Raw genomic sequence first — 71,881 nt, forward strand, 5'->3', positions numbered from 1 at the left:
AACTTTAGCCCCAACCCTGTGCTCACAGAAACATGTGCTGTATTGAATCAAAGTTTAATGGATTTAGGGCTGTGCAGGATGTGCCTTGTTAACAATATGTTTGCAGGCAGTATGCTTGGTAAAAGTCATCGTCATTCTCCATTCTCGATTAACCAGGGACACAGTGCACTGCGGAAAGCCGCAGGGACCTCTGCCCAAGAAAGCCTGGGTATTGTCCAAGGTTTCCCCCCACTGAGCCTGAGATATGGCCTCGTGGGAAAGGAAAGGCCTTACCATCCCCCAGCCCGACACCCTTAAAGGGTCTGTGCTGAGGAGGACTAGTGAAAGAGGGAGGTCTCTTTGCAGTTGAGATAAGAGAAAAGCTTCTGTCTCCTGCTCATCCCTGGGAATGGAATGTCTCAGTGTAAAGCAGACCATTCCCATTCGTTCTGAGATAGGAGAAAAGCACCCTGTGGCCGGAGGTGAGATATGCTGGCAGCAGTACTGCTCTGTTACTCTTTGCTACACTGAGATGTTTGTGTAAGGAGAAACATAAATCTAGCCTACCTGCACATCCGGACACAGTACCTTGCCTTGAACTTATGATACACATTCCTTTGCTCACATGTTTCCCTGCTGACCTTCTCCCCACCTGTTGCCCTGCTACACTCCCCTTGCCAAGATAGTAAAAATAACGATCAATAAATACTGAGGGAACTCAGAGACTGGCGCCGGTGCAGGTCCTCGCATGCTGGATGTGCCAGTCCCCTGGGCCCACTGTTCTTTCTTTATACTTTGTCTCTATGTCTTATTTATTTTCTCAGTCTCTCGTCCCACCTGATGAGAAATACCCACAGGTGTGGAGGGGCAGACCCCATTCAATCAACTGAGCCAAATGTTGCTGATAAGTTAAAAGAGGAGACCTATGCATTCATCTCCAACTTAAGCAATGTGGAAGGAAGTTATTGGTGACCTTGCCAAGAACAGTTTCAGTAGAGTAGTAGAGTGAAGAGTGAGACTGGATAGAGAGGAGGGGACAAGAATTAGAGATAGACTTCCCTGGTTTACGAATGAAACAATATTCCTTAGGAAACCTAGGGAATGTTTTCAAATCTTAAATTTGTGATTGTCACATATTCAAAGTTTGATTCTTCAAGAACTCAAGAGCTTACCAGGTGTGAGTTTTGTATTCAAGATTTATAAAAGCATCTCAGTTCAGACTGAGATCACTAAAATATCTGAAACAGACAGACTTGTTAAAGGGCATGCCTTTCTAGCCTCTTCTGTAAAAAGAACAGGAAAAGGAGAATATAAAATTCATTTGCCATTGACTTTCTGAATGGTTAAAGCATAAAGATAAATTTTTTTCCCATGAGCCTTATCATACCATACATCTCAGCCATATTAACACAAGGTCTAATTTAGAGAAGAACAACTGAATTGATCAAACCCAATAGTTGGTTTATTTGTCTATGGTGTTAACTCCTTCCACTCCCCACCACCAACCACCACCATTAAAATGTAGATACCGTGAAAACAGGCATCCTTTCTGTCCTATTAACCCCTGAATTCACAGCACCTGGAATACTTTCTGGCACACAGTCAGCTCTCAAATGTTAAGTGTTAAATACAATTAAACTAAATGCATGTGTATGGAGACACTTTTGGTTGTCACAAGATTCCAAGAGCATCCTAGTAACCAGGATGCTGTTAAACATCCTACAATGCACAGGAGAGACACCCCTCCCCCAACAAAGAATTGTTCAACCCAAAATGTCAGTAGGACTGGGTTGAAAAACCTTGTCTTAGACAAATTTGGGGAAAAATAAAAAAAGAGAAAGGATTAACTTGACTCAAATAAGACTTTTGTTTGAATCCCGGGAAGAAGAAAGAGGGCCTATGGCAGAAGCCTGGATATACTAAAATTCACTCAAGCCACTGGCAGCTCTCCCATGACAAGAAGATATGCAATCCCAGCACTTTGGGAGGTAGAGGCAGGTGGATCACGAGGTCAGGAATTCGAGACCAGCCTGGCCAACACAGTGAAACCCTGTCTCTACTAAAAATACAAAAATTAGCCAGGTGTGGTGGCAGGCACCTGTAATCCCAGCTACTTGGGAGACTGAGGCATGAGAATTGCTTGAACCTGGTAGGCAGAGGTTGCAGTGAGCTGAGAGCGTGCCACTGCACAGCCTGGGAGACAGAACAAGACTCTGTCTCCAAAAAATTAAAAAATATATATATCCAATGTGGCTCTGGTTATTCATTAGTGTAAAATTTTCACCAGTGCTGGGGGAGAAAGAATCCAGGCTGCAGTGTTTAAACAGTAAATGACAAAAGAACCCAAAACAACAAACTAGGATGTATTTCTAACAAACATTGGGACTATCTTTAACATGTAAAGGAAGATTTTATATATATAGTTTTTTTTTTTTTTTTTTTTGAGACATAGTCTCCCTCTGCACATGTAGGCTGGAGTGCAGTGGTGCGATCTTGGCTCACTGCAACCTCCGCCTCCCAGGTTTGACTGATTCTCCTGATTCAGCCTCCTGAGTAGCTGGACTACAGGAACCTGCCACCACGCCCAGCTAATTTTTATTTTTATTTTATTTATTAATTTATGTATTTATTTTGAGATGGAGTCTCACTCTATCACCCAGGCTGGAGTACAGTGGTGCCATCTTGGCTCACTGCAACCTCTGCCTCCCAGGTTCAAGCGATTCTCCTGCCTCAGCCTCTGAGTAGCTGGGATTACAGGTGCGCGTCACCACGCCCAGCTAATTTTTGTATTTTTAGTAGAGACGGGGTTTCTTGATGTTGGTCAGGCTGGTCTTGAACTCCTGACCTTGTGATCTGCCCGCCTCGGCCTCCCAAAGTGCTGGGATTATAGGCGTGAACCACTGTGCCCAGCCTTAATTTTGTATTTTTAGTAGAAACAGGGTTTCACCAGTTGGCCAGGCTGGTCTCAAACCCCTGACCTCAAGTGATCCACCTGCCTCAGCCTCCCAAAGTGCTGGGATTACAGGTGTGAGCCACCACGCCCGGCCAGAAGATTCTATTTGTTAAGAAAAAGAATATCCCAGGACAATAATAAGCAAAGGACTTGAATATATACATCATAAAAGATTTATAAAAGACCAAATAACTTGGAAAAAATGTTTAACACTTCATTAGTATCCACAGAAATGCAATTTGAGACAATGACATAGTCATCAGATGGATCAAGGCTTAAATAAGATAACACCCACTATTAGTAAGAGTATGGAGACCAGGTGAGCTGGCTCACGCCTAAAATCCTAGCATTTTGGGAGGCCAAAGCAGGTAGATCACCTGAGGTCAGGAGTTCAAGATCAGCTGGCCAACATGGTGAATCCCTGTCTCTACTAGAAATACAATTTTTTTTTTTGTTTTTTGAGATGGAGTCTTGCTCTGCTCTGTCACCAGGCTAGAGTGCAGTGGCACCATCTTAGCTCACTGCAATCTCTGCCTCCCAGGCTCAAGCGATTCTCCTGCCTTAGCCTCCTGAGTAGCTGGGATTACAGGCGCCCTGCACCACACCTGGCTGATATTTGTATTTTTGGTAGAGATGGGGTTTCACCATCTTGGCCAGGCTGGCCTCGAACTCCTGACCTCATGATCCACCCACTTCAGCCTCCCAAAGTGCTGGGATTACAGGCGTAAGCCACCACACCCAGCCCAAATTTTTAGTATGTTTGTACTAAAAAATAGTGGCACGCGTCTGTAGTCCTAGCTACTTGGGAGGCTGAGGCAGGAAAATTGCTTGAACCCAGTAGGAGGAGGTTGCAGTGAGGAGGTCCCGGATCACACCACTGCACTCCAGCCTGGGAGACAGAGTGAGACTAAAAAAAAAAAAGTGTACATTGGTATAATTCCTTGGTAGTGAGATTTCAAATAACTGTTTTGCTTTGTATTTTTCCATATTGCCATTTTAAAAAATGAGCTTTTAACTTTATAATAAGTCATGATACTGTTGTCATTTGGAATACATACACATACACATATACCTCTATCTATCTATCTATCTATCTATCTATCTATCTATCTATCTATCTATCTATCTATCTACCTACCTACCTACCTACCTACCTACCTACCTACCTACCTACCTATACACATATAGACTTATAATAAAAGGTTTACTATACCTTCCCTAGTTCAGGGCCATATCTTTCTGCCACACATATTTCTTCCATATTGAACTACAATCCGATCCTCCTGAAACTAAAACTGACGTTGTCACTTCCTTGCTTGCAATGCTTCAGAGGATCCCATTAACAACAAGATAAAGTGTGGTTCCAGCATAGTATCAAGGCCATCCAAGCTCTGACCCTGTCTACCTCTTCACCCAGCTCCGCTTCACATTTTTGGTTCCAGCTACACACAGTGCTTGTGATATTTTGTAGTTATTTGCCTTCCTACTTTACTCATTGTTTTGTCTGGCATTCTTAAAACCCTCTACCCTCTTGCCCTCAGTGTGCCCCCTGAAGTGGAGCTCCTACAGCATGTTGTGCCTACTGTCATTACTGCACTTAGCATGGAGTCTGGAAATCTATTCCTTGCTTTCTTTAGAATGTAAGCTGCCCACCAGAGTCTTTAATTTCTGTATTCTCAGTGCTAGCACAATTACCAGCCTGGTGAATAGAACATTTAACATTTAAATTGTTTTGTTCGTTTTTCTGTTTTGTTACTTCTTCTTTTTTTTTTTTTTTGAGATGGAGTCTAGCTGTTGCCCAGGCTGGAATGCAGTGGCGCAATTTCAGCTCACTGCAACCTCTGCCTCCTGTGTTCAAGCGATTCTCCTGCCTCAGCCTCCTGAGTAGCTGGGATTACAGACACGTGCCACCATGCCCGTATTTTGTATTTTTAGTAAAGATGATATTTTACCATGTTGGCCAGGCTGGTCTTGCGCTCCTAACCTCAGGTGATCCGCCCGCCTCAGCCTCCCAAAGTGCTGGGATTACCAGCGTGAGCCACTGCACCGGCTGTTTTGCTACTTCTGATACTTAGTTTCATTTTCATTTACTGTTTGAAATGTTCATTATTGCCGGGCGCGGTGGCTCACGCCTGTAATCCCAGCACTTTGGGAGGCCGAGGCGGGCGGATCACGAGGTCAGGAGATCGAGACCACGGTGAAACCCCGTCTCTACTAAAAATACAAAAAATTAGCCGGGCGCGGTTGTGGGCGCCTGTAGTCCCAGCTACTCGGGAGGCTGAGGCAGGAGAATGGCGTGAACCCGGGAGGCGGAGCTTGCAGTGAGCCGAGATCGCGCCACTGCACTCCAGCCCGGGTGACAGAGCAAGACTCCGTCTCAAAAAAAAAAAAAAAAAAAAAAAAAAAAAAAGAAACGTTCATTATTGTATTCAGAAAAATGTTGATGATTATACAACAAACATGTTGATGATTACATGAGAACATGGGCACCCTAACTTTTTAACTACACTGTTCCTTGTAAACAAAGTTCATCCCATAAATCTCAGAAACACTACAGATGCAAATTAAATTTTAAAAATAAATAAGAGTTAATCATCTACCACTGGTGTTCCCTTTTGAAAAGAAAAACAACTGAAGGCAAAGTTTATAGGCTCTTCCAGAACAGAGAAACAGATATCTAGAGAAGGCAATGGCTTTGAGATACACTTATCAAAAAGAAAGGAAGGCTGGGCACAGTGGCTCACACCTGTAATCCCAACACTTTGGGAGGTCAAGGAGGGCAGATCACAAGGTCAGGAGTTTGAGACTAGCCTGGTCAGCAATGGTGAAACCCTGTCTGTACTAAAAATACAAAAATTAGCCAGGCATGGTGGTATGTGTCTCTAATCCCAGCTACTCAGGAGGCTGAGGTAGGAGAATTTCTTAACCCCAGGAGGCAGACGTTGCAGTGAGCCGAGATCATGCAACTGTGCTCCAGCCTGGGCGACAGAGCGAGACTCTGTCTCCAAAAAAAAAAAAAAAAGAAAGAAAGAAAGGAAGGAAGGCACCATTGCACTCCAGCCTGTATGACAGGGCGAGACTCTGTCTCAAAAACAAAAAAAAACCCAAAAAATCAAAAAAAAAGAAAGGGAGAAAGGCAATTTTAAAAATACATTTTGGCTTTAGTTTGTGAATGTCGTGTGCAGGTGACAAACCATCTTTTTTTTTTCTGAGAGACAGTGTCTCACTGTTGCCCAGGCTGGTCTCAAACTCCTGGCCTCGAGTGGTCCTCCTGCCTCAGCCTCCTGAGTAGCTAAGATTACAGGCATAAGCAATCATCTTTATCTTAGTAGAAAACTTTTAGAATGCCCCAGCAATGGCTGTATCTAAAATAAACAGGTATTTGCCCTCCACAAATCAAATAGATGTGGCCAAATCAATATATCCCTTGCCTATACAATTATATTGAACACATCCCTATATAGTTACATATCAAATATTGAATATTCAGCTAATGATCAAAAAAGATGAACACAGTCACAAATATCCCCTTCCTTCATATTCAGCCTTCAACCAAAAGTCTTTCTAAGGCAGCATATAACAGAGCTAATAACAAATTGATGAATTAAAGGGGCATACTAGGAAAAATGGAGAAATAATGCCATTTGCTCTGAAAAATACTTCATTTTTATCTTGAGAATCAGATATGTTTAATATCTGCATATAACTTAATACGCATTTTATCCATTACATTTTTAAAGTATAATCTAAGGCTTTAAAAGGTATCTTTTTTATAGTAATTCAAAATTACAGAAGATGCCTTTCCTATAATTGAAGTTATTGATCAATTGAAGGTATAACCAGACTGAAATATACAGCAGCTTCTTGAAGAATGGCAGAAATAAAGTGAAAGTTCTAAATTCTTCTCTGAATTTTTCAGCTATTGCTAATGGAAGGTGCTGCCAATATAATAGGTAACACAGTTTTGTCTAACACTGGTCCAAGTAATCATCATATCTTATTTATTTTTATTTTTATTTTTTTGAGACGGAGTCTCGCTGTGTCACCCAGGCTGGAGTGCAGTGGCACGATCTTGGCTCACTGCAAGTTCTGCCTCCTGGGTCCACACCGTTCTCCTGCCTCAGCCTCCCGAGTAGCTGGGACTACAGGCACCTACCACCATGCTCGGCTAATTTTTTTGCATTTTCAGTAGAGATGGGGTTTCACTGTGTTAGCCAGGATGGTCTCGATCTCCTGACCTCGTGATCTGCCGCGCCTGGCCCTTATTTCTTAAGAATAGAAAACTGTAGAAGTTTGCATAGTAGATCATCTGGTGAGACCTCAGTCCTATGGTGAGAAAATTCTCTATAAAAGCTACATGGCCCATGATGTCATCCACCACCACATAAGCATATAAAATACATGATAAGGCTCTCCAGGAAAAAACATTCACAAGAAATAATGACTTCTTTCATCAGCTTAAAAGTGGGAAGAACTTATTTGATTAAAACCCTCTTTAAAATCGATTGTCTTGTTAGACTTCCCCTATCCATAATGAAATCATTACAGGGTTCTAATGTCAGGTGGAAAAGTGTTGACTATGGAGTTGTTTAGCCTCTGATTCTAGGATAAACCAAACAGTTAAATAATTTCCAAAAGTACAAAACAGACATTCCCCTCAAGTTACCCGGGCTTCTACAGGTACTTTTCAAGTGACCTACAAGTCCTATATTTTAAACAGCCACAGAAGTCAGAACCAAATTCAGGTTTCCAGCAAACACTGTAAACTGCAGTTCCCTGTGGCAGCCTGTCAGGTGGTCAGGCAGTTTGAAGGACTCTGGGTTCCTCTGCAATTGCTGTCATGACCACGAGCCTCTCACGTTCTACTTGGCTGGCCGTCCAGGTCTGAGGAAGTGAGAGCCAACAACCGCTTACTCAGCAGCGCATTGTGTCGCTTCAGGTATTCAATGGTGTCTCCTTGCTTTTCAACAATTTCTTCTAGGCCTGAAATAGTCCTGCAAATAATCAAGATATAAACGGGTTACACATATTCCCCAATACTCATTAGTGTCTTTGCAAACGAGTACCTATGAGTTTTTAGTAAAGCATATTGTATTTGTTACCTTTTCTTAGATGTCAGAAGCCAGGGCAATATTGCCAAATAAGAATATTTTCCTAAATCATTTTAGTAACTTCTACTCTTGAAATAAATTTAAAATGTTATAAACTTTCACAACTCTACGTTTTAAAAAAGGTCATCACTGCTTTATTTAAGAAAGATCCTAATTTGTTAGAGTAAGATAATTGAGTATAAGTGATCAACTTAAATGGCATTTAAAGATAAGTAAAGGCAAAATTCATTCAATAATCAAATGACGATTAAAATAGACAACTCTGATCATGAGAAACAATTTTGTAAATGTATGGCATTTATTTCTTTTTGCATTTCTCCTTTTTTCTCCCATACCACAAACATGTATCTTTTTGCACTTGACACAAATAAAAATACTATTTAAGTATATAAAACAAACAAACAAAAAATCTAACTCCTTCCTACACTACTGCCCCAACCCACTTTGGTCTCACTGCTCAGAAGTAATAGTTATAAAGTGTTTTTAATTTCTTTTTTTTTTCTCTTTTGAGACAGAGTCTCGCTGTCTCCCAGGCTGGAGTGCAGTGGCGCGATTTCGGCTCACTGTAAGCTCCGCCTCCCAGGTTCACGCCATTCTCCTGCCTCAGCCTCCCAAGTAGCTGGGACTACAGGTGCCTGCCACCATGCCCAGCCAATTTTTTGTATTTTTAGTAGAGATGGGGTTTCACCGTGTTAGCCAGGATGGTCTCGATCTCCTGACCTCGTGATCCGCCCACCTCGGCCTCCCAAAGTGCTGCGATTACAGGCGTGAGCCACCGTGCCTGGTGAGTGTTTTTAATTTCCTTCCACTAATTTAAGATATTAGTACTAGGAATAGTGATGATGATAATGATAATGACAATAATATGCCAGATAAATTTTAATGTTGACTAAAAATTGCCTATTCAAGAAATAAAATGTTATTGGATGTGTTTTACTCAGATATCCTGTATGTGCTAAAAGGGAAATATTTCAAGGGATGGTGAGAAATTCAGTATGAAAAATATCACATGGGAATGGTCCCATGTGAACAAAAAAGATTTATTCTTAGAAATAGTTGGCCGGGCGCGGTGGCTCACGCCTGTAATCCCAGCACTTTGGGAGGCCGAGGCGGGCGGATCACAAGGTCAGGAGATCGAGACCACGGTGAAACCCCGTCTCTACTAAAAATACAAAAAATTAGCCGGGCGCGGTGGCGGGCGCCTGTAGTCCCAGCTACTCAGGAGGCTGAGGCAGGAGAATGGCGTAAACCCAGGAGGCGGAGCTTGCAGTGAGCCGAGATCGCGCCACTGCACTCCAGTCTGGGCGACAGAGCGAGACTCCGTCTCAAAAAAAAAAAAAAAAAAAAAAAAGAAATAGTTATGCTTATAAATAATGTGGTTACAGGAATGGGCTATGTAACCACGTTACTATTATTATTATTTTTTGAGACACAGTCTAGCTCTGTCATTCAGGCTGGAGTGCAGTGGCATGATCTCCGTTCACTGCAACCTCCGCCTCCTGGGTTTAAGCGATTCTCCTGCCTCAGCCTCCTGGGTAGCTGGGATTACCAGCGCCCACCACCACGCCCAGCTAATTTTTGTATACTTAGCAGAGATGGGGTTTCACCATGCTGACCAGGCTGGTCTGAACTGACCTCAGGTGATCAACCCGCTTCAGCCTCCCAAAGTGCTGGGATTACAGGCATGAGCCACCACGTCCGGCATAAACTGAATTTTATTGACCCCAAGTTAACCCCATGAGGTGAAGGGAATACATTTTAAAGTTTTCCATTAAGTCATAAGAGGGCAATATTAGGTAAACTCTTCAGTGCTCAGGGAGAACAAGATGAAATATGAAAAGGGTCAAGGTCAGGAAGACCAGTCTCTGAATTTAATAAGCCCAAAAGTTAACAAAGAGATAATCAAGAATTGATACTAAAGTTATTCCTCTATTTAGGATACAATGAAGAAAAAGAGTCAACAAAATAAGAAGGCAGATCATGGTAGGTGAAAAGTGACAAAAAAGGTTGTATTTTCTGGCCGGGCGTGGTGGCTCAAGCCTGTAATCCCAGCACTTTGGGAGGCCGAGACGGGTGGATCACGAGGTCAGGAGATCGAGATCATCCTGGCTAACATGGTGAAACCCCATCTCTACTAAAAAAAAATACAAAAAATACAAAAAACTAGCCGGGCGTGGTGGCGGGCACCTGTAGTCCCAGCTACTCGGGAGGCTGAGGCTAGAGAATCGCTTGAACCTGGGAGGCAGAGGTTGCAGTGAGCCAGGATCGTGCCATTGCACTCCAGCCTGGGCAACAGAGTGTGACTCCTCTCAAAAAAAAAAAAAAGAAAAAAAAGAAAAAAGAAAGAAAGAAAGAAAGAACCACAGACGTGACGCAGATAAAGAAGAAAAGAGGTCTGAAGTCTGAGCTTTGGGCACACCAATCTTTAGGAGTCTGGAAGGCGAAGGGGAGCAGGATAAAGAGACTGAAAAAGGAAGGGCCGGCAAGGAAACCAGGAGAGCCCAGGGAAGCATTTCAAGGAACAGGCAGTGGTTAACTGTGCCCACTGCCATTGAGAGGCAAACACAAGGACCAAGAGTCAGTTCACTCTGGATTGGGCAAAGTAGAGGCCATCGGAGGGACTGCAGGGGAAGATGGGAGTAGGGTGACCAGTAAGGAGACTCTTGCATATCCAGGTAAGAGATGTTAGTGGCAGTGGAGGTAGAGAGCAGTGGTTGGATTATTATTTTATTTTTATTTTTATTTTATTTATTTATTTAGAGACAGAGTCTCACTCAGTTTATTTATTTATTTATTTAGAGACAGAGTCTCACTCAGTTTATTTATTTATTTATTTAGAGACAGAGTCTCACTCTGTCACCCAGGCTGGAGTGCAGTGGTGCCATCTTGGCTCACCTCAATCTCCACCTCCGGGGTTCAAGTGATTCTTCTGTTTCAGCCTCCCAAGTAGCTGAGATTACAGGTGTGAGCCACTGCACCCGGCCAGATTATTATTTTAGAGACAGACCCAACAGGACTTGCTGATGGGTTATCTGGGTGGAGGTGGGGTGAAGGAAGTCAAGGATGATGCCAGCTTTCCGGCCTCAGCAACCTGTTGAAGAGCCATGCTACTTCCCAAGATGGGGTGGGGAGAAGGTTGAATTTGAGTTGGGAGAGGGCTCTGTGTTGGACACATTAAGTTTGCAGACATCCAACTGGAGATGCTGATGGCTAATGAGAAAGTCAGATACACAAATCTGGACCACAGGGGAAATACACAGTTGGAGATACATGTTTAGGAGTCAGCAGCATATTTATGGGATCTATTTTTCTGTTGTTGTTTATATCCACTTAATACTCATACAGAGTTTAAAAAAAAAAAAGGTTCACAATGAAAAACAACAATTCCCTCCCTCACTCCTCATGATCCACCACCTCTGAGTTTCAGGTCCAAAGGCAGCCACTTCAACTCTTTGTAACTGTTTCTTCTATATTTCTCTGTATTTCCAAATAATGAGATTATACAATTTCTTGGTTTTTCCATGTTTGCTATTTATCTGCAGACTTTCTATATAAGAAATTAGAGGCCGGGCGCGGTGGCTCAAGCCTGTAATCCCAGCACTTTGGGAGGCCGAGACGGGTGGATCACAAGGTCAGGAGATCGAGACCATCCTGGCTAACACGGTGAAACCCCGTCTCTACTAAAAATACAAAAAAAAAAAAAAAAAAAAAAAAAAAAGAAATTAGAATTTAGCTCTCTTACTTTCCCCAAATCCATATACATATAAATTTAATGTCTTCTTTCTTGTAGCCTCTTAATCCAGTAAGCAATATTCCAATTTTGGGTTAAATCAATATTCAGAATCTGTAATATCACTATGTAGATATTAGCCACAGTTAAATAAATATGTAACAGTTGGCTAAATATTAGCTAGAGTTAAGCCATGTAAATCAGCCTTCTGATTTACCTAGAATTAATAATCACCTCGTTTTTTGTTCATATAGTTTTGTTTTTTGAGTCAGGGTCTCACTCTGTCGCCCAGGATGGAGTGCAGTGGCTCTCTGCAGCCTCAGTCTCCTGGCCTCAATCAATCCTCTCACCTCAGCCTCTTGAGTAGCTGGGACCACAGGTGCCTGCCACCACACTTGGCTAATTTTTTGTACTTTTGCAGAGACAGGGTTTTGGCATGTTGCCCAGGCTGGTCTTGAACTCCAGGGCTTCAGTGGTCCACCCATCTTGACCTCCCAAAGTGCTGAGATCACAGGCGTGAGCCACCACACGGGCCTGTATAGTTTTTTACATCTACTTTAGCCCCAAGATCTCCAACAGATGTGAATGATATTTTAATTACCATGGAAGTCACTTCGGGAGAGACTGTATAGAAACAAGGGAGGGCAGACCGGGCTGGCTGTTCGGGAGGCTAAAGTGGGAGGACTGCTTGAGCCCAGGAGTTTGAGGCCAGCCTGGGCAACACAGAGAGACTCCATCCCTTAAAAAGAAAGAAACAGGCCGGGCGAGGTGGCTCATGCCTGTAATCCCAGCACTTTGGGAAGCCGAGGCTGGCGGATCACCTGAAGTCAGGAGTTCGAGACCAGCCTGACTAACATGGAGAAACCCCATCTCTACTAAAAATACAAAATTAGCCAGGCTAATATACAGGTGCCACATGCCTGTAATCCCATCTACTGGGGAGGCTGAGGCAGGAGAATCGCTTGAAACTGGGAGGTGGAGGTTGCAGTGAGCCAAGATCATGCCATTACACACCAGCCTGGGCAACAAGAGCAAAACTCCATCTCAAAAAAAAAAAAAGAAAAACGAAAAAAACAAAGACACCTATAAAAAAAGTGCTTTGGTCGGGCGCGGTGGCTCACACCTGTATTCCCAGCACTTTGGGAGGCCAAGGCAGGCGGATCACGAGGTCAGGAGATCGAGACCATCCTGGCTAACACGGTGAAATCCCGTCTCTACTAAAAATACAAACAAAATTAGCTGGGCGTGGTGGCGGGCGCCTGTAGTCCCAGCTACTCGCGAGGCTGAGGCAGGAGAATGGTGTGAACCCGGGAGGCGCAGCTTGCAGTGAGCCGAGATTGCACCACTGCACTCCAGCCTGGGCTACAGAGCGAGACTCTGTCTCAAAATAAAAAAATAAAAAAAAAAAGGGGGCTTCAAAGAGGGAGTAACCAGTTAATGATGCCAAAAGCTCTTTAGAGGTCAAGTAGGTTGGCTAAGTGGTTAATCTTACTTTTGCATCAAATATATGGCCTGTTTAATACATTTACATATCCTGATTTAGACTTGATTTCATACAGCTGAAAGGAAATAAACAAATCAAACAAATGTAAAAGTACATATACACGATCACAAATTCCAAGCATCAGAATGGTTTCTAGCTTTCTAGGGGGAAAAACTCAATTATTTTATTTCTTACCTACATCTTACCTGAATCCAGTCTCCGAGGTAATATTGCTGGGGTAAGCATAGATTTTTTCTTCCTCAAGTATATCAGGCTCTGGTTTAGCTTTATTAAATCTCTGGATTTTCACTAAAATAATAAAGTCATTATTATATCGAATTCTGAAAAACAAGTCTAGTTTCATTTTTTCAAATTATGCTAATTTACTGTTCTTATTAACGTCCTCGAATATTTCAAAGTCTACTATGTGCCAGGCCTGTTCTAAGCTCTGCAAATACAGGGATTGCATTAGTCTTGAAAATAGCAATAATAGCTGACATTTATTGTGCACTTAGAACACATGAGGCACAGTTTAAATGTTTTACATGGATGCCCTCATTCAGTTCTCATAACCACCTGCATGAAGTGGATGCACTTATTACCCCCCAGTGAAGCCCAGAGAAGTTGAGCAACCAGTCAGCCATCTAATTCAGAAATCATGACTTCCTCTGGTCCAGGGGAAAACAGAGATAATAAGCCGACATTCTAAGACAGTATGGAAAGTACCTTCAACAGAAGCTTGTGCAAGAGGCTTGCACAAGGAGTTGTCAAGCTGCTTTTTGGCCTGGAAAGCAGTGCCTAACTCAACAGGAGATATTAGAGAGGGGAAAGAGGATAGAGCTTGAGCCCATCCTTGAGAGAAACACAGGAATTAATCACACAGACTAGGAGAATAAAGAAGGGTGCTTCAGGTGCAGGAGGAGTCGGAACAAATGCTATGGTCTTGAGAAGCTACACATATGTATGGGTGCGAGGGTGTATGGACAAGGGGTGAGGTCGGGAAGGTGGGCAGAGAATGCATCAGGAGTGGCTGGTGTGTCATGCAAGGCATTTACTTTTTTTTTTTTTTTTTTTTTGAGACAGAGTCTTGCTCTGTCACCCAACCTTGGCTCACTGCAACCTCCGTCTCTGCCTCCTAGGTTCAAGCAATTCTCCCACCTCAGCCTCCCAACTGGGATTACAGGTGTGCGCCACCACACCCAGCTAATTTTTTTGTATTTTCAGTAGAGATGGTGTTTCACCATGTTGGCCATGCTGGTCTCAAATTCCTGGGCTCAAGTGATCCGACCGCCTCGGCCTCCCAAAGTGCTGGGACTACAGGCGTGAGTCATCAGGCCCGGCCTAAGGCATTTAGATTTTATCCTCAGAGCAACTGGCAGTCATTGAAAGGATCTCACCATCATCCCTGAAGAGCAGGCTATGTAGAGGCCATTCAAGGAGAACCTTTCAGGCCCAGCATGATGGCTCATGTCTGTAATCCCACCACTTTGGGAAGCCGAGGCAGGTAGATGATCTGACCTCCGGAGTTTGAGACCAGCCCGGCAAACATGGTGAGATGCCGTCTTTATTAAAAATACAAAAATTAGCTGGGCATGGTGGTAGGCACCTATAATCCTAGCCACTCAGGAGGCTGAGGCAGGAGAATCTCTTAAACCCAGGAGGCGGAGGTTGCAGTGAGCTGAGATCGCGCCATTGCACTCCAGCCTGGGCGACGTGAGCGAAACTCTGTCTCAAAAAAAAAAAAAAAGAAAAGAAAAGAAAATGCTTTTTATGCCACAGGAAAACTTCAGATTTTTTTTCCTTCAGCTGTTAGAAAACTCTGGGCAGGGAAGCTGTTAACAATCAGAGTTAAGTATGAACAAGATCACACTGGCAGGAATAAGAAATATGAATCAGTGGACAGAGGGAAAGAGACCTGTTATGTGTCTATTGGATACAGCCATGCAAGAGATGATGAGTACCTACCTAACCAAGGCCGTGAGTGGCAGGGACCAAAGAAAAGAGACAGAGCTGAAAGACAGGTCCTGTCTGTCAGTAAGACTGATGACTGACGATCCCCAATCCTATCCAGTTCTTGGGGAGTGAGGTAGAAGGAAGAAGGTAGATGACTCCTACGTTTCTAGGATGGGCTGGTATTGTTAACTGAGCTAGAAGAGGAGGGTTAGGATGGAGGGAAATTTTGAAGAAAATTATGTTCTGTTCAATTCTGATCTTGTTGGTACCTGTGGGACATGTGGATGAAAACTTCACTAAGCAGATGAATATATAAAATTTGGGACCAGGTGCGGTAGGTCATGCCTGTAATCCCAGCACTTTGGGAGGCCAAGGTGGGCAGATCACCTGAGGTCAGGAGTTAGAGACCATCCTGGCTAACATGACGAAACCCCACCTCTATTAAAGTGCTAGCCTCCTAAAGTGCTAGGATTACAGACATGAGCCACTGTCCCTGGCCTATTTCTTAATTTTTAATTTTAAATGTCAAGCTAACATTTCAGCTGCCTTCAGAGAAGCAAAAGTTTGCGGATGTTTTTGTTGTTGTTGTCTTAGGAGACAGGGTCTTACTCTGTCACCCAGGCTGGAGTGCGGGCATGTGATCTCGGCTCATTGCAACCTCTGCCTCCCAGGCTCTAGTGATCCTCCCACTTTAGCCTCCTGAGGGGTTGGGACCACAGTTGTGTACCACCACACCTGGCTAATTTTTTGTATTTTTTGTAGAGATGGATTTCATCATGTTGCCCAGGCTGGTCTTGAACTCCAGAGCTCAAGTGATCCTCCTGCCTCAGTCTCCCAAAGTGCTGGGATTACAGGCTTGAAGCACATTTCCCAGCCCAAAAAGTACATGTCTTGTTTTAATGAAAAAGATTCACTTGCGTTGACAAAAATTTATTAATGACACAATCTTAAAAGAATGGGGTCTCACAAGTGGTGGCTGTACCTTCCTGTTGGTTTGAAATTAAAAAAGTCTGCATGTGGTCACCACTCAGATACACAGAGAACTTCCTTGTCGCTAAGATAATGGGCTATACTTTACACTGGGAGGAAAGGAAGCAGTTCGAGGTTCCTATAAGAACAGGCTCATTGTAATTCTCACCTGTATAAATGAGGAGACATATCAGGGAACAGATGAGTTCCAGGGCCAAGAGGGCCAGAATGAGGTCAAGATACAATCTGCCGGGCTCTGGGAAGGAGTGCTGCATGCACAGTATGAGGAGAAGCACTGTGTTGCCTGAGGAGGAGAAACATAAAACACAGCGTGTGATGAGAAAGACATATATGGTCTTTGTCCAATAGATAGTTGGCCTTTGTCTGGTTCCTTATACAGAGCTCCTAAAACACTTGTTAATTTCCTGCGTGATCAGAGCCTTCAGAAATGAAGACCCAGGCCAGGTGCAGTGGCTCACACCTGTAATTTCAGCATTTTGTGAAGCCAAGGCAAGAGGACTGCTTGAGCCCAGGTGGTCAAGATCAGCTTAGGCAACATAGCAAGACCCCACATCTACAAAACAATATAAAAAATTAGCCAGGCATGGTGGCACACATCTGTAGTTCCAGCTACCTGGGAGGCTAAGGTGGGAGGATTGCTTGAGCCTGGGAGGTTGAGGCTGCAGTGAGCTGAGGTCGTGCCAATGCACTCCAGCCTGGGCAACAGAGCAAGACCCTATCGCAAACAAACAAACAAACAAAACTAAAAAAAAAGAAAAGAAATGAAAGACCCAGAGAAAACTATTCTTATGCTTAGGTTTGATGAAGAATGGACAGCCATGTAGAAATGTGATTGGACAAAGCATAATCTAATAGGAATAGACTGAAGGGCGTAACCCAGTAAGGCCTGTCTATTCAGATTCTTCTTGGCGTCTGTGTAGACTCCTCACCCCCAACCCTCCTGCCATATAGGGCAGGACCCCTCTGAAATAAGGGTCTTCAAGGGAAAAGGGTAAAGGGAGAAAGTGACCTTGTCTAGATTTGATGGCCTGCTTTGGGAGAGAGGAATCTAGTTTCTACGGCCTGCCTTTGGGAAGCAGCATTCTGGTTTCTATGACTGGCCAGGGGAGAAAGAAGGACAAGAAACAGGAGGGCAGGAAGGCAGAGAGGCTTTGCTTCTGAGCCCCTTCCAATCTCCGTTAGTTTGGAGTACTCAGCATGCCAGAGCCCTGCACTTTGGAGTATGGTGTTCTGAATCCCAACAGGTATATTTGGTTTTTGTATAGAGTTCCTAAAACCCTTGGAATTTCCTGATAGAAGTGTCTTTTAGGCCGGGCGCAGTGGCTCAGGTCTGTAATCCTAACACTTTGGGAGGCCAAGGTGGGCGGATCACTTGAGGTTGGGAGTTTGAGACCAGCCTGACCAACATGGAGAAACCCCGTCTCTACTAAAAATATAAAATTGGCTGGGCATGGTGGCACATGCCTGTAATCCCAGCTACTTGGGAGGCTGAGGCAGGAGAATCACTTGAACCCAGGAGGCGGAAGTTGCAGTGAGCCAAGATCGTGGCACTGCACTCAGCCTAGGCAACAAGAACGAAACCCCATCTCAAAAAAACACACACACACAAAAAAAACAAAAACAAAAAAGGTATGGTGGTGGGACATGCCTAGTCCCAGCTACTTGAGAGTTTGAGGCAGGAGAATCACTTGAACCCGGGAGGCGGAGGTTGCAGTGAGCCAAGATCACACCACTGCATTCCAGCCTGGTGACAGAGCGAGACTCCATTTCAAAAAAAAAAAATCTATTGAACAATGAGTTCTGATGAACTTCCAGGTTGCTGGGAGGGTGGTGCACCTCAACTCCATGTGGACAGAAGTTCCTGTACTTGGGACCCTGCTAGACCTCACGCAATGTACCTCTTCATCTGGCTGTTCATCTATCTCCTTTATAACAAACCACAAAACATAAGTGTTTCCCTGAGTTTTGTGAACCATTCTAGCAAATTACAGAACTCAAGAAGAGAGGGGCCAGGTATGGTGGCTCACACCCGTAATCCCAACACTTTGGGAGGCCGAGGCAGGTGGATCACTTGAGGTCAGGAGTTCGAGAGCAGTATGGCCAACATGGCGAAACGCTGTCTCCACTAAAAATACAAAAATTAGCTGGTGTGGTGGTGCACATCTGTAATCCCAGCTACTTGGGAGGCTGACACAGGAGAATCACTTGATCCCAGAAGGCAGAGGTTGCAGTGAGCTGAGATCGCACCACTGCACTCCAGCCTGGGAGAAAGAGAGAGACTTTGTCTCAAAAAAAAAAAAAAAAAAAGGAGGTCATAGAAACCCCAGTTTATAACTGGTACGTCAGAAGTATGGGAAGCATGGTCTTTCAACAGACATCTGAAATGGGGAGAGCCTTGTGGGATTGAGCCCTTTAATTTGTGGGATCTAAGACTATCTGCGGATAGATGGTGCTATAATTGGATTAAGTTGAAGAACACCCAGTTGGTGTCTGCTGGAGAACTGAATTAAACCGTTGTAGAGGAAACTCTACACATCTAGTTTAGTAAGAAGTGTTCTGTGTAGGAACGTAGAAAAGCAGTTTTTTCAGACAACATGTTAGAGCTCAGCACTGACACCCACAAGGGCATACCTGCACACAAAACTATTTATTCTTAGCAGCAAAGGAAGTTAAAGGATAAAAACAAAATACTGCTAAATTTGGGGGAAAATGGAAAAAAAATCTATACATCTAAGAGTCAATAATGGCCCATAATACAAATATATAAAAACTTGAACTTTCTTAAAAACTTAGGAATGATTTTTTGCTTTACAGAATTATTAACAATTACTTCCTTTGGGTACCCAATGCAAGTAAAAAGTAATGCCATTTTTAGAAGTTTGCATTTAAGACACAAAAAAGAAAAAAAAAATGTTTGCCTTAGACCAGTTCTTCAGGACCCACAAGGTGGGAATCCTAGGAGCCCATTCTGGTCACCTCGTACAGCAACAGCAGAACTAAAGGATGATTAAGAGTGTGCCCATGATCCAAACTACCTGGATGAAAACCCAGGACAAGTTACCTAGTATCTCTGCTCTTCCAGTCCCCATCTAAAAAATGGGGATAACAGTACCTTCCTCAGAATGCTGGTCTTTTTTTTTTTTTTTTTTTTTTTTTGAGTTGGAGTCTTGCTCTGCTGCCCAGGCTGGAGTGCAAAGGCACAATCTCAGCTCATTGCAACCTCTGCCTCCCGGGTTCAAGCGATTCTCTTGCCTCGGCGTCCTGAGCAGCTGGGATTACAGGTGTGCACCATCATGTCCGGCTAATTTTTGTATTTTTAGTAGAAACCGGGTTTCACCACGTTAGCCAGGCTGGTCTTTTTTTTTCTGAGACGGAGTCTCTCTCTGTCGCCCAGGCTGGAGTGCAGTGGCGCGATCTCCGCTCACTGCAAGCTCCGCCTCCCGGGTTCACGCCATTCTCCTGCCTCAGCCTCCCGAGCAGCTGGGACTACAGGCGCCCGCCACCGCGCCAGGCTAATTTTTTGTATTTTTAGTAGAGACAGGGTTTCACTATGGTCTCGATCTCCTGACCTCATGATCCGCCCGCCTCAGCCTCCCAAAGTGCTGGGATTACAGGCATGAGCCACCGCGCCCGGCCACCAGGCTGGTCTTGAACTCCTGACTGCAAGTGATCTGCGAGCCTCGGCCTCCCAAAGTGCCTGGCCCACAGTGCTATTCTGGGGAGTGAGTTAATATGTGAAAAATTCTTAGAACAGTGCCTGGCCTGTAAATGTTCAATAAATATTACCTGTTTCCACCCCCCACCACACACTCAGCATATCTACTCCTTACTTAGGAGGACCAGGACCATTTTAACCTCAATTTGCACTTTTATTCTTACAAATGTCAAAGAGAAGTTCAGGGGCAGACTCTGTAGCATCTTATCTTAGAATTTTCTAAAACTTATTTAACACATTTATGTGAGTCTGATCCTGAGAGGGAAAATGCTTAATTTATCTTCTATTGCTTGACACAAAAGAAATGATTGTGAGCCAAAGAGCCTCGCTGAAAGAACCCCCAATTCAAACTAACTACACAAGCCTAGGAGTTTGAGACTACAGTGAGCTATGACAGCACAACTACACTCCAGCCTGGGCAACAGAGCGAGACCTTGTCTCTAAAACAAACAAACAAAACAAAAAACAAAACAAAAAGAGTTTTGACAAAATATCACTGAATTTAAAAAAGAAAAGTAACGACACAAAGTTACCTTCTAGCAGGCCCACTCAAGCAATGACCTGTCACAGTATATTAGCATATTGACAGATTCTTTGTAAATCAGTTTTGTGAACAAGATAAATACAGGTTTTTTGTTTTTTTCTTTTCTTTTCTTTTCTTTTTTTTTTTGAGAGGGAGTCTTGCTCTGTCACCAAGGCTGGAGTGCAGTGGCATAATCTCGGCTCACGGCAACCTCCGCCTCCCAGGTTCATGTGATTCTCCTGCCTCAGCCTCCCGAGTAGCTGGGATTACAGGCATGTGCCACCACACCCGGCTAATTTTTGTGTTTTTCGTAGAGACGGGGTTTCACCATGTTGGTCAGGCTGGTCTTGAACTCCTGACCTTGTGATTCGCCTGCTTCGGACTCCCAAAGTGCTGGGATTACAGGTGTTAGCCACCCCACCCGGCCGATACAGTTTTACAACATTTAGGAAAGAAATATACGCTAGGAAAAAAAAAAAACTTCTGCAGAGAAATGAAAAGAGTTTTCAAAGGATTTTAAAAGTACAGGGCAAATCCTATGTACCAGTAAGTTCACAGTCTGGTGGGAAAGCAATACTGAAATAAAACATTCCTTATAATGGTATGTGCTGTGGACATTACACAAGTACCCTCCTTGAAGAAGACCACCCCATATAATATCTTAGTTCAGACGAAAGCCACTTCACCTCTGGGTTACCACATCAGCCTCCTTACCAGTTTTGTGCTAACCAAACACACTCTCCAGTTATACAGTAATAGTCTAATAGCTGGTGTCTTTTTTTTTTTGAGACAGAGTCTTACTCTGTTGCCCAGGCTGGTGAGATCTCAGCTCACTGTAACCTCTGCCTCCCCAGTTCAAGCGATTCTTGGCCTCCCTAGTAGCTGGAATTACAGGCGCCTGCCACGCCACCATGCCCAGCTAATTTTTGTATTTGTTTTGTTTTTTTTTTGATTTGCAGTTTTGCTCTTGTTGCCCAGGAGGGAGTGCAATGGTGCAATCTCAGCTTACTGTAACCTCCGCCTCCCTGGTTCAAGCGATTCTTCTGTTTCAGCCTCCTGAGTAGCTGAGATTACAGATGCCCGCCACCATACCTGGCTAATTTTTTGTATTTTTAGTAGAGATGGAGTTTCACCATGTTGGCCAGACTGGTCTCGAACTCCTGACCTCAGGTGATCCGCCCACCTCGGCCTCCTAAAGTGCTGGGATTATAGGCGTTAGCCATGGCACCTGGCCTAATTTTTGTATTTTTAACAGAGACAGGTTTTCATCATGTTGGCCAGGCTGGTCTGGAATCCCTGGCCTCAAGTGACCCGCCTGCTTTGGCCTCCCAAAGTGCTGGGATTACAGGAGTGAGCTACCAAGCCCGGCCTAGTTTAGTGTTTTTTAAATGGTTTTATAACCATAGACACAGTCTAAGTGTTTTTTGTTTTACGTCACTCACCATTTTAAAAAGATTCTAGGCTGGCGGTGGCTCCTGAGGTCAAAAGTTTGAGACCAGCCTGACCAACATGGAGAAACCCCATCTCTACTAAAAATACAAAATTAGCTGGGTGTGGTGGTGCATGCCTTTAATCCCAGCTACTTGGGAGGCTGAGGCAGAAGAATCGCTTGAACCCGGGAGGTGGCGGTTGCGGTGAGCTGAGATCCTGCCATTGCACTCCAGTCTGAGCGACAGAGCGAGACTCTGTCTCAAAAAACAAAAAAACAAAAAAACAAAGATTCTAGGCAGGTGCAGTGGCTCATGCCTGTAATCCCAACACTTTGGGAGGTCAAGGCAGGTGGATCACTTGAGGTTGGGAGTTCAAGACCAGCCTGACCAACACGGTGAAACCCCGTCTCTACTAAAAATACAAAATTAGCTGGGCGTGGTAGTGCATACCTGTAATCCCAGCCACTCAGGAAGCTGAGGCAGAAGAATTGCTTGAACCCAGGAGGTGGAGGTTGCAGTGAGCCAAGATGGCACCACTGCACTCCAGCCTGGGCAACAAGAGTGAAACTCAGTCTCAAAAAAAAAAAAAAAAAAAAAAAGATTCTAAGGTTAATGCTTGCTATTCATTAAGAATATTTGGGGCTGGACACGGTGGTTCACGCCTGTAATCCCAGCACTTTGGAAGGCCAAGGCGGGTGGATCACAAGGTCAGGAGATCAAGACCATCCTGGCTAACATGGTGAAACCCTGTCTCTACCAAAAATAGAAAAATTAGCCGGGCGAGGTGGCGGGCGCCTGTAGTCCCAGCTACTCGGGAGGCTGAGGCAGGAGAATGGCATGAGGGAAACGGAGCTTGCAGTGAGCCGAGATCGTGCCACTGCACTCCAGCCTGGGCGACAGAGAGAGACTCTATCTCAAAAAAAAAAAAAAAAAGAATATTTGGAAGAAATAAGTTCCTGTGGGCTGGGCAGTCCTGTAATGACCAGAAACTGAGAGCTACCACGCCTGGGCTCCCGTGTAGGATCTGCTGCCTCCTAGAAACGAAACCCACGATCTCACCCAGACCTGGACTCCTCCACTGTAAAACGGGGGAAATAATGCTTATCACACAGGGTTCTGGTAGGAAGCAATGAACTAACAATGCCTAAGTAGACATGTAGTAAATGCCATGTATCATTATTATTATTAAAACAAGAATTCTAATTTTCAATTCCAGGTACATGCTATGCAGCCCCTCCTCCAAACAAAACTCACAGGGGACTTGAAGCCAGATGCTATGCTACATATAGGAGAGACCTAGCCGCTCTGACTCACCCCAGGGCACCAGACCCAGATATCAGTGAGGACTCCAGCAGGCATTTCTACAAGTCAACTAAGACAGTCTCGGGCCCTCCCAAAGAATGTGGGCCTCTGAGAACTAAAGGTAAGCAGGAAGGACACAATCACTATGCCCTCAGGTCCTACAATTCCTGCCGAGAATTCCCTCCAGAATTGAGCAGTTCCCTTGAACTGCACTTTTGCATGTCCTCAGCCTCTGGCTTCACACTTTGAGGCCCCAGAGAGACTGTTCGACTGGACCCATATGATGGGTTGAAAATTACTATTTTCAGTGAAGGACCAAGTTTTCATTTCAATGTGAAAAAAGCCCCAAATATGCAACTTGGCTCTGTAACTAATAATAATTGATTATTTTATTTTATTTTATTTTATTTTATTTTATTTTAAGATGGAGTCTCACTCTGTCCCTCAGGCTGGAATGCAATGGCGCCATCTTCACTCACTGCAACCTCCACCTCCCAGGTTCAAGCAATTCTCCTGCCTCAGCCTCCTGAGTAGCTGGGATTATAGGCACCCACCACCACTCCCAGTCATGCCCAGCTAATTTTTTTTTTTTTTTGTATTTTTAGTACAGACGGGGTTTCACCATGTTAGCCAGGCCTGTCTCGGACTCCTGACATCAGGTGATCCGCCTGCCTCGACCTCCCAAAGTGCTGGTATTACAGGTGTGAGCCACCAAATACATTTTGTGGCCCAAATACATTTTGAACTCAAATATTATTAGGCGGGGCGCAGTGGCTCATGTCTGTAATGCCAGCACTATGGGAGGCTGAGGTGAGTGGATCACCTGAGGTCAGGAGTTCGAGACCAGCCTGGCCAACACGGTGAAGCCTCGTCTCTACTAAAAATACAAAAATTTGCTGTGCATGGTGGTGCATGACTGTAGTCCAGCCTGGGGAGGCTGAGGCAGGAGAATCAGTTGAACCTGGGAGGCAGAGGTTGCAGTGAGCTGAGTTCACACCACTGCACTCCAGCCTGGACAACAGAGCAAGACTCCCCGTCTCAAAAAAAAAAAAAAAAAAAATATATATATATATATATATATATATATATGGATCTAAGGAAGGAGAACAGATAAATAGGGTAAATATTTTCACTTGGTAGGAAAGCAAAGCCCTTTCTCCCATCTCTACCCAAAAGTAAATAATGTTTTTTCTTCTCTGGAAAATAACAAAATATATCAGGCTGAAGTTAATATTATCAGTACTGTTATCTGTAAGTCCTACATCTCCATAGATTTATCTTGTTTTTTTTTTTTCTTTGCAAATATGAAAAAATATTTTAAAAAATAGAAATAAGATAAGTACCTGCTCCATTCCTTTTGATTTTCTGGGTTTCACATGAGCCACATAAATGTGACATCACCTGTGATTCTAAAGGTCCAAGTGTTCAGAAACAGATTATGATCACTGCTCACACGTTTAACAAGAATTTGAAAGGCAGATGTTGGAAAGGTAAAGATCAAACAATATCTTTGTGAGCTTCAAAAATACTATTTCCAGACCATCACTTGAGAAACTGAATATTATTTTGGTCACAGATCATATAAGATCTTTTGTAGTTTAAAAATAAGCTTTTTTCTTTTTTTTTAGTCTTTGTGTTACCCTGACATCTTCTGGCCAAAAGAGAGTGCTGCACATCAACAGCTGAACATTATCAAGCTCATTCTCACAAGGCCCTGTCTCAGAAAAAATTAAATTAAATTAATTCTTGACTTTAAGAGCAGTCAAGATCACCCATCTCTATAAACTGCTTAGCCCTGTTATAGCATAGCCCTTCAGCTTCCACTGAGAATTTCACTGAGTAGATAAACTTGCAGTTTACCCTTTAAGAAAATGCACTAACAGAACAGAAGAAAAATAAATTCTGTAGAGCCTTTTTTTGTTTTTTTGGAGAAAAATCTTTAATTTGATTCAATTTTTTTTTTCTTTTTTTATAGAGAAGGGTATCACTCTTTCACCTAGGCTGGAGTGTGGTGCATACTCATAGCTCACTGCAGCCTCAAACTCCTAGGCTCAAGTGGATCCTCCCACCTCAGCCTCCCAAGTAGCTAGGACTACAGGCACAGGCCACTACACATGACTAATTTATTTATATTTATTTTGTTTTATTTTATTTATTTATTTTGAGATGGAGATTTATTTATTTATTTGTTTATTTAGAGATGGAGTCTCATTCTGTCACCCAGGCTGGAGTGGCATGATCTCAGCTTAAGGCAAACCTCCACTTCCTGGGTTCAAGCGATTCTCAGCCTCCCAAGTACCTGGGATTACAGGCGCCTCCCACCACACCCAGCTAATTTTTGTGTTTTTAGTAGAGATGGGGTTTCACCATGTTGACCAGGCTGGTCTCAAACTCCTGACCTCAAGTGATCCTCCCGCCTCAGTCTCCCAAAGTGCTGAAGTGCTGGCATTACCCGCATGAACCACCATGCCCTGCCTTAATTTTTTTAGATGGAGTTTCGCTCTTGTTACCCAGGCTGGAGTGCAATGGTACGATCTCAGCTCACTGCAACCTCCACCTCTGGGATTCAAGCAATTCCCCTGCCTCAGCCTCCCAAGTAGCTGGGATTACAGGCGCCCGCCACCACGTTCAGCTAATTTTTGTTTTTTTTTTTTTTTGAGGCGGAGCTTCACTCTTGTTGCCCAGGCTGGAGTGCAATGGCACAATCTCGGCTCACCGCAACCTCCGCCTCCTAGGTTCAAGCAACTCTCCTGCCTCAGCCTCCCTAGTAGCTGGGATTACAGGCATGTGCCACCAGGCCCAGCTAATTTTGTATTTTTAGTAGAGACGGGGTTTCTCCATGTTGGTCAGGCTGGTCTCGAACTCCCAACCTCAGGTGATCCACCCACCTCAGCCTCCCAAAGTGCTGGGATTATAGGCATGAGCCACCACGCCCAGCCAATTTTTTTTTTTTTTTTTTTTTAATTTAGCTTGGGCTGGGCGCGGTGGCTCAAGTCTGTAATCCCAGCACTTTGGGAGGCTGAGACGGGTGGATCCCACAGTCAGGAGATCGAGACCATCCTGGCTAACACGGTGAAACCCCGTCTCTACTAAAAAACACAAAAAACTAGCCGGGCAAGGTGGCGGGCGCCTGTAGTCCCAGCTACTCGGGAGGCGGAGGCAGGAGAATGGCGTAAACCCAGGAGGCGGAGCTTGCGGTGAGCTGAGATCCGGCCACTGCACTCCAGCCTGGGCAACAGAGCAAGACTCCATTTCAAAAAAAATAAAAACAAAACCAAAAAAAACCACATTAGCCGGGTATGGTGGCACGCACCTGTAGTCTCAGCTACTCAGGAGGCTGAGGTGAAGGATTGCTTAAGCCCAGGAATTCCAGGCTATACTGAGCCATGAAGGTGCTACTGCCTTTCAGCCTGGGTGACAGAGCAAGGCCTTGTCTCAGAAAAAATAAAATTAAATTAAAAAATTCCCTCTCCCTATCCTCAAATATCAAATAGCAACAGCATTTCTATCTTTATGAGATGAGTAAACCACCTGATAACAAAAGAGAGTATAATTCCACATTTCACACATGCTATGAGGATACCATGTTCATAACAAATAACAGATTTCAAATGAAAATTAAAGCTGTATATTTCATAAGAAAAGCTTTTTTTGTTTTTTTTGAGATGGAGTCTTGCTGTGTTGCCAGGCTGGAGTACAGTGGCACGATCTCAGCTTACTGCAACCTCTGACTCCCTGGTTCAAGTGATTCTCCTGCTTCAGCCTCCTGAGTAGCTGGGATTACAGGCATGTGCCACCACGCCCAGTTAATTTTTGTATTTTTGGTAGAGACCGGGTTTCACCATGTTGGCCAGGCTGGTCTCAATCTCCTGACCTCGTGATCCGCCTGCCTCAGCATCCCAAAGTGCTGGGATTACAGGCGTGAGCCACCGCACCCGGCCAAGAAAAGCTTTAAGACATTAAAGTGATCCAAATTTTAGTGGTTAGAATACACATCACCCTTACAAAAATGAGAGAATATATTTGATTCTAAAATCAAACTTCACATATTCTTTCTGCTGTCATTTTTGTCCCTCAAGCATCCAAGTAGCTGAGAGAAAACTGGACGTACCAGAGGAGTGTATCATTAACGCAAGTCTCTTGAGATGCCTTGTCGATCGGTAGATCAAGTTATAGCCTCGGTTTCTGATTTTGCTGTGGTGATACTGGATGTAGCATTCAAGGAGTAAATGGAGAATCCACAAAATAACTTTCCCAAGGATTATAACCGTCTGAACTTTCAGTGGGTTTGTGTAATTTCCTGGGCACTTGTCCTCATTTGGATTAGGATAAGAACAAAGCACACCTGTTAAAAATGCTAAAATAACAAACACAAGCTGAGGGAAAGGAGAGCAGAAAGATTAATTTCAATATTTGTAATTAGGAAACAATAACTACCATCCCAGCATGCATTCTTATATCTACAGCTTCCCCTATCCATTTTTATACATGAGTTTTTAAATGTATTTTCATTTTGTTTTTTTTTAATGTATTTTTGTTTTCTGTGTGAGATACAGTCGTGCCCTGCTGCCCAGGCTGCAGTACAGTGGTATCATCTCTGCTCACTGCAGCCTCAACCTCCTGGGCTCAAGAAATCCTCCTACCTCAGTCTCTGGAGTAGCTGGAACTACAGGCCCATGCCACCACACCTGGCCAATTAAAAAAATTTTTTTTATAGAGACAGGTTCTTGCTATGGTACCCAGGCTGGTACAGAGTATGTTATACAAAAAGTAAAAGGAAAGAAGAAAAAGAGGTCACCATCTGGAAACCACAAGGTTACCCCCCCTGCACATGGTGGTACCAAGAAGAAGGCACTTCAGCTGGGATGTGGGGATCAGGAAGCCATGGTGGAGCCATACCACAGCTACTAGTGCCCTCAAGGAAAGGGGATACCACCTCTCCCCCCAGTGATTCAGTTCTGAACTCAAGACTCCCACAGTGCACTTCGCTGGAGAGGAATCCCAGCTGCAGGGGAAGCCAGGAAATGTACTGGGGGAAATGGTCCCTGCAGACAGCAAACCCATCAGTAGGAGGCTGAGCAAAGGCTGAGCAAGTCAATCAACTCCATTCACAGTCCTCATAAATACTCAAGGAGTGGTGAGAATGAGCCCTCTTAATTTTTCACACTGCAGCAGAGAACAACCATAACCCCTAGTGCTTCTGACTGCAATAATTGAAATGGAGGAACTGATTAAACAGACTGGCAGCGGAGTCACCACCAGTGAGGCCTGTGATAAGACTTTTCGCACATGTGCTTTTATAAACTCCAGATATTTGTAATTTTGTCATCATACAAAAATTGCACATATTATTCCACTGCAACTTGATTTGTCTGCTAAAACATTATTCCCTAGGTGTAAGTAAATTGATAAATTCCTGTGTCAATATATGTAGACTTTTCTGCATCTTTTTTGTAACTGAAAAAGTAATACATGCACATGGTTAAAAAAATCAAGCAGTATTCAAAAGTAAACAGTAAATTATATTAGTGTCTCTTCTACCAAGACCCTCAGTCCTCATTACAGAGGCAACTAGGTCCATGAATGCTTCTAGAAATATCTATTATATACAGGAAAACAGGTGCACACCAGCCCTCTCAACTCCCTTTTAAAAACTACAAATAGGACATTCTATACAAAAGGTTGAAAACTTGATTTTTTTTCACTTGACAATGTAATCATGAAGGCTACTCTATGTTAATATACTGTACACCTGTCTACCCCATTCTTAACAGTTGTGTAGCATTTCCTTATATGAATGGGACACACTGTGTCCTGTGGAAGCCAAGTAGTTTGTAGTCTCTTGATATGATAGACAACGTGGCTATTATCAACAATATCTTTACATGTATGCAAATAATATCCACAATGAATTATTTGAAGATGTAAGTAAACGTGTATGTACTTTTTTTTTTTGCCCTCAGGATGACACAGCCCTCAGGATGTCCTAAAAACATGTGCCCTACATTTTATTATTTTTATTTATTTATTTATTTTTTTTTGAGATGGCGTCTCGCTCTGTCGCCCAGGCTGGAGTGCAGTGGCCGGATCTCAGCTCACTGCAAACTCCGCCTCCCGGGTTCACGCCATTCTCCTGCCTCAGCCTCTTGAGTAGCTGGGACTACAGGCGCCCGCCACCTCGCCCAGCTAGTTTTTTGTATTTTTTAGTAGAGACGGGGTTTCACTGGGTTAGCTGGGATGGTCTCGATCTCCTGACCTCGTGATCCGCCCGTCTCGGCCTCCCAAAGTGCTGGGATTACAGGCTTGAGCCACCGCGCCCGGCCTGTGCCCTACATTTTAAATGTTGATAGATACAGCACAACTGCCCTCTGAAACACTTGTATAATTTTTACAAACATCACCTCTGGATAGGTCCCCTTCTTCTAGCCAACTTACATGAATAAACCACAGAAGATTCACTATGATGACTGTAGGAAGAGGATGGAATCGAGGTCTAAAGTGAGCTTGTAATGAGTGATGTGGGAGAAGCTGGGCATCCAGAAGTGGGTCGTCTTCAATACTCTGGGTGATATCCAAGGAACCCTGGGGCGCAGAAAAACAGAAGCAAGCTATAATCACCACTTTCTAGATTATGTTTCTAAGACAAATCTACTAAACTATAAAACTTTTAAACCATATACAAATTATAGGCAAGAGAACACATTCCCTACCTGAATCCAATTTTTAAAAATTAATTAATTTTTAAAAAATTGTAGATACATGGCCTCGCTATATTGCCCAGGCTGATCTTGTTTGTTTGTGTTTTGTTTTTTGTTTTTGAGACAGTCTCGTTCTGTCACCCAGGCTGGAGTGCAGAGGCACAATCTGGGCTCACTGCAACCTCTGCCTCCCAGGTTCGAGCAATTCTCCTGCCTCAACCTCCTGAGTAGCTGGGACTACAGGTGTGCACCACCACACCCAGCTAATTGTTTTGTTTTGTTTTGTTTTTTGAGATGGAGTTTCCCTCTTGTTGCCCAGGCTGGAGTGCAGTGGCACAATCTTGGCTCACCGCAACCTCCGCCTCCTGGGTTCAAGCGATTCTCCTGCCTCAGCCTCCTGGGTAGTTGGGATTACAGGCATGCGCCACCACGCCCAGTTTATTTTTTATTTTTAGTAGAGACGGAGTTTCTCCATGTTGGTCAGGCTGGTCGCAAACTCCCGACCTCAGGTGATCTGCCCGCTTCGGTCTCCCAAAGTGCTGGGATTACAAGCATGAGCCACCACGCCTGGCACACACCCTGCTAATTTTTGTATTTTTAGTAGAGACGGGGTTTCACTATGTTGGCCAGGCTGGTCTCAAACTCCTGACCTCAGGTCATCCACCCACCTCAGCCTCCCGAAGTGGTGGAATTACAGGTATCAGTCACAGCACCCAGCCCCAGGCTGGTCTTGAACTCTTGGTTGCAAGTGATCCTTCCATCTTAGCCTCCCAAATTGCTGGGATTACAAGTGCGAGACACCACACCCAGCCTAAAGCCAATTTAAAAAAATACTCTCCTATAAATAACTACTATATACATCTTGGTGAAAACAAGTTTTAAAATGGGTAGAGGAAATCTTAATTATATCTTCATCTCATAAACAAGGTAATATGTAATGAGATTTAAGCAAATCATTTTTCTTCAAGCCTTAAAAACATACATATTGATTTATTTAACATTACCTATATTGTTGAAATAATTACATACAGTTGCAATCGTGTTTTTTTTTTTTTTCTTTTAGATGAAGTCTCACTTTGTTGCCCAGGTTGGAGTGCAGTGGTGCAATCTCAGCTCACTGCAACCTCCATCTTCCAGGTTCAAGTGATTCTCCTGCCTCAGTCTCCTGAATAGGTGGGATTACAGGCATCTGCCACCACAGTCAGCTAATTTTTTTGTATTTTTAGTAGATAGGGTTTCACCATGTTGGCCAGGCTGGTCTTGAACTCCTGACCTCAAGTGATTCCCCTGCCTCGGCCTCACAAAGTGCTGGGATTACAGGTGTGAGCCACTGCACCCAGTCCAGTTACAATTTTTAAAGTAAGTTTTATTATGTCTATTTAAGGTATATAACACATTATGGGATACATACAGAGAGTAAAAAGGTTACTATAGTGGAACAAATTAACATATCGAACATCTCACATAGTTATCCACTATTTGTGTTTGTGGCAACAGCAGCTAAAGTCTACTCACTTAGCATGGATCCCACATACAGCACAATTTTATTCCCTATAGTCCTCATGTTGTACATAACTCCAGTAGACTTGCTCATCTTGCATATCTGCTACTTTGTATCCTCTGATCTACATCCCCCCATTTCTTTCCTGGACCCGCTGCCCAAGAGCTGCAGTTCTTTTTTTTTTTTTTTTTTGAGACGGAGTCTCACGCTGTTGCCCAGGCTGGACTGCAGTGGCGCGATCTCGGCTCACTGCAAGCTCCGCCTCCCGGGTTCCCGCCATTCTCCTGCCTCAGCCTCCTGAGTAGCTGGGACTACAGGCGCCCGCCACCGCGCCCGGCTAATTTTTTGTATTTTTAGTAGAGACGGGGTTTCACTGTGGTCTCGATCTCCTGACCTTGTGATCCGCCCGCCTCGGCCTCCCAAAGTGCTGGGATTACAGGCTTGAGCCACCGCGCCTGGCCAAGAGCTGCAGTTCTTAAACTGTCTCTGGTGGTTCCACAACATTTTGAAAAATTGATGGAGGCTTTATTAAGAGTTCTTAGGCCGGGCGCGGTGGCTCAAGCCTGTAATCCCAGCACTTTGGGAGGCCGAGGTGGGCGGATCACGAGGTCAGGAGATCGAGACCATCCTGGCTAACACGGTGAAACCCCATCTCTACTAAAAAATACAAAAAACTAGCTGGGCGAGGTGGCGGGGCCTGTAGTCCCAGCTACTTGGGAGGCTGAGGCAGGAGAATGGTGTAAACCCAGGAGGCGGAGCTTGCAGTGAGCTGAGATCTGGCCACTGTACTCCAGCCTGGGCGACAGAGTGAGACTCCGTCTCAAAAAAAAAAAAAAAAAAAGAGTTCTTAAAACAAACTTTCCATTATGATAGAAATAGAATGGAAATTGATCACCCGGATTGGCCCTTGAGGAAACTTAGTTTGTAGATACCAGATTCTCAGTGAAAGCAACTAGAGTTGTAATGTCACCAAAGTACCCAACAAAGACTTAGTGCGTGGAGGCTGTCACCTAAAAATTTCAGCAAGTCACGTTTAAAGGTATGGTTTTGACAGGAACAGTTCTTCCAGGTCTCTGCTGCATAAAAATGAACCACAACAATCTCTCAATCTCAGACCCTTACTATAAACTATTATGTGTAACACTGTGCCTGGGGTAAAAGAATATAATGTGGTTACATTTTCATTGGGGGAGGTAAGAAATAAAGACATGAAGAACTAAACAACAATATGAGAATACACAATAGAATATAGTACACTGAGATCTAATTACAGCATAGCAATTATAGTTAACAATACTGCATTGTAGGGCTAGGTGAAGCGGCTTATGCCTGTAAGCCCAGCACTTTGGGAGGCTGAGGTGGGCGGATCACCTGAGGTCAGGAGTTCGAGACCAGCCTGGCCAACATGGTAAAACCCTGTCTCTACTAAAAATATAAAAAAATTAGCCAGGCGTGGTAGCACACGCCTGTAATTCCAGCTACTCGGGAGGCTGAGGCAGGAGAATCGCTTGGACCCAGGAGGTGGAGGTTGCAGTAAGCCGAGATTGTGCCACTGCACTCCAGCCTGGGCGACAGAGCAAGACTTCGTCTTAAAAATATGGATATATACTGCATTGTATATACTTTTAATTTGCTAAGAGTATAGATCTTAAGTGTTCTCACCACGTTAAAAAAAAGAAAAAAGGATATGGTGCGTGGGAAGTACATAATAAGTCAGCAAATGAAAAGCACAGAAGACAATGACAAAAAATTCAGGTCAGTTAATTGCATTACAATGAGACAGAAATGAAGGATTCATGAATAGGATTTGGCTACATAGAATGAGAGCTCTTTATTTTGGAAGAAGTAGGGAGTAGGAAAAATTATGTAAGGGATGGCTGTTGGTTGCTAAGATTACAAAGATAAGGACAGTAATCTGGGGTGTAACCTAGCTCTGGAGTGGGCTCCTCGATTTCCAGTAGCAAGTATTCAACACTGCTCTGCAACTGTTTTCGTTGTTGTTGTTTGGTTTGTTTGTTTGGCTTTTTTTTGAGATGGAGTCTTGCTCTGTTGCCCAGGCTGGAGTGCACTGGCTCAATCTCAGCTCATTGCAACTTCTGCCTCCTGGGTTCAAGCGATTCTCCTGTCTCAGCCTCCTGAGTAGCTAAGATTAAAGGCAAGCGCCACCATGCCCGGCTAATTTTTGTATTTTTAGTAGAGATGGGGTTTCGCCATGTTAGCCAAACTGGTCTCAAAGTCTCGACTTCAGGTGATCCATCTGCTTTGGCCTCCCAAAGTGCTGGGATTACGGGCATGTGCCACCGCGCCTGGCCAACTCTTTTATTCAATGCCTAGATTGCTTCCTGTTTAGTTTACCATAACTCACGGTACGATTCAGATTACTCCTGTTCTCTTCAAGACCCCTCTGCCTCTAGCTCATTCTCAGTCAGCAGATGTTGGAGCCTTGAAATCTACTCTTCCCTTAGCTAACGTCTATGCATTCTTTCATGCTCAGAAGGGGCAATTCCCACCACATGGCCTTTCTGGATACCCCTAATTTGGACTGTGCCACCTCCATGTTTTTCAAAGCATTCTGTGCTTGCCTCTTCTATCATAGTATCCTGTGATGGTCTCTTACTTATCTCTTCCCCACTAGACTTCATTGGACCCATTAACTTTACACCTCTTGTCTTTGTAATCCCAGCACTCAACACTGTCTCATGGTTGTCACTCAGCAAACATTTGCTAGATGAATGAATGAGCGCCCCAAACCTGTCTCCGCAGTATTTTCTAACTCAATTATGATCATCATCAAAGACCTGGGCTAATCAGATGAGATTATCAGGACATACAGGGGATCAACTGTGACTAAAGGCAGTAAGAGCTCTGGTTAAGGGCAGGCTCCTAAGGGCAAACTGCCTGGATTCAAGCACAAGTTCTACTGCTTTCTAGCTGAGAGCAAGTTACTTCACCTCTCATGCCTCAGTTTCCCCATCTAAAAAGAAGACTAATAATAGCACCTGCTTTGTAGCTCTGTCAGGAATACTAAATGAGTCACTACACATGCAAGTCCTCATAACACTGCCTGACACACAGAGAGTTTTCAATAAGTCTTAGCCACTATTATTTATTAACTCTTTTCTCTAATATTTTTTAAATTTTAAAATAAAAATCAACAGGGTCTCGCTATGTTGGCCAGGTTGGTCTTGAACTCTTGGCCTCAAGCAATCCTCCCAAGTGGACTCCCAATGTGCTAAGATTACAGCTGTGAGCCATCACGCCTGGCCTTTTCATTAACTTACTTTTGACTTGCACCCTGCTGTGGTCTAAATGTTGGTGTCCCACAGTAGTCCCCTGCTTTCCTTTGGGAAGTAATTAAGCCACGAGGGTTCCTTGCTCATAAATGAGATCAGTGCCCTTAGAAAAGAGGCTCAAATGAGCTCCCTTCCACCTTCCACCGTGTGAGGATGCAGCAAGAAGGCGCCATCTTTGAAGCAGAGAGCAACCCCTCCCCAGGGCTCTTGGCACCTTGATCTTGGACTTCCTGATTCTGTGGCTGCCTTAATCTTGGACTTCCTGTCCTCTAGAACTGTGGGCAATGCATTTGCATTTTGTAAATTACTCCATTTGTATTTTATTATAGCAACCCAAACAAAGACACTACCCCTATAATCATTACCATTCTATCCACTCAGTGCTGGGACATGATAAAAAGAAAAAATTATTACCATTCTAACTCCTAAACCTGTTATTTGCTCTCTATTTTCACTATCTTAGTCCAGGCCCTCCCATTTCTCTTGGCCTTTTACTAGAAGTTTCCAGTCTCCTGGTCTTGGCAATCTCTTTCACTGCTGTCAAAATTCTTCCAAGACAAACATTCATGTTTCTCTCCTCAAAAACTTTGGGTAGCTCCCTGTGATGGTCAATATTAGGAGTCAAATGGATGGTAAAGTATTGTGTGTGAGGAGCCAAACACTTGAGTCAGTGGACTGGGAGAGGAAGACCCACCCTCAATATGGGCGAGCACCATCCAATCAGCTGCCAATGCAGCTAGAACAAAGCACAGAATAGGGGTATAAGCAGCCTCCTGAGTCTTCTGGCTCTCTCTCTCTTTCCTGCCTCAGATGCTCGCTTCCTTTCTTCCTGCCTTTGGACATCAGACTCCAGATTCTTCGGCCTTTGGACTCTGAAACCTGCACCAGCAGCTTGCCTGGGGCTCTCAGGCCTTTGGCTGCCGACTGAAGGCTGCACTGTTGGCTTCCCTGGTTTTGAGGCTTTGGGGCTTAGACTGAGTCACTATCTCCTTCCCTTTCCCCAGCTTGCAGGTGGCCTATCATGGGACTTCACTGTGTAATCTTGTGAGCTAATTCTCCCTAATAAACCCCCTTTTTATATATACATATATCCTATTGGTTCTGTCCCTCTGGATAATCCTATTACAATCCCCAAATCCTCAGGACAAAGTCCAAATTCTTAGTCTGTCGCTTTACAATCTGTCCCCAAGTTACTTCTCAGGATTTTTTTTTTTTTCTTTTTTTTTGAGACAGAGTCTTGCTCTGTCCCCCACGCTGGAGTGCAACAGCATGATCTCAGCTCACTGAAACCTCTGCCTCCTGGGTTCAAACAATTCTCCTGCTTCAGCCTCCCAAGTAGCTGGAATTACAAGCACCCGACACCTTGTCCAGCTAGTTTTTGTATTTTTAACAGAGACAGGGTTTCATCATGTTGGCCATGCTGGTCTCGAACTCCTGACCTCAAGTGATCCGCCCTCCTCAGCCTCCCAAAGTGCTGGGATTACAGGTGTGAGCCACTGTGCCCAAACTTTTTTTTTTAACAGGGTCTCACTCTGTCACCCAGGCTGGAGAATAGTGGCACAATCTCGGCTCACTGCAGCCTCCGTGCCCCCCTCCCCAGGCTCAAGAGCTCCTCCTACCTCAGCCTCATGAGTAGCTGGGACCACATGCACACTCCACTATGCTTGGCTAATTTTTGTATTTTTAGTAGAGACAGGATTTCACCCTGTTGCCCAGGCTGGTCTTGAACTCCTGAACTCAAGCAATCCTTACAGGCCTGAGCCACTGCACCTGGCAAGGATTTGCCTCTCACCATTTCCCTCCTTCCTGGTGCTGTCTGCTTATGATACCTATCTTTCACGAAACACTTTCTATCTCTATACCAGCTCTACTTGTTCCTCCCCCCACCTGTCAAACGCTTGTCCCAGCAAAACTGCCTTCTCCGTGATGCCATTTTAACATTCCCAGCCCCAGCACCATTCCTTCTGCACTCTTAATCTGACATTGCAGTTTTCATCTATACAAGTTTGAGCTGGGTCTACTTTGTATCTTCCATGTCTCTATTTAACTTCTAAATACATAGAAGACATTTATAATAATGTTTAATGTCCACATGCTATTTCTAGCATATGTCATGTCTGAACCAGTTTCAGTGGACTCAGTACAGCTCACAGTTTCCTGCCTCTTGGCATGCCTTGTCATTTTTTACTGGATGCCAGATATTGCAAATTTTACCTCTGTGGGTGCTGGACATTTTCTGTATTCCTTTTTTTTTTTTGAGACAGAGTCTCGCTCTGTCACCCAGGCTGGAGTGCAGTGGTGTAATCTCGGCTCACTGCAAGCTCTGCCTCCCACGTTCACGCCATTCTCCTGCCTCAGCCTCCCGAGTAGCTGGGACTACAGGCACCTGCCACCACGCCCGGCTAATTTTTTGTATTTTTAGTAGAGACAGGGTTTCACCGTGTTAGCCAGGATGGTCTCGATCTCCTGACATTGTGATCTGCCCACCTTGGCCTCCCAAAGTGCTGGGATTACGGGCGTGAGCCACCGCGCCTGGCCATTTTCTGTGTTTCTGTATTTGTGAACTTTGTTCTGGAGTGCAGTGAAGTCACCTGGAAACAGTCTTGCTGTTAAGAAATTAGGTGGGCTTCATCTAAGGTTAATTATACTCCACTACTGAGGCAAGACCTTTCTGAGTACTCTACCTACATGCTCTGTGAATTACGAGGGTTCTGTCTGGCTGGTGGGTGAAATAGGCAGTATTCTTGGCCCTGTATCGAAAAACTGTTCCTTCCAATCCTTTTAGGTGGTTCTTTACGAGGCCTCCAAGAGCTTCCTCATGCCCTGATTAGCACTCTACTGGATGCCTAGTAGGGGTGGGGACAGGGGCTCCCGTGCAGACCTTCAGTTCCCCCTCTTTGTAGCTCTCTCCTCTCTGGCTGCTCTGTCTTGTGAACTCTAGTTACTTCAATCTCCTAGATCCTCAACTTAGAGGTCTGCTGGGCTTTGCCTGGCTTCCCCCTTCATTGTCACAACCTGCACACTCTTTCAAGGCAGTAAGCCGGGGCAGTGATAGGGTTCATAGCATTTGTTTCCCATCTCTGATATTGCTTACCCTTCGTCGTCTGATGTCCGGTATCTCACAAAGTGTTGTATCATATGTTATATCAGTTTTTCGATTGTTTCAGGCAGAATGGTAGATCTATTCCCAGTTACTCCATGTTGGCTGGGAATGGAAGTCCCTACTGAACTCTGTTACATCTGTGTTATAACCTACCGTATTAAGCACATGGCATTGAAATTGTCAGAATAAAATGTGCTTTACAAGGGCAAAGACTCTTTTATATTATGTCCTTTGTGCTTTTAACACTTGATACATAGCAGGTGCTAAAGTGTTCAATATGTGTGTTGAGAGAATGAAAGACTGCTCAACTTCCTTGTATGCTTCAGACCTGGGACATTTTTATTTATTTATTTACTTTTGGGACAGAATTTCACTCTTGTTGCCCAGGCTGGAGTGCAATGGTGTGATCTTGGCTCACTGCAACCTCTGCCTCCCAGGTTCAAGCGATTCTCCTGCCTCAGCCTCCCGACAGGTTGGGATTACAGGCACGTGCCACCATGCCCGGGTAATTTTTGTATTTTTAGTAGGTACTGGGTTTCGCCATGTTGGCCAGACTGGTCTCAAACTCCTGACCTCAGGTGATCCGCCCACCTCAGCCTCCCAAAGTGCTGGGATTACAGGCGTGAGCCACCACACCTGGCCAGACCTGGGACATTTAAACAAAGCTAACATTGAAACCTTCACTATAAGACAATAATCTACTTTATTTCCTACTATATTACTTTCATGCACCCTCTTCTCTCGCCTAAATGAGCTTTCTATAGAGTCCTACAAATATCCTCCCCTATCTTTTTTCAGAATTCTATGCATCTTTCAAGGTCTTAACCAAGTTTATGTTCTCTATAAAACTGGCCCTGTTAAGTGTTTTCCTTCTGCTTTAAACTCCTATAAAACATATTGCCCATAATACTCATTTGGAATATTTCTTACGCTGCCTTATATTGTTTTCCTTTTCATGTGTGTATCTTTTGTTTTTCCTAACTACACTGAAGGAGTTGGGGACTATACTATGGTTCTTCTCTATGTCACTTAGGAGTATTTACTTTCCAATGAATCCTATAGGAAATATGCAGCATAACCATATAAACAGCACCCAGTCATTCTATGAACTTACCATCTGCAAGTGAAGGCTGAGGGGAAGAGGACTCCTGAAGTCAAATGTTTTTTCCATTTCCATTATTAACTACATATATCCGTTGTTTTTGCCCACATGGTACCTCTTCCCTCTTCTGTGACAGTAACTCTATTTCCTTTGAGGACCCACTGTCTACTTCTGCATTAAGTCTTAGTGGAAACATCCTTCAATACCCTTCCTCCTCCTCTGGTCTAGGAGTGGTCATGGAACGAAAAACAGTTGGGTGAATCCAACTCTCTCCATGAACAGTAAAAGAAAGATCATGAGGTCAGGTGCAGTGGCTCACGCCTGTAATCTCAGCACTTTGGGAGGTCAAGGCAGGCGGATCACCTGAGGCCGGGAGTTCGAGACCAGCCTGACCAAAATGGAGAAACCCCGTCTCTACTAAAAATACAAAATTAGCCAGGTATGGTGGCGCATGTCTGTAATCCCAGCTACTTGGGAGGCTGAGGCAGGAGAATCACTTGAACCCGGGAGGCGGAAGTTGCAGTGAGCCGAGATCGCACCATTGCACTCCAACCTGGGCAACAAGGGCGAAACTCCATACAAAAAAAGAAGAAAGATCATGGTTTAGGCAGATTCATTCCAGGGTAGACCCTGAAAAGGACTCCTGTCACTTCAGTGCCTTGAGATGCCCTTGTTTGGGTCCTTTCAGAGGCCTTGGCATATACTCGCCCTATAGCCTTTCAAATAAATCTTTTTCTTAAATTAGTCAGAGTTGGTTTCACTGCCTGCAAACAATGAATCCTTACTAACACAAAGTCTTTGACTCAACTCATTTAAGTATCTGTAACTAAGGCATGGTCCAGAATTTTTAGCTTTTCCCTGAAGGCTAGAAATCATGTCTACGAAATACCAAAAGCAGGCAACTTACTCAGATCTAAAGTGACTCCAATATGTGGTTGGTGGCAAAACATTAATCTCTAATTAATTTTTATTTATTTTTATTTTTGAGACAGAGTCTCACTCTGTCGCCCAGGCTGGAGTGCAGTGATGCGATCTTGGCTCACTGCAATCTCTGATCTCTGCCTTCTGGGTTCAAGCGATTCTCCTGCCTCCCCAGTATCTGGGATTACAGGCCCCCACCACCACACCTGGCTGATTTTTGTATTTTTAGTGGAGACAGGGTTTTGCCATGTTGGTCAGACTGGTCTCAAACTCCTGACTTCGGGTAATCTGCCTGCCTCAGCCTCTCAAAGTGCTGGGATTACAGGCATGAGTCTTCCAGACCGCCCCCAGTCTCCAGTGTTTGAGGAAGCAGATTTCTAGTACTGTATGCATCCTACAACTAAAAGCTACAGATCCAAGAACCCTAGAGCAGCTTAGCATCAACCAAGAAGCACTTACTGCCTGTGTTTTTCTAAGAGTCTCTCATTTTCCTCTTACGTATTCGTTTTTTTCCATACATTGTCAGCTCATGAAGCTCAGCCTTAAAAACTCAGAAACAATGAATTTTGCTTTAAATATATATGAGTCTCAAATCTACTTACAGGTCTTACAGTTAATTTTCCATTTTCTCAACTGGAAAAAACAGAAAATTTTAGTTTCATTAGAAATTGTTTGGTCTTTATTTCATCAAGATTCACTGCACAAGAATCTAAGCTACCGAAGTGCTGGAACTGTTTCGTGTTTCTCTTCCTTTTCCTGATGCAGCTCATTCAGTGATAGGATCACAGTAATATTCCTACTAATTTATTAACCCAAATTAGTGCTTTAATATAACTGTCAACTTTGCATTTCTCAAGAGGAAAAATTTTATTACTTTCCAGTGGAAACTCCAGTTAATTCTGGGCATACATACATGTTTCCCCTAAAAACACCTTACGACACTGAAGCAAAGAAATAAGATTTTTGTAATTATGCTACCATTCTGTACTATACACGCTGTAAACTAGGCCACTGGTTTTTTTGGTAATCTGGTTTGAATCTATCAAAGATTTAAAAACCTCTGCATTCCTACCATGCTAAATTCAAAACAGCACATGACACTTTTTCTCTCGTATGGGTTTCCAGGAGATGATAGCCACAGGTCTGCGGGACGCTGGCGCCCGGCCCGAGCGTCGCTGTCACTCCAAGTCCACAGCCTCTAGAGCCAAGGCAAGGGACCCCACCAGGAAGGGAGATTCGCCCCCTGCGCCCCTGGGGCGTCCGAGCGGAACCCAGTGGCCCAGCTCCCAGAGACTCGCGGGGAGGAAAGGCTGTCAGGCCAGGCGCGCATCACGTGAAGCTGCCAGTTCCGGGATCAAAGACGTAACCCGCACGTGGGCTGGGCGCCAGCCTGGGACCCCCAGAGCCGCGCGCCCACCGCCCAGGACCCCACCCCAGCCTCCACCAGGAAAATTAGCCCGGAGTTAGCGTGTCGAGGATCCCAAGGGCGCCGGCGCCCTCCCATAGCCCCGCGCCCAGGCCTCCCCGGCACAGGCGGCGCCCCCTCCCGCCGCGGCCGCACTCGCCAAGGGTGGCTTCCCTCTTTGAGTCTCCGCCCCGTGCGCCCCGGCACAGGAAAAAGGGGATTCCGGGGCCAGCCGCCCGCCACCTCCGTGCACTCACGTCCTCCATCCTGCCCCCCGCCGCCATTTCCCGACGCCGGAGGCCGAAGCCCCGGCCAGCCCGGCCTCTCCACCGGGACCTAGAAGCCCCTGGCCGCGAAAATTGCCACCTTCTGGGACCTGCCAGGCCCCGCCCCAGACACACCCCCTCCTGCGTCCGTCCCGCCTCCGGCTGGCCCATCCCCGCCCCCTTAGCTCCGATTGGCTGAGATGGTGGGAGGGGCGTGCCGGCCCAGAAGACCTGGACTGTGGGTGCTGGCTACCGCCTGAACCACTTCGGTCCCTGGGGCTTCTGGCCGCAGCGGCTCGGTGCGCTCTTACCCAGAGACCTGGGCATTAAAGGATGCCTTCCTAGTCCAAGAATTTAACTATTTTCGGGCTCCACTTGCATATTTTAAGAACATTAATTTTTTTCGGTCTTGCCTAGTTTTTTTGTTTGCAGACACAGCTCTACGCCTAGGTAGAACCAGCGGTAAAATCCTCCACCAGCAGAGGGACAGGAGGAGAATAAAGATTCCAATTTCCATGACATATTTATAGATTTCTCCAATGGGAAACAAAGCACTTCGGAATGTTTACGGCGTTTGTTTATTAAGACAGAGTCTCGCTCTGTCGCCCACGCTGGAGTGGCCTAGCACGACCGTGGCTCACTGTAGTCTCGAACTCTTGGCCTCCTGGCCAGTTCTCCCACCTCAGCCTCTCAAAGTACTGAGATTACAGGCGTGAGCCACTGGGCCCTTGTTTCTTTTAAAATTGAATTTCAAAAAGAGAAAACTAAAATGACATTTTCTGAAAAGTTCATGATTGTAAAAATGTAAGCAAACAAGGAAATAAATTTTCTGTTACCAGCTCCCGGAGAGAACTTTGATATCAGTTAGAATGTATGCACTCATACATTTTTTTGGTGGGGCGGGGGAGATGGAGTTTTGCTCTGGCGCCAGGCTGGAGTGCAGTGGCGCCATCTTGGCTCACTGCAACCTCCACCTGCTGGGTTCAAGTGATTCCCCTGCCTCAGCCTCCCAAGTAGCTGGGACTACAGGTGTGCACCACCACGCCCAGCTAGTTTTTTGTATTTTCAGGAGAGACGGGGTTTCACCTTGTTAGCCAGGATGGCCTCAATCTCCTGACCTCGAGATCCGCCCTCATCGGCCTCCCAAAGTGCTGGGATTACAGGCGAGAGCCACCATGCCCGGTCCTAATTTTTGTATTTTTAGTAAAGATAGGGTTTCACTATGTTGGCCAGGCTGGTCTCAAACCCCTGACCTCAAGTGATCTGCCCACCTCGGCCTCCCAAAGTGCTGGGATTACAGGCGTGAGCCACTGCGCCTGGCCAGAGATTTTCTATTAAATAAAATAATGCATGTAATGCTCTTTCTACAGTGTTGTCTCTACAAAGCACTAAGCAAATGTTAGTCATTTCTTTCTTTTTTTTTTTTTTTTTTTTTTTTTGAGACGGAGTCTCGCTCTGTAGCCCAGGCTGGAGTGCAGTGGCCGGATCTCAGCTCACTGCAAGCTCCGCCTCCCGGGTTCACGCCATTCTCCGGCCTCAGCCTCCCGAGTAGCTGGGACTACAGGCGCTGCCACCTCGCCCGGCTATTTTTTGTATTTCTTAGTAGAGACGGGGTTTCACCGAGTTAGCCAGGATGGTCTCGATCTCCTGACCTCGTGATCCGCCCATCTCGGCCTCCCAAAGTGCTGGGATTACAGGCTTGAGCCACCGCGCCCTTTCTAAATGAGATTTATTAAGGCATTATTAACATACATAATCATTTTTGTTTGTTTTTTGTTTGTAAAGACAGGGTTAACTATAGGCTGGTCTTGAATTCCTGGTCTCAACTGATTCTCCTGCCTCAGCTTCCCAAAGTGCTGGGATTACAGGCAAGAGCCACCATGCCAGACCCGTTTTAATAATATATTAAAAATACGTTATGTAAGTAGTTCAGCAATTTTTTTTTTTTCTTTTGAGACAGAGTCTTGCTCTGTGGCCCAGGCTGGAGTGCAGTGGCGTGGTCTTAGCTCACTGCAGCCACCATCTCCCGGGTTCAAGCAATTCTCCTGCCTCAACCTCTCAAGTAGCTGGGATTACAGGCACCCACCACCACACCTGGCTAATTTTTGTATTTTTAGTAATAAAATTTGCTCCCGGCCAGCAAATTTTTTCCTCTGCAGTTTGAAATTTTTCAAAATAAAGTCTAAAGGGAAAAGATAGGCTAAAGAGCTTGCTTACACTTTAGGGTAGGAATAATCTGTGATTACCTGGTATAAACCAGGAAATAGAATTCTGAACTTTACAAGTTTAATAGAAGGAGATTGGTGGAGCTGGGGAGTGAGGTTGTCGGACAGAGAGGTGCACTTCAGTAGGAGACCTTGACTGCCAGGAAAAATGATGAGTGGGAGGAGAGGATGTTCTCTGAAAAATCAAGGGTGACTCTATAGAAGGAAGAAGGGGACCAAGATCCATCTCGTCTTATCATTTGGTCTAGACCTTGCCTTGCTATTTCATGTTTAGCGTGTCTACGTGAAAAGTTAAAGGAAAGTATATAATTGCCAGTAAAAGTCATCCATATTCTTTCTCAGGGAATATATGCAGAAACCATGGGTTAGGTGCAGGAATAGGACTCTGTGGAACTCTGTCCAAAATGTACCCCTCCCTGCAATGTATTTGTATAGTACTTCAGGCATAGATAATATACAGGAATTAAAACCTAAGTCCTCACAGGGAAATAGTACTAAAATCTCAGCCCATATAATGCTCTAATGACTGTTAAAGCAATTTATATAAGCATAGCCCTGTAAATAAATTATAAAGTATCTGACACTTCAATTTTGCATGACTAAAGATCTTTTGGTGAAGATTCTTCCATTTATTTACTTATGAGGAGTAAGGAAAGGAGGAGAGAAGCTGTTTTCCTACAGTTGGGGCTCAGAAGATAATATCGGATAGGCACAGTGGCTCACGCCTGTAATCCCAGCACTTTGGGAGGCCAAGGCGGGCGAATCACCTGACATCAAGAGTTTGAGACCAGCCTGGCCAACATGACGAAACTCCATTTCTACTAAAAATACAGAAATTAGCCAGCATGGTGGCATGCGCCTGTAATCCTAGCTACTCGGGAGGCTGAGGCAGGAGAATGGTTTGAACCCAGGGGCAGAGACTGCACCACTGCACTCCAGCCTGGGCAACAAAGCAAGACTCTTTTCAGATTTAAAAGTTTAAACATGCAACCAGCCTGGCCAAAATGGTGAAACCCCGTCTCTATCAAAAATAGAAAAATTAACAAGGTGTGGTGATGCATGCCTGTAGTTTCAGCCACTCAGGAGGCTGAGGCGCGAGAACTGCTTGAACCTGGGAGGCAGAGGTTGCAGTGAGCCGAGATCGTGCCACTACACTCCAGCCCGGGTGACAGAGCAAGACACTGTCTCAACAACAACAACAAAAAAGAGGATAATATCACAAAGTATAGTGCTTTTACATGCTGAGTACTTGAAGTGAAGGACACGTTGGCAAGGCCTCGAAAGCAAAGTTTCTCTATGACTTTCCCCTACCCTCTTGTCTCCTGCTCCCCTTTCTCTCCCAAGGCAAGCCATGGAAACTAGAATTCCTCTTCCCCAAGGCCCATCATAGAAACTAGAAATATTACTGTAACGTTCCCCCACCTTTCTATGTAGGAGCTGGCCATAAAGAAATTATGTGACCTACCTTGTCATAAGACCTTTATTCTAGAAAGGGTCCTGCCTTACTCCTGGGAGGAAGGAATGCCACACAGAGAGGTCAAGATTTTTGAACAGACAGGCCTCGCTGACCCTGGTACTAAGCATTAAAGTAGATGCTTGTAAATTCTTATCCCTACTCAGTCTCTTGTCATTTCATTCCCTTTTTGTTCGGTCACATTTCTACACAACTGCACATTCTTCATTAAACCCAAGCACGAGAATAGACAGCTTTCCCTGAGTCTTTCGGTCATTATTTCTAAAGGCTCTGGGGTCACCTAAAACTTTGATTAAATAAATCTGTTATGCTCGGCCGGGCTTGGTGGCTCATGCCTGTAATCCCAGCACTTTGGAAGGCCAAGGCTGCAGATCCAGGAGGTCAGGAGTTCGAGACCAGCCTGACGAACATGATGAAACCCCATCTCTACTAAAAATACAAAAATTAGCCGAGCATGGTGGTACACACCTGTAATCACAGCTACTCAGGAGGCTGAGGCAGGAGAATCCCTTGAACCTGGGAGGCAGAGGTTGCAGTGAGCCGAGATCGTGCCACTGCACTCCAGCCTGGGTGACAGAGCAAGACTCCATCTTAAATAAATAAATAAATAAATCTGTTATGCATTTCTCTTGTTAACCTGGCTTTTGTTATGGGAGTGTCAGCCATGACCCTGTGATGGGGAGGAAAGATATCACACCTTTCCACCTCTGTGCTACCAAACAGTTCACCATTAGAAGATTCTGGACTGAAGCCCCATCTTTCCTGTAAGTGTTGTCACCATCAGCATTGTTCCAGGCACTGTGCTCATTCCTGATCACAAATATTGAAATGTTAATAATATCTCATTGATTTTTTTCAACATCAAATTCTGTCCTTTATTCACTATGACTTCTATTGTTCAGCCTAGCATAACGTAACATGTCATACAAGTAATCAGTACTTAATTGATATTTTTGTTAGTTTTAAAGCAGGATCTCTTTACTGATACTGATTTTAATCTGCCTTTTAAATGGATTTATTTATTTTTTTTTTGAATAAAGATGGAGGTCTCACTATGTTGCCAAGGCTGGTCTTGATCTCCTGGGCTCAAGCAATCCTCCCACCTTGGTCTCCTAAAGTGCTGGGATTACAGGCATGAGCCACTGTGCTCAGCTTAAATGTATTTTTGATCAATAAATGAAAGTTATATATATTTATGATGCTCAGCATGAGGTTTTGGTATATGGATACATTGCAGAATGATTGAATCAAGCTAATTAATGTATTCGCCACCTCCCATACTTATTTTTTTCCTTAAGTTGCCTTTGATATAAAATTTTAGAACAAGTTGACCCTAGCTAAATATTTCTACAATTCTCTTAGGCTGCCCTATGCCATTGTCAGAAATGCAGATGTCCAAAATTCTGTCTTTGGATAATGTTTTGTAGCTAAATCTCTCTTAGATACTCAGAGGGATGCCATTAAAAACTTCTCTTTCAATGAACAGACAAAAAAAGGTGGTCAATAGTTATTTTAGTATATCAAATTATATTTAGTTTGTGTACTTTTTTCTAGAAATTTTTTTCTAGAAATTTAAGGATATTGTAAGCAATTGGAAACATTCCAGTTTCCATTTTTTGTTTCATAAATGTTTGTATCTTTCTAAGCACCTGTACCACAAATCCAGTTGTAACCAAACATTTCACATTTGAGTGATAATAGACTCTGTTAGAGGTCTCAGGGCTTGTAAAGTTTCAGGCTTGATATCCAGTACTTGCCCTCTCATTATTGTTTGTTTTCTCCTAAAGTTCTTATGATCTCAAATCCTGGCATTTAAAAACACACTTATTTTTGAAGGCAGAGGGTTTTTTTTTTTTGTTTGTTTGTTTCACTGACTCATTCAGGAGGGAAAAAAAAAGTTCGCTAAAAACCCTAAAAGTAATTTATGTTTGGATAGACACCAAATATGTGAAGTTTCAGACCAAAACCATGATTTCTCTGCAAGTTTTTAGAACATACACACCGAAACTCAGGGTGAAAATGAATTTTGTAACCTTCATGAAACTCAAAGCTACCACTTAGCGATTATAGAGCTGACCTTGTCTAATCGCCACTCACTCCTGATTCTTCTTTAATGCCAAGTACCAGGCTCAGGCATCCAGCCCAAGCAGTCGGCAGCATTCTCATGGAGGACCTCCTTATTTCAGAAATAATCAGAAGATGGGGTTTTAAGTGCTTTGCAGTGATATCTCTTTTAATTAAGATCTAGACAGTTAAGAAGTAAAACTTTTCTTTTACAGTTCATAATTCTGTGTGTTGAGGTCTAAAAGAATATTTGAAGGTATCCCCAAATAACTTATAAAATAATTATTTTGATTCTCTACACTGAGCTGAGCAGTTGCTCCCTAGCAGTTGAATCCCTGATTCAATTCCAAACTATACAAGGCTGTGCCCTCTTTCAGGAAGCTCACTCTTCTGAGTCTTTGTATAACCAACCGTTCTAGGAATCGAAGGGGCCTAGTTCCTTTCCAACTTGACTTTTACATTTCTTTTAAGAGTAATCCCCAGTTGATGGATTATTTAATTATTTATTTGTTTATTTATTTTGAGATGGAGTCTCACTCTGTTGCTGGAGTGCAGTGGTAGGATCTCGGCTCACTGCAACCTCTACCTGCCAGGTTCAAGCGATTCTCCTGCCTCATCCTTCCAAGTTGCTGGTACTACGGGTACCTGCCACCACGCCCAGCTAATTTTTTTGTATTTTTATCAGAGATGGGATTTCACCATGATGGCCAGGCTGACCTCAAACTCCTGACCTCAGGTGATCTGTCTGCCTCAGTCTCCCAAAGGGCTGGGATTACAGGTGTGAGCCACTACGCCCGGCCTGATGGATAATTTAATAATGATGTTGAGAAAACCCACCAGCCATTTGGAAGAAAATAAAGCTGAATCACTCCCCATTTCTTTTTCTTTTTTCTTTATTTTTTTATTTTTTATGTTTTTGAGACAGCGTCTTGCTCTGTCATCCAGGCTGGAGTGCAATGGTGCAATCTTGGCTCACTGCAGCCTCCGCCTCCTGGGTTCAAGCGATTCTCCTGCCTCAGCCTCTGGAGTAGCTGGGATTACAGCCGCACACCACCACACCTGACTAATTTTTGTATTTTTAGTAGAGACAGGTTTCACCATGTTGGCCAGGCTAGTCTCAAACTCCTAACCTCAAGTGATCTGCCCACCTTGGCCTCCCAAAGTGCTGGGATTACAGGTATGAGCCATCGCGCCCAGTCTACTTCTCATTTCTTAAACCAAAATTAATTACTAATGGTTCAGACTAAAACCTAAAAAATAAGTAGTTGGCTGTGGTGGCTCATGTCTGTGATCCCAGCACTTTGGAAGGCTGAGGCAGGAGGATCACTTGAGTCCTGGAGTTCAAGGCTGCAGTGAGCCATGACTGCAACACTGCACTCCAGCCTGGGTGACAGAGCAAGACCCTGTCTCTAAAAGAAAAAAAAAAAAAAATTAAAGAAAAGACAAAAAGAAGAAATCAAACCAACAGAATTTCTAGAAAAAATATTTTAATGTGGTCTTACAATACTTCCCATGAATTACCCCAAATACAAAACGATAAAGAAAAAGGTTCAAGAAATTTGACTACATAAAAAGTTTGAAACTTTTGCATAAGAAAAAAGAAAACATAAAGTTAAAATACAAATGACAAATAACTAAAAGCAACATAAATATCCATTATTTAAGGAATGGATAAATAAACTATGGTATCTACACTTAGAAGACTATTCAACCATTTGAAAAAGAAGGTAGATCTGCGCACATTGGCAAAATAAATAGGCCTTTAATATAATATGTTACAAAAGCAGGTTGCAAAATAATAGCTATGCTATAATTTTATCCATGAAAAAAGAATACAAATATAACGCAAAACCCAACTATTTTCATAGGCAAATATGTGCTATGAAAGTTTATGGAGCCAGAAAAATTACGCAAGGAAAAGAAATAAATGGTATTCAAATTAAAAAGAAAGTTCTAAATCAAGGACCAGAGGAAACAAAATAGAAAGGAAGACATGAAACTATTTCTATTCATAGAAGACATAATGTTAAATCTAAAAAACCTTGGCTGGGCACATTGGCTCACACCTGTAATCCCAGCACTTTGGGAGGCCGAGGAGGGTGGATTGCTTGAGGCCAGGAGTTTGAAACCAGCCTGGCCAACATGGCGTAACCCTGTCTCTACTAAAAATACAAAAATCAGCCAGATGTGGTGGCATATGCCGGTAATTCCAGCTGCTCAGGAGGCTGAGGCACAAGAACTGTTTGAATCCAGGAGGCAGAGGTGGAGGATGCATTAAGCCAAGATTGTGCACTGCACTCCAACCTGGACAACAGAGAGAGACTCCTTTTCAAAAAAATAAAAATTAAAAATTAAGAAAATAAAAAGCCTGAAAGAATTCATGAAAAACTATTAAAGCTAATAAATCAATTCAGAGAAGTTTCGGGATATACAATCAACACAAAACTTGGAAGACTCCTACTTCCTGATTTCAAAACGTACTACAAAGCTACAGTAAGCAAAACAGTATGGTACTGGTGTAAAGATAGACATACAGAATGATAAAATCAATCACAGAAATAAAACCACTCGTCTGTGGTCAATTGATTTTCTTTTTTTTTTTTTTTTTTTTGAGAGGGAGTCTCACGCTGTCGCCCAGGCTGGAGTGCAGTGGCCGGATCTCAGCTCACTGCAAGCTCCGCCTCCTGGGTTTACGCCATTCTCCTGCCTCAGCCTCCCAAGTAGCTGGGACTACAGTCGCCCGCCACCTCGCCCGGCTATTTTTTTGTATTTTTTTAGTAGAGACGGGGTTTCACTGTGTTAGCCAGGATGGTCTCGATCTCCTGACCTCGTGATCCGCCTGTCTCGGCCTCCCAAAGTGCTGGGATTACAGGCTTGAGCCACCGCGCCCGGCCTCAATTGATTTTCAACAAGGATACCAAGATCATTCAATGGAGAAAGAATAGTCTTCAAGAAGTGGGGCTGGGCATGGTGGCTCATGCCTGTAATCCCAGCACTTTGGGAGGCCAAGGAGGTGGATCACCTGAGCTCAAGAGTTTGAGACCAGCCTGGCCAACATAGTGAAACCCCATCTCTACTAAAATATGTATATACAAAAATTAGCTGGGCACGGTGGCACATGCCTGTAGTCCCAGCTACTCAGGAGGCTGAGGCATGAGATTTGCTTGAACCCAGGAGACAGAGGCTGCAGTTAGCTGAGATCATGCCACTGCACTCCAGCCTGGGTAACAGAGCTAGAATCCATCAAAAAAAGACAGAAAGACGGAAAGAAGGAAGGAAGGAAGGAAGGAAGGAAGGAAGGAAGGAAGGAAGGAAGGAAGGAAGGAGAGAGAAAGGGAAGGAAAGGAGAGGAGAGGAGAGGAAAGGAAGGGAAGGGAAGGGAAAGGAAGGGAAAGGAAGGGAAGGGAGGGGAGGGGAGGGGAGGGGAGGGGAGGGGAGGGGAGGGGAGGGGAGGGGAGGGGAGGGGAGGGGAGGGGAGGGGAGGGGAGGGGAGGGGAGGGAAGGGAAGGGAAGGGAAGGGAAGGGAAGGGAAGGGAAGGGAAGGGAAGGGAAGGGAAGGGAAGGGAAGGGAAGGGAAGCCAAAGGAAAAAGAAAAAAAGAAATGGTGCTGATAAAACTGGAGATTCACAGGCAAAAGAATGAAGTTGGACCTTTTCCTTATACTTTATATAAAAAGGACTCAAACTGGATTAAATATCTAAATTTAAGAGCTAAAACTATAAAACCTAGCAGAAAATATGACAAATCTGCATGACCTTGGATTTGGCAATAGTTTCTTAAATATGACACCAAAAGAACAGACCGAAAAAAATAAGTAAATTGGACTTAATTAAAATTAAAAGGTCAGGCACAGTGCCTCACACCTGTAATCCCAGCATTTTCACAGGCAGGAGGAACACTTGAGGCCAGGAGTTCAAGACCAGCCTGGTCAACATAGCGATACCTTCATCAAAAAATAACTAATTTATAAAAATTTATTTATCTACAAAAAAAATTTTTAATTAGCCAGGCACAGTGGTACACATCTGTAGTCCCAGCTACTCTGGAGGCTGAAGTGGGAGGATTGCTTGAGTCCAGCAGATGGAAACTAATAAGCTATGATTATACCACTGCACTCCAGCCTGAGTGACAGAGTAAGATCCTGTCTCAAAAAATTATATATTATATATTATATAATTACATATATAATATTTATAATGTATATGTATATTTTTGGACCTATATATATAGTAACAATGAAACTTGTCATTAAAGAGCATAGGAATTAAAAAACAAAACAAAACAAAACAGGAATAGGCCAGGCACAGTGGTTCATGCCTGTAATCCCAACAGTTTGGGAGGCCAAGGCATGTGGACCACCTGAGGTCAGGAGTTCGAAACCAGCCTGACCAATATGGTGAAACCCCATCTCTACTAAAAATACAAAAACTACCTGGGAATGGTGGCATGCATCTGTAATCCCAGCTACTCAGGAGGCTGAGGCATGAGAATCACTTGAACCCGGGAGGCAGAGGCTGCAATGAGTGAAGATCCTGCCACTGCACTCCAGCTGGGCGACAGAATGAGACTTTGTCTCAACAACAACAGCAGCAGCAACAACAGAAAACACAGGAATCGATTTATAACCATTGATTTATATGTGCTGCAAAAAGATATAGTTAAGTTAAAAAATTAATTTGTAATTATATATATTTGCTTTTGTATACTTGTGAAAATTTTCTGCAAGAATATATAAAAACCATTAAAGGTTATCTCTACTGAGTAGGACTGAAAATGTAGAAAAATATTTTCATTCCAGTTTAAATTTTTCTGCACTCTGAGATTGTTACCATGTGTGACTTTTCCAACTTTATTTAAAAATTTTTAATTATACACATAAATCACGATCACACAGTAAGCAGTTTGGTGTGTGTATTCCTGCAGACTTTTTCCTGTATACTTTTATAGCATATAGTTTCATGTTAAAATATTTGATTTGTCGGCCGGGCGCGGTGGCTCAAGCCTGTAATCCCAGCACTTTGGGAGGCCGAGACGGGCGGATCACGAGGTCAGGAGATCGAGACCATCCTGGCTAACACAGTGAAACCCTGTCTCTACTAAAAATACAAAAACTTAGCTGGGCGAGGTGGCAGGCGCCTGTAGTCCCAGCTACTCGGGAGGCTGAGGCAGGAGAATGGCGTAAACCCGGGAGGCGGAGCTTGCAGTGAGCTGAGATCCGGCCACTGCACTCCAGCCTGGGTGACAGAGCGAGACTCCGTCTCAAAAAAAAAAAAATAAAATAAAATAAAATATTTGATTTGTCTATTACACATACTTTTTTTCATGAATAAAATTATATGATATCATAGCTGCTTATATATATATATATTTTATTTTATTTTATTTTATTTTCAGACAAGGGCTTGCTCTGTCACCCAGGCTAGAGTGCCATGGCATGATCTCGGCTCACTGTAGCGTTAAGCGCTCAGGCTCAAACAATCCTACCACCTCAGCTTCCTGAGTTGCTGAGACTACAGGATTGCACCACCAACAAGGTTTCATCAAGTTTCCCAGGCTGATCTCCAACTTCTGGGCTCAAGGGATCTTCCTGTCTTGACCTCCCAAAGTGCTAGGATTATAGGCATGAGTCACCATGCCCAGTCTTATTTTTCCTATATTGTAGAGCTGGTTTTTTGCTAATATATATAGATCCACCTCATTTTTTAAAACTGCTAAATAGTGATTAAATTATGAATACTGTAGTTAAATCAGTTCTCAAATAATGGATATTTAGGCTGCTCAGCTACTTGATATTTCAATAAATGCTATAAATGAATGCACTTTTACTTCCTTCCTTGTATACACTTACCCCTCTTGGTGCATATGGAGAGGTATTTTTCTAGAATAGGTACATTATTTTACAATTAAAAATACTTTGAAAAAGAAGAATGCTTTGGGAAGTTAGTAGAAAAATTTCTTTGAGATATAAGTAACCAAAAATATAAATAGAATATATATTTAAAAGATTAGGATGTCTCTCTACATGTCATTGGAAAGTAGCCAAAGAAAATTAAAAAAAAAAAAAGACAAAGACAAAAATCCACCCCATAGTCCATATGCCTGACACTTGAACTTTTTTTCTTTTTTTATATTTTTGAGATAGAGTCTCGTCCTGTTGCCCAGGCTGGAGTGTAGTGGCATGATCTCAGCTCACTGCAGCCTCTACCTTCTGGGCTCAGGTGATCCTCCCACCTCAGCCTCCCAAGTAGCTGGGGCGACAGGCACGCACCACCACATCTGGCTAATTTTTGTACTTTTAGTAGAGAGGGGGTTTCACCATGTTGGCCAGGATAGTCTCAAACTCCTGACCTTATGTGATCCGTCCACCTCAGCCTCCCAAAGTGCTGGGGTTACAGGCGTGAGCCACCGTGCCCAGCCAGTTTTTGAATTTTACATATATATAATCAAACTTGGGGATTTGTAACAGAAGAAATAAATTAAATGAACACAAACAGGAATATGGAGAGGAATCCTCAGGGACTCCAGACAAAGAGGGATTGGAGAGTGAAGGTTTCCTCAGCCTTGAGCAGGTCGTAGCTCAGGGAGAATGGCTGAACTTGTTCATCAGAAACCATGCCAGCCCACACACTCACAGACACCTGCAAAATGCCGACTGCCCCTTTTGTCCTAACCTTTCTCCAAGCACTTGAAAGTAACAGGGGAAGTGGCACCACTCACTATCACCCCTAGTGATCCACTAGGAAAATTTTTGCTTCCTGTTCCCACGACATTACGTTCTGCGGGCCTGGAGGTCTTAGGTCCAGAGGGAGGAACACTGCCACCAGGAGACACGACAATGATTCCATTATACTGGAAGTTAAGATTGCCACCTGGCCACTTTGGGCTCCTCCTGCCTCTAAGTCAACAGACTAACAAGAGAGTTACAGCATTCTACAGAGCTACAGTGTTGTGCAGAGTTACAGTGTTGATAGTCCAGGTCATTGACCCCAACTATTGAAATGAAATCAGTCTACTACTCCACAGTGGAGGTAAAGAAGAGTATGTGTGGAATACAGGAGATCCCTTAGATTGTCTCTTGGTATTACCATGCCCTGTGATGAAGGTCAATGGAAAACTACAACAACCCAATCAAGGCAGAACTGCAAATGGCCCAGACTCTCCAGGAATGAAAGTTTGGGTCACTGCACCAGGTAAGAAAACATGACCAGCCAAGGCGCTTGCTGAAGACGAAGGGACTACACAATGGGCAGTAGAAGCAGGTAGTCACCAGTCAATACCAGCTACAACCACATGACCAGCTGCAGAAACAGGGACTGTAACTGTCGTATTTCCTCCTTATTTATTTAGAGACGAAGTTTCGCTCTTGTTGCCCAGGCTGGAGTGCGATGGTGCGATCTTGGCTCACCGCAACCTCCACCTCCCTGGTTCAAGCGATTCTCCTGCCTCAGTCTCCCTAGTAGCTGGGATTACAGGCATGCACCACCACACCTGGCTAATTTTATATTTTTACTAGAGACGGAATTTCCTCATGTTCTTCGGGCTGATCTCAAACTCCCGACCTCAGTTGATCCGCCCGCCTCGGCCTCCCAAAGTGCTGGGATTACAGGTGTGAGCTACTGCGCCCAGCCTCCTCCTTATTTTGTTAAGAACATGTTTGTGCATATATACACTTGTATGAAGGAAATGTCTTCATTTTATTTCCTTTCTTTTTCCTTTATCATGTTACATAAGATTTATTGACTTCATGTCAGCATTTATGTGCTGTTAACTTTATATAATAGCATTCAGGTTAAGGATTAGCGTGCTTCCAGCTGTAAAAGGATAACTGTATTATGTTAGGCATAATTACAACCTTATTATTATCTGTATTTGGAGACTAAGTATGATTTCAGGAGATGTGTATGGGTTCAAGTTGACAAGGGGTGGACTTGTGATGGTTAATATTAGGTGTCAACTGGATTGGATTGAAGAATGCCTAGATAGCTGGTAAAGTATTGTTTCTGGGTGTGTCTGTGAGACTGTTGCCAGAGGAGCTTAACCTTTGAGTCAGTGGACTGGGAGGGGAAGACTAACCCTCAGTGTGGGTAGGCTCCATCCAATCCACTGCTGGCACGACTAGAAAAAAGCAGGTGCAAGAAGATGGGATAAGCTGGCTTGCTGAGTCTTCTGGTTTTCGTCTTTCTCCTGTGCTGGTTGCTGCCCTTGGACATCAGACTCCAGTTCTTTAGCCTTTGGACTCCCAGATTTACATCAGTGGTTTGCCAGGGACTCTCAGGCCTTTGGCCACAGACTGAAGGCTGCATTGTTGGCTTCTCTACTTTTGAGGCTTTCAGACCCAGACTGAGTGACTGCTGGCTGCTTTCTTCCCCAGCTTGCAGATGGCCTAATGTGGGACTTTGCCTTGTGATTATGTGAGTCCATTCTTCCCAATAAACTCCCTTTCATATAAATATATATCCTATTAGTTCTGTTCCTCTGGAGAAACTGACTAGTGAAGTAACAATCATAAATTATTTGAAAGCATTTTTTCAGTCGGGCATGGCGGCTCACACCTGTAATCCCAGCACTTTGGGAGGCTGAGGTGGGCAGATCACCTGAGGTCGGGAGTTTGAGACCAGCCTGACCAACATGGTGAAACCCTGTCTCTACTAAAAATACAACATGAGCCAGGCATGGTGGCGCATGCCTGTAATCCCAGCTACTCATGAGGCTGAGGCAGGAGAATTGCTTGAATCCAGGAGGCAGAGGATGCGGTGAGCTGAGATCATGCCATTGCACTCCAGCCTGGGCGACAAGAGTGAAACTCCATATCAAAATAAGAAAGTATTTTTTTCTCATACATTACACATTTTTAACTGATGTTTATCTTTTAATGAGAAATCAGCAATGTTTAAGCTAGAGATTCAGAGTTTACATGGTCTAAAAGAAGACCTTTAAAACGTTAAAAGTTCTTCTCATCTATTTAAATCCTAGTTTGCAACATTTTTTCCATCTGACCCCTAATAATAATTATTTCCTGCAATCACCAAGACTTCCATCATTCTGCCTCATCCCCCTCAACCAAACGGTAGATACTCTAAGGTGTAACCCATCACACACAACGCAGCATTGAACACACAGCAAATGGTGTGGAATTGGACTCAAAGAAAAACGAGGGGAAAGGTGTAAAAATAAGATACTAATGGAAGGTAGGAAGTGAAATCAAACAAAACAAGAAGGATAGCTTAGAAAGAGAGATATGGCCAGGTGCAGTGGCTCACACTTGTAATCACAATGCTTTGGGAGGCCAAGGCAAGAGGACTGCTTGAGGCCAGGAGTTTGCGACCAGCCTTGTCAACACAGTGAGACTCTTGTCTCTACAAAAAAATTTTTAAAAAAAGTCAGAGGCCGGGCGTGGTGGCTCAAGCCTGTAATCCCAGCACTTTGGGAGGCTGAGACGGGCGGATCACGAGGTCAGGAGATCGAGACCATCCTGGCTAACACGGTGAAACCCCATCTCTACTAAAAAATACAAAAAACTAGCCAGGCGAGGTGGTGAGCGCCTGTAGTCCCAGCTACTCGGGAGGCTGAGGCAGGAGAATGGCGTGAACCCGGGAGGCGGAGCTTGCAGTGAGCTGAGATCCGGCCACTGCACTCCAGCCTGGGCGACAGAGCGAGACTCCGTCTCAAAAAAAAAAAAAAAAAAAAAAAAAAAGTCAGATGTGGTGGCACGTGACTGTAGTCCTAGCTACTCGGGAGGCTGAGGTGGGAGGATCTCTTCAGCCAAGGAGTTTGAATTGCAGTGAGTTATGATTGCGTCACCACACTCCAGCCTAGGCAACAGGGCAAGACCCTGTCTCTAAAATAAATACATAAATCCATAAATAGGAGAGAGAGAGAAACAAAGAGAGAGATGGAAAGAAGAGGTGTGGAGGAACAGTGAGGAGAAGGCTGAGGGGCTAGTGAAGGGCCAGCACTCATGGTCATGAATTAGATCAAGATACCCACAGCAGGATCTGTGTGAAACACCAACAGGGCTGATAGGAAAATGAAAAGTGCGGCACCCTCAAGGCAAGGCAGAGGAGGACAAGCCACGTCCTCAAACATCCATGCTGACAGTGAGTGGCACGCTGATTCCAGGAGGTGAGCACGTGGCCACGTGGGTGATGGGCTCCTGTCATGTTACCAGACCACCAATAGCAGTGGATTCATATTTGAGCAGGTTTGCTCTGGTTCTTGTCAGAGCCTTTCCACTTTACTCCTATAACACCCCTGAGTCTGTGGATGATTTCCCATCCAGGGTACAAGCATTCAATCCCAACAGAAATCTCCAAATTTCATAAATCGTCTAGAGGAAAGATAGAAAAACAGCTTCTCAGGCCACTACTTGATGGTAAACCTCAAGCCTGAGATAATAAGCAAAACAAAATGTTTTCACCTCAAATTTTAGGGTCTGAATGAAAAAATCCTTTTTAAGCCAGATGTAATGGATCACACCTGTAATCCCAGCACTCTGAGAGGCCAAGCACTTTGGGAGTCTGAAGCCGGAGGAACACTTGAGGCCAGGAGTTTGAGACCAGACTGGGCAACATAGTGAGATCTCACCTCTTAAAAAGAACAACAACAAAAAATGTAAGTCCTTTTCAGAATGTCTACAGAACACACTTTCTTTGATCCCAAATTATATGATATAGGTATCTCTGCCTTCCATCTCTGAATGCTTGGACGTCGCCTATTATTTTAGGGGGTCCTTTTATTCTGAGCACATTTGCCCATAATGGCCGGTCGTTCTCCCATAGACAATGTGGTATCAGGGAAACAGCATGGAATCAGAAGACTTAGCTTGAGTCCCACCTCCTATAACTTACTCTTCTGAGCCTCACTTTCCTTATCTGTACAATGGACAAAATGAGACTTATCTCAAAAGGTGATGATAAAGATTAAATCCCTTACTCTAGGAACTCATGAAATTTTACCTTCCTTCCTGTCTCCAACACTCCCACTTCTGTATATTGTAAACCACAGGAGAGAAGACGTCAGGCACACACAGTTCTCTCTGTGGGTATCCATCACAGCACTGCATGTAATTAAATACTTGATAAGTGCTTTTTGATTAAGTTCAGCAGCATCATAGCAGGTGAAAAGCACCTTGCTCAATCGCTCTGATTAGATGTTTTTCCTTGGCAGAGGCTCAGATGGCACCAATGCTAAATTCAGAGTGTTGTTTTGGCAGATCACATAACGATGCTTCAATTCATTTTTCCCCAAGATGGGAGGATAATTCTCTCTCTCTCTCTCTTTTAGTTTTTTGTTTTTCTAATTTTGGGAGGATAATTCTTTCTTTATTATTTTTTTTTTTTGAGATGGAGTCTTGCTCTTGTCGCCCAGTTTGGAGTACAATGGCACGCTCTTGGCTCATTGCAACTTCCACTTCCTGGGTTCAAGCCATTCTCCTGCCTCAGCCTCCTGAGTAGCTGGGATTATAGGCGCCCACCACCACACCTGGCTAATGTTTGTATTTTCAGTAAAGACGGGGTTTCGCCATGTTGGCCAGGCTGGTCTCGAACTCCTGACCTCGTGATCCGCCCGCCTCGGCCTCCCAAATTGCTGGGATTACAGGCGTGAGCCACCGTGCCCGGCCGGTAGGATAATTCTTACACCTGTCTTACAACTCTGCTTCTATGCCTCTGGACAGTCAGTTGTCTTGAATCTGAGGGCCTTTGGTCAATAAAATAGTTACGGAACATAGAGACAGGGAAGTGTTGAAGCTGGGGTTAGTCAGAGAGCCTGAAAAAGTAGTGTGTCACTCATTACTGTCACCTGCCACCTCACAGGACAGGAAGAGAGGGGCAGGTATGGAGGTGAGGCTTTCAGAAGGAACCCAGATGATAGCTGTGATCTTCTCGCCCTCCTCCCTTCCCTGATTTCCACAGGAAACAGTTTACACCAGGTGTTTGTAGATTCTGCAGGATTTTCTGAGAACTTGGACCTTCTTCTTTCCTGGTGGCTCAACTTTTTTTTTTTTTTTTTTTTTTTGAGAGAGAATAAGGCAAGGGGGGGGAGAGAGAGAGAGAGAGAGAGAGAGAGAGAGAGAGAGAGACTCACTCTGTTGCCCAGACTGGAGTGATCTCAGCTCACTGCAATCTTGACTTCTTGGGCTCAAGTCATCCTCCTACCTCAGTCTCCCGAGTAGCTGGGACTACAGGCACGCATCACCATGCATGGCTGATTTTTAAATTTTTTATACAGAGTCTCACTGTGTTGCCCAGTGTGGTCTTGAACTTCTGGGTTCAAGTGATCTTCCCGCCTCAGCCTCCCGAGTAGCTGGGAATACAGGCATGTGCTACCATGTCTGGCTAATGCTTGTATCTTTTGTTACCTGAGCAGGCTCTGGACGACCTATACTCTTTTCCCCCAACAGATTATCAAAATGTTTCTTTCAAACAAGCTCAGAGATCTCCGTAGGAGAAAGTATTCTGTGGCATGAAACTTTCTCCATCTCATTGCTCCTTCCTTCTCCTCTGCTCCACGCAACATTCCCTGCACCACTCTAGCAGCTGCTCTCTAGAGTAAGCAATGAGGTTTGGGCAGGATGCAATGCCCATCCCTGTGCTTTTAGGGACTGCAAACTATCCAAAGGTCTTGGGAGCTGACTTACCTCATAATAGCTGAGCAGCTTGATTGTGAGGTCCCCCAGACCGTGCTTGCATTCAGAGGTGCAGTTCTCAGACTGACCGCTCGGTAGCGCTGTGTCTCTTTTTTTGCTTCAGCTATTTGTCAGAGGGAGACCGCAGACTCCGTGTCATCTTTTCTCATCAAATAGGACAAATATTTAGTGTTTCTGGCTAAGCACTTGGAGATAGATGTTTATGTTTCCTTTTAGTGACATATTTGAAAAAGCTTCATAGCGAATACGAAAGAAACGAAGTGAGGTATTATTTGAATAGCACTTAGTATGTTTCAGGCATTGTGCTAGGAGGTTGATGTATCTAAACATCCAAAGGCTGAATTTAAAATATGAGACCTCGACTAATGTACCTCAACTATCGTCGTTATCATCGTCCTCCTCCTCCTCCTTCTCCTCCCTAATGCCAGATCTTTGAGTGCAACATTAAATTTTTGCTGTATATCTGTATATACTCCTCTTTGGGCAGGGAATGGGAGAATGAAGCCACATTGCATAACCAAAATTCTTTAACTGTGATTTTGAAAAGAGACGTTCTAGGCGCCTTTATTTTCTCTTTCTGAAGAAGGAGAGCAGGGGAAGGATATTAATATTTATTAAATACTTACATGCCCGCCGTATATCAGATATTATGCTGCTGCTTTACAAAGGTTATCCCATTAAGCAGTGGCTCAGGCCTGTAATCCCAGCACTTTGGGAGGCCAAGGCGGGTGGATCACTTGAGGTCAGGAGTTCGAGATCAGCCCGGCCAAATGGTGAAATCCCATCTCTGCCAAAAAATAAAAAAATTAGCCAGGCATGGTGGCAGGCGCCTGTAATCACAGCTACTCGGGAGGCTGAGGCAGGAGAATTGCCTGAACCTGAGAGGTGGAGGTTGCAGTGAGCTGAGATCGCGCCATTGCACTCCAGCCTAGGTGACAGAGCGCTACTCTGTCTCAAAAACAACAACAACAGGAAGGCAGATGTTTCTGGTGGGAAATAATTTTTCTGGTTTCTGAAATTATTCTAAAATTACAAGATTGGGAAACTCAAATAAGATTGCTGTGTTGTCAAAAAATTGATATTATACATTCACACTTTTTAAAACAATTTTCTTCAATATTGCCTTTATAGAAATGTTAGATCACTGGAAATTTTAAACTAAATGGGAAGCAACAATAAAACTTTCATAGCAGAGTCTGAGTCAGTTCATTCTTCTAATTTTTCAGCAGATATTATATTCAGCGAGTCTGCAGATTTTAGGGAGTTTCGGTTTTTGCTCCAAGGAAAGAGATGAAATGACATTTACATGCTAATGTAACAGCATAATAGGGATAGGAGAATAATTTCTCTTCTTTTTGAAATGAAAATTATTGCTTTATTTGTTTTTGTAGTACTATAACATTTTAAGCTTCGCCAATATGAAAAATAAATAATTTTCTGAGCTACCTTTCACTGCTACATCTGAGAATTCTGTGCTCAATTCCTACCTACATTGTGAAGGAATAATTTCATTTGGTTCCCTGCTTCAGGTTTTCTTCAGCCTATCAACAGAAGGTTAAGGAGGGAATGAAACTTGTTTCCTCAAGAGAATCTGTCTGATTATCGGAATATTTCCTTCTCCTCCACTATTTTCATGCTAAATTTGGGCACCTGACAAACTTGAGGGTATCTAACGCCTGGTTACAGATATCCCTAGCAATTCCGATGACCTTTACAAGTACCTACTCCTATTAACTCAGTAACAGTGACGAAATCAACCAGAAGCAAAGTCCCTTAGAATATAGGTATTGTAAATGTTCCAATTTTGCTTCAGCTATTTATGAAACAACTTTTAAGATTTCCTGCCATCTGTTTCTAAAAGGGGAAGGAAAGGGAAATGATTTGCAAGCATTTGAAACATGGGGTCTATATTTAGATTTTGGTTTAATCTCACATTTCTGCAGTATCTTTAGTTGGGGAAAGAAGGCTTAGTTAGTTAGTGTTGCTCCAATTCATTAGGACATTTCCTCATGGTATGGCAGGAACATGGGATGATTCACTTTCATGAATCAAGGATTTCTGAGTTCCTGTTGTTTGCGAGGCATCATGCTAGACATCTTCTAGTGTATTGGTAGGTGAGTTTACTAGGGTTGCCATGAGAAGGTACCAAAGACTGGGTGGCTTACACAACAGAAATGTATTTTTCTACAGTTCCTAAAGCTGGAAGTTTGAGATCAAGGGGATGGCAGACTTGATTTCTTCTTATTCTTTCCTTGGTTTACAGATGGCATCTTCTGTCTTCATATGATCTTCTGTGCATGCAAATGTCTGTGCACGAACACTGTTCTTACAAGGATGCCAGTTGTATTGGATTAGGACACACCCTAAATACCTCATTTTAGCTTTTTCTTTTTTTTTTTGAGACAGAGCCTTACTTCATCACCCAGGCTGGAGTGCAGTGGCCCCATTTTGGCTCACTGCAGCCTTCACTTCCCAGGTTCAAGTGATTTCCATACCTCAGCCACCCGAATAGCTGGGATTACAGGCATGTACCACCACACTCGGCTAACTTTGTTTGGTATTTTTAGTAGAGACGGGATTTCACCATGTTTCCCAGGCTGTTCTCGAACTTCTGACATCAAGGGATCCACCCACCCAGGTTTCCCAAAGTGTTGGGATTACAGGAGTGAGCCACCACACCCAGCATATTTCAGTTTATTCTTTATGAAGTAGACGCTATTACTATTCTTATTTTACAGATAAGAAACTGAGGCTCAGAGAAGTTACATAGGTCGCACATATAAGTGAGTGGCAAAACAGCCAGGGAGTCTAACTTCAACAAATACATGTTCGATTTCCATGCCAGAGTGAGTGAGATTGTGTGTAACTGGGGAGGCAGCAAGACAAAAGGAGTGAAGGAGGAAGGCTTGACAAGAAAGTTGAGGAGAGATAAGAACTTAATTTTGAGAGGTAGGTATCTAGTCAGGAAGGGCCTTGTCACCCAAGTGATAAGCTGAGATTTTTACCCTATAAGTGATGGGTAGTCACTGAAGTGAATACATTTATTTATTTATTTTTAATTTCTTTCTTTCTTTTTCTTTTCTTTTTTTTTTTTTTTTTTTGAGACGGAGTCTGGCTCTCTGTCACCCAGGCTGGAGTGCAATGGTGCAATCTTGTCTCACTGCAACCTCCATCTCCCAGGTTCAAGTGATTCTCCTGCCTCAGCCTCCTGAGTAGCTGGGATTACAGGCATGCGCCACCATGCCTGGCTAATTTTTATATTTTTTGAAGAGACGGGGTTTTGCCATGTTTGCCAGACTGGTCTCAAACTCCTGACCTCAAGTGATTCTCCCATCTCAGCCTCCCAAAGTGCTGTGATTATAGGCATGAGCCACCACACCCGGCCTGAAGTGAATAAATTCAACATAGAAAGATCTCTATGGATTTACTGTGATAAGTAGACTTTGTATGTGTGTGCATGGGGTAGTAGGCTATGGGTGGGGTGTGGCAGGAGATACAACAGTGTGTTCAGGGAAATCAGATAGGAGTCTATGGCAAAAGTGCAAGTTCGAGAAAGTGCTGACTGATCTACTGGGATGAGTACCATTGGTTAGATGGAGGAGGGATGGGTAAAAGGAAGGTAAAAGGATACTCGGGTATCTGACTGGAGCCATTGATGGTGTCAATCATGAAGAAGATCAAAAGAAGAGGAATAGTTTTGAGAAGGGTGGAAATGACTTCAGTTTTGGACCTGTTGAGTTTGGTTACTGGTGAGAAAATCAAGAAGAGATGAAGAATAGGCAGTTGGATGTATGCTTCTGGAGTTCAGGAAGAGAGATCTGGGCTAGAGATTTAGGTTAGGCAGGCATCAGCCTATAGATGTTACCTAAAGCCATTAGAAAGGATCAGATGGGTCGGGCATGGTGGCTCATGCCTGTAATCCCAGCACTCTGGGAGACCAAGGCGGGTGGATCATCTGAGGTCAGGATTTCAAGACCAGCCTGGCCAACATGGTGAAACCCCATCTTACTAAATATACAAAATATTATCCGGACGTGATGGCGGGCACCTGTAATCCCAGCTACTTGGGAGGCTGAGGCAGGACAATTGCTTGAACCCAAGAGGCGGAGGTTGCAGTGAGCCGAGATCGTGCCATTGCATTCCAGCCTGGGCAACAAGAGTGAAACTCTGTCTCAAAAAAAAGAAAGAAAGGATGAGATGACAAGAGAGGACATTTAGAGCCAAAAGGAAAGAGGGCCGAGGATAAACCCTTGGGAATGACAGTATTTTAAAAATGGACATGGAGGCTGGTATGGTGGCTCCCACATGTAATTCCAGCACTTTCAGAGGCCAAGTAGAATTGCATAAGCCCGGGAGTTTGAGACCAGGCTGGGCAACATAGTGAGACCCCATCTCTATTTCAAAAAATTAAAAATTATATTTAAAAAATGAACATGGAATAAAAGCAGCAGCAGAGAACTGTGCTGTCAAAGAAATCAAGGTAAGGTCAGCTGAGTGCAGGTAAAAGAGAGCTTCAGGAATGATTGGTCTACATTGTTCACAGCTGCTGAAATTTAATTAGAACTGGGCCACATCTATTGTATTTAACAACAAGGAGGTGCGACTGAAGTTGACAAAAACAATCCAGTGTAGTTGTGTGAGTGAAAGTCATATGATTGATGGAGGAAAATAACCATATGATAGAGAATTGGAGACAGTGGAGTGGGGCAACTAGTTTAAGAAATTTGGTTGTGAAGGGTAATAGAGAGACAGGGTACTAACTTGAAGTAAAGTTTTGTTGTTATTTTAAGAAGGAAGAGCCCGGGCACGGTGGCTCATGCCTGTTATCCTAGCTCTTTGGGAGGCCTAGGCTAGTGGATCACCTGAGGTCAAGAGTTTGAGACCAGCCTGGCCAACATGGTGAAACCCTGTCTCTACAAAAATACAAAAATTAGCCGGGCATGATGGCAGGTGCCTGTAATCCCAGCTACTTGGGAGGCTGAGGCGAAAGAACCCTTCGAACACGGGAGATGGAGGTTGCAGTAAGCCGAGATCACGCCATTGTACTCCAGCTGGGCGACAGAGCGAGACTTTGTCTCAAAAAAAAAAAAAAAGAAGGAAAGAAGATGACACAGAGTTCACCTATATGCTGATGATCAATAGAGAGGGAGGTTGGGGATGCAGGAGACTGAGGAATAACTGACTGAGAAAGATCCTTGAGGTAAAAAGAGAGAGAAGCAACTTATAACTTGAATGTGGGAGAGAGTCTAGGGGATTATTGTAGACCTTTACACTGGTGGCCACAATGAGCCATGTCTCTCTTGTGTAGTCCATTCCCACAGTGACAGCCTCAATGTGTGATTTGTTTTGGCCACTGGTATGTTAGCAAGTGTGATGCAAGCAGAGGCTAAGTATTTGTACACCAGGGTTTGTGCTCTTGGAACACTTTTTTTTGAAGCAGCAAGCCACTATGTAAAGAGAAAAAGAACCACCTACCTCAGTCCAGCCCCAATTACATATTTTAAAGCAAATAAATAGTTGTTATTTTAAGTTATCAAGTTTTGAGTGGTTAGTTACAATAGCAACTGAACTGAGATCCAGATGGATCTAGCTTATATACTAGAAGCAGATAACAATGATAAACTCTAGAAATAATACAAAAAACAACTATCTGAGGGTTCTGATGAATGAAAAAAAGCAATACTTTTTTACTTTTGTGTGAAGCATGTTGAGGAAAAAAGATAAAAAACGCAGTAAGTTGTTGGAGAAGAGCTGAAACTTAGAGGAAGAGACTATGACAGAGTGGGTTTCTTATTTGCAGCTTTGTTTTGAGTGAAGGGCACAATCACAGCAGAGCACAGAGCAGCTACAACTCCAGTAGAAAGACAGCCATATTTCTGGTCTGAAGAGTAAGCTTATGGCAAACAATTAAGGCATGAGACAGAAATACTAAGAAGAAAGCCAGAAATTTTTTACATAAACTTCAGGAACGATTGGTCTACATTGTTCACAGCTGCTGAAATTTGCCCTACCCTAATCTGGCCTGACTCCTGAACCATGCATTGTGTCAGACTCCAAGCTGAAGTGTAGCTGAAGATAAAGAACAGAACTAAGATTTGAGCTGCCACCCACCATAGGTGAGTTGAAGTTTGCTGCTTGATTCTAACCAAATCGACTGCTAAAACAAAACTATCAACATTCTTGAGACAAATAGAATAGAATCTAGAATCTGTATAACATGCACAATGTCCAGAATACAACCCAAAATTTCTTTTTTTGTGTGTGTGAGATGGAATCTCACTCTGTTGCCCAGGCTGGAGTGCAGTGGTGTGATTTCGTCTCGCTGCAACCTCTGCCTCTCACGCTCAAGCAATCCTCCCAAATCAGCCTCTTGGGTAGCTGGGACTACATGTGTGCTCCATCACACCTGGCTAAGTTTTGTATTTTTAAGTAGAGATGGGGTTTTGCCATATTGGTCAGAATAGTCCAAACTCCTGACCTCAGGTGATCCACCCACCTTGGCCTTCCAATGTGCTGGGATTACAGGCATGAGCCAGCCAAAATTTCTTGACATACAAAGAACAAGGAAAATGTGACCCATCCTCAAGGGAAAGAAAATCAGCAGAGGTCAACTATGAGATGACTTAGATGTTAGCATTTAAAGCAGCTATTGTAACTATGCTGAATGAGATAAAAGAAAATATTCTCATAATAGATCTGGATAGGATTTGCAGAGGGAGAAGGAAATAGGGGAGAAAGAAGGGCAACTGACATACACAAGACAAGTTCTTCATTTCCCTCTGTTAGGTCCACAGCAAGTATTTGAATGTCCTTTCATGGTGGCAAGGGTAAGTACCTTGGGAAGGGCAGTGTGTATGTTCTTGAAAAAGCTTCTACTGATAGAAAAGTTACTGTTTCAAGGTAGAGAAAAATGGATCAAATTTGAGTGGATGTTGTGTGTTGGGAGTAGGAAAAATGGAAAAGAAGCAGCATGATATGGAATCTAAAGAACTAGCCTAAAACCTGGTTTAAAGCTGTCAATTGATTATATAGTCTTAGGCATATTTCTTAACTTTTTTGAGTCTCAAATTTTCTCCTTGCAAAAGGGGGACATTAACACTTGCTCCAAGAGATTGCAGAGACCAATTAAATAAATATAATGTATGTGTAACTATATTTTGTAAAGTATGTCTTGGAAATGTTAGTTAAACATAACACTCTAAATTTGGTGCAAGATATAATAAAATAAGGGTTTTTATTTTGAAGAACATTTGGAAATAAAAACATAAAAATAAAGTAAGGGTGTTTTCAGCAATGTTTTCTGTTGGACTATTTTAGTGAATTTTTCTTTCTTTCCAGCTACAAATCCAATTAAAGAAATTCAGTTTAGCTATTGAGAAATACAGTTAACTTTAAGTACAGTTTACAAAGATAACTTATGGCTTTTTTGCATATAACTAAAGTCTGACTTTAGGCCAGGCACCGGTGGCTCATGTCTGTAATCCCAGCACTTTGGGAGGTGGAAGTGGGCAGATCATTGAAGGTCAGGAGTTTGAGACCAGCCTGGTCAATATGGTGAAACCCTGTCTCTGCTAAAAACACAAAAATTAGCTGGGTGTGGTGGCCAGCGCCTATTGTCCCAGCTACTCGGGAGGCTGAGGCAGGAGAATCCCTTGAACCCAGGGGGCAGAGGTTGCAGTAAGCCAAGATCACACGATTGCATTCTAGCCTGGGCAGCAGAGCGAGACTCTGTCTCAAAAAACAAAAAAAAAAAGGTCTGATTTTAAAACACTAAAAAAAAAAATTTTGTGTGTGCCCCACCCCATCTAAAATGTTTTTTATATACTATATTTTTCTCACATATAATGGTATGGTGCTATGACTTCATATCTTTATGCCTTTCCTTATAAAGTTCCACCTGTGAAATATTAGCTGTCTCTCTCTCTCTCACCCATGTTAAAAACCTAATGACATTCACTGAGTATTAGGAAGTAAGTGTACGATAAATCTTGGCTGGATGCAGTGGCTCGCACCTGTAATCCCAGCACTTTGGGAGGCTGAGGCGGGTGGATCACCTGAGGTTCGGTTAGCCTGAACAACATGGTAAAACTCCGTCTCTACTAAATACAAAAAATCAGCCGGGCATGGTGGCATGTGCCTGTAATCCCAGCTACTTTCGAGTCTGAGGCAGGAGAATCACTTGAACCCAGGAGGTGGAGGTTGCAGTGAGCAGAGATTGTGCCATTGCACTCTAGCTTGGGTGACAGAGTGAGACTCTGTCTCAAAAAAAAAAAAAAAAAGAAAAAAGACAAATCTTATCAGCTATGTTTAACTAAAACATATTTAATCTAAGAAATTATTTTTGCAAAGTAGTAAAAGATCAAGACACTCTGCTGGGTGTGGTGACTCATGCCTGAAATCCCAGTGCTTTGAGAGGCTGAGGCGGGTGGATCACTTGAGACCCGGAGTTCAAGACCAGCCTGGCCAACTGGTGAAATGGTGAAACCCCGTCTCTACTAAAAATACTCCCCAAAAATTAGCCTGGCGTGGTGGCGTTTGCCTGTAATCCCAGCTACTCTGGACGCTGAGATAGAAGAATTGCTTGAACCTGGGAGGTGGAGGTTTCAGTGAGCCAAGATCACATGACCGCACTCTAGCCTCAGTGGCAGAGCAAGCCGCTGTCTCAAAAAAAAAAAAAAAAAAAAGAAAAGAAAAAAAAAGATACTCATTGACATTTCTGTAAGCATATCTACTCCTTTAACACTGAGATTATCACAGAACCGATCTTACAGGTACTATATAGAGCTGCCTATGTTGTTTGGCTCAAGTAGTACTTAGATGCCTTTTTTTTTTTTTTTTTGAGATGGAGTCTCGCTCTGTCGCCCAGGCTGGAGGGCAGTGGCGTGATCTCGGCTCACTGCAAGCTCCGCCTCCCGGGTTCACGCCATTCTCCTGCCTCAGCTTCCCGAGTAGCTGGAACTACAGGCGCCTGCCACCGCCCGCGGCTAATTTTTTGTATTTTTAGTAGAGACGGGGTTTCACCGTGGTCTCGAACTCCTGACCTTGTGATCCACCCGCCTCGGCCTCCCAAAGTGCTGGGATTACAGTGGTGAGCCACCGCGCCCGGCTTTTTTCTTTTTTTTAGTAATGGGATCTCACCATGTTACCCAGGCTGGTCTTGACCTCCTGGCCTCAAGCAATCCTCCTGCCTCTGCCTTCCAAAGTGCTGAGATTACAGGCATGAGCCTCTGTGCCTAACCAAGATGCCATTTTTATTCATCCCAAAGTGGAGTGATACGAATATCTGAAATTTCACTGTCAGAAAATGGCATAGCACTTTGTTCTTTATTGAAATTAAACTATTTCTAAGAGGAGAATGTTTAAAATTTCCATCACAATTTGTAGTTTTATGTGAGTTAGTTCACTAAGTCTTTGCTTAAGAGCATGATGAAGATACAAAAATGAAGTTTCTTCTTCTCCAAATTACAGGTTCTCAGACTGTGTGGACAAAGGTAACCAAAATAAAATAAAATAGGTAGAAAAAAGCAACCAAAATAAAATCAAATAAAGAATATATGTATTTAATATCATATATTTGAAAGCCTACAGAATATTGCTGCTAGAATGTCTAACAGGCATCTCAAATTTAAAATGTCAAAAACAGAACTCTTGATATTTTTTATCCTTCTCCATTGACTACTCCTTATCATTGGCTAGAAAACCTAACATTCAACCAGTTTCTAAGGCCAAGAAACTTGGAAATCATTCATGTTAAAGTCAACAGCAAATCCTATTGGCTCTCGTTGTAAAATGTATTAAAAATTGATTTCCCAGCCCAGGCGTGGTGGTGCGGTGGCTTACGCCTGTAATCCCAGCACTTTGGGAGGTTGAGGCAGGCAGATCACTTGAGGTCAGGAGTTCGAGATCAGCCTGGCCAACACGGTGAAATCCTGTGTCTACCAAATATACAAAAATTAGCCAGGTGTGGTGGCACACGCCTGTGATCCCAGCTACTCAGGATGCTGAGGCAGGAGAATCGGTTGAACCTGGGAGACAGAGGTTGCAGTGAGCCGAGATAAAACTACTACACTCCAGCCTGGGCGACAGATCAACACTCCATCTCAAAAATAAAAATAAAAAAAAAAAGAAGAAAAATCTGTTTCCCAGTACCTCTTCTACCACCTCCCTAATCTTACTTTCCTCATTTTGTAAATGGAGGTATTAGTTGTACCTACGTCATAGGGTTATAAAACTTTGAATGAGTTAATAAATGTAAAACACTTAGAACCAGTTCTGGTACACAGTAAACACTCAGTACATTTTAGCTAATATTATTAGCACTGTATCTTAGTACCTAACCATCTCATTCAGTAACATAACTGGTCTTAACTCAAATAGTAGTTAATTCCACTTACCTGTCATTGCTCATAGGCAGTCATTTACATGGGCAAAGATAAAGGTTAGGACAAATTTATCCCAAAACTTTTTTTTGTTTGTTTTTTATTTTTTGTTTTGAAACAGAGTCTTGCTCTGTCGCCCAGGCTGGAGTGCAGTGGCGTGATCTCGGCTCACTGCAATCTCTGCCTCCCGGGTCCAAGCGATTCTCCTGCATTAGCCTCTGTAGTAGCTGGGATTACAGGCACACACCACCACGCCTGGTTATTTTTTGTATTTCTAGTAGAGATGGGGTTTCACTATGTTCCCCAGGCTGGTCTTGAATTCCTGACCTCAGGTGATCCATCTGCCTCAGCCTCCCAAAGTGCTGGGATTACAGGTGTGAGCCACCACCCCTGACCAGTAAATATAATTTCTGAATAATTCATTTTCACTGTGTTTTCTGAAAAGACTCTTTGTCTGGAATAGGGGCCGACTTAATGAGAACTTTAGTACTTGGCTGCCTGAGAAGTGTAACTCAGACTTACCCATCACACAACACTTAGGAAACTCCATCCTGCCATTCTGTAATATGGCAAGAATTCAAAAAGTTCTTCATGAACCACTTGGAGATCAAAGAGAAATGTAAGCTGTGTGTTCAGCAGTTAACAAGCAAAGAAGAACAGTGTGTTGTCAGAGAGATAAAAGGTCCAGTTTGTTTTAGGAACCATTAATCATTTAGCCTTGTTCTAATATTTGTCTTTGACATCAATTTTTAGAGAAAGTGCAGGATTCTAGAAAGAGGGTAACAGCCTGGATCCACTTTGAGGGCAGTTACAAGGGAGGTAACGTGGCATGAGTACTTTTCTACTCTCTGAGGACTTCCATCCTTCTTTGACACTCAGTTGCTCTCCTCTCCTTTCTTCTCCCTACTCTGCAATCCTACTCCTTACTATTCTAATGTAGACTCCAAGCACTAATGCTACCCTCTAGTCCTCTAGTTGTCCAGGACTTAGCATGACATATCCCATTCCTTGACCACTGCCCACCTTTTCACCACTATTTCTTCACCCATCAACCACCCACATCAAGGAGAACTTTTTCATCACATTTTCTCTCCTCAAAGCCCTAACAGGTGACTGCTGCTCACCAGACTAGTTAGCCAAAGGAGTGAATAGCCAATACTGTTTTTTTTTTTGAGGTGGAGTTTTACTCTTGTTGCCCAGGCTGGAGTGCAATAGTGCAATCTCGGCTCACTGCAACCTCTGCCTCCTGAGTTCAAGTGATTCTCCTGCCTCAGCCTCCCAAGTAACTGGAATTACAGGCAAACGCCACCACGCTCAGCTAATTGTGTGTTTTTAGCAGAGACAATGTTTCTCCATATTGGTCAAGCTGGTCTCGAACTCCTGACCTCAGGTGATCTGCCCACCTCAGCCTCCCAAAGTGCTGGGATTACAGGTGTGAGCCACCATATCCAGCCACCAATACTGTCTTTTTTAGATAAGCCTGCAAGAATGTATTTGCTTATTAACAGGGTTTCTGGGAGTGGCAATGCCTTAATTAGAGGAGCAATTTCTCCAATAATAGAATTAGGGACATTTTGGCATCCCGGATGGAAAGTGATTTTCTTTCTTTTCTGCATTATATGATCAACAAACTTA

At 43.7% G+C, this 71,881-nt stretch overlaps 1 protein-coding gene and 1 long non-coding RNA gene across 5 annotated transcripts; both read right to left on the reverse strand.

Annotated features, from left to right (window-relative positions):
* Positions 1 to 3,547: 3,547 nt before the first annotated feature.
* On the reverse strand, positions 3,548 to 5,001 carry LOC135971034 (uncharacterized). Its single transcript, XR_012435199.1, has 2 exons — positions 4,079 to 5,001; positions 3,548 to 4,030 (listed from the first exon to the last, which is right to left on the reverse strand). It is a non-coding gene; the product is annotated as an uncharacterized lncRNA (long non-coding RNA).
* A 1,595-nt stretch (positions 5,002 to 6,596) lies between these two features.
* Positions 6,597 to 41,633, reverse strand: TMEM192 (transmembrane protein 192). 4 transcript variants are annotated; one of them, XM_065545667.2, is made up of 7 exons: positions 41,450 to 41,633; positions 40,860 to 40,985; positions 29,605 to 29,751; positions 27,281 to 27,545; positions 16,348 to 16,482; positions 13,463 to 13,565; positions 6,597 to 7,926 (listed from the first exon to the last, which is right to left on the reverse strand). In XM_065545667.2, the coding sequence occupies exons 1-7, from the start codon at positions 41,627 to 41,629 to the stop codon at positions 7,788 to 7,790; spliced, it is 1,095 nt and encodes a 364-aa protein (XP_065401739.1). In that variant the 5' UTR covers positions 41,630 to 41,633; the 3' UTR covers positions 6,597 to 7,787. The 4 variants fall into 4 exon arrangements, with proteins under 4 accessions (XP_065401739.1, XP_015306489.2, XP_073896831.1 ...); XM_015451003.4 differs by lacking the exon at positions 40,860 to 40,985; XM_074040730.1 differs by lacking the exon at positions 16,348 to 16,482.
* Between the last annotated feature and the right edge of the window lie 30,248 nt (positions 41,634 to 71,881).

The sequence above is a fragment of the Macaca fascicularis genome, chromosome 5 (assembly GCF_037993035.2).
Source record: "Macaca fascicularis isolate 582-1 chromosome 5, T2T-MFA8v1.1".
Taxonomy (NCBI): Eukaryota; Metazoa; Chordata; class Mammalia; order Primates; family Cercopithecidae; genus Macaca; species Macaca fascicularis.

What these genes read in the sequence shown, in the direction of transcription:
- TMEM192 (XM_065545667.2), bottom strand. Translation starts at nt 41,629, where the DNA reads ATGGGCCAGCCGGAGGCGGGACGGACGCAGGAGGGGGTGTGTCTGGGG. An exon ending in GCTGTTTTGAATTTAGCATG is followed by an intron (nt 29,752 to 40,859) that starts GTAGGAATGCAG and finishes TCTGCGCCCCAG; the next exon opens with GGTTCCTTGGATATCACCCA. An exon ending in ATGTCTCCTCATTTATACAG is followed by an intron (nt 13,566 to 16,347) that starts GTGAGAATTACA and finishes TTATTATTTTAG; the next exon opens with TGAAAATCCAGAGATTTAAT.